A 72,089-nucleotide genomic window follows, 5' to 3' on the forward strand; every position below is an offset into this window, starting at 1 on the left:
CAGTCCCACTCCTGGGCATACATCTATCTGGAGAAAACCGTAATTCAAAAAGATACGTGCACCCCAATGTTCACTGCAGTACTATGCACAGTAGCCAAGACGTGGAAGCAACTAAGTGTCCATCGACAGATGAACAGATAAAGAAGATGTGGCGCGTGTATACAATGGACTATTGCTCAGCCATAAAAGAGAATGAAATGATGCCATCTGCAGCAACATGGATGGACCTAGAGACTAGCATACTAAGCGAAGTTAAGTCAGACAGAGACAGACAAATATCATATGCTATCACTCACAGATTTCAAAAACAAACTTACAGTTACCAAGGGGGAAACATGGTGGGGAGGGATCAATTAGGAGTTTGGGATTAACATACACACACTACTACATATAAAATAGATGACCAACAACGACCCGCTGTCTAGCACAGGGAATTCTACTCAGTACTCTGTAATAACCTATATGGGAAAAGAATCTGAAAAAGAATAGATATATATATAACTGATTCACTTTGCTGTACACCTGAAAGTAAACTACATTGTACATCAACTACACTTCAATAAAATAAAAAATAATAAAAGTAAAAGGAGCTGGGTGACCTGAGTGTGAATTCTGCTAGGATTCTGCAGGCTGAAAAATCACTTAATCAACTGGAGTGCAGGAGATGGATGTGAACATCCAGTCTAGCTGACCTGCGTGTGACGAGGGGCAACCTGAAGCGGGTCTTGTCTTCCCCGGCACATCAGTAACATCCCACAGCCACACAGCCACAGACGAGCAGAGACGCACACAGGAAGCGAGGCCTAGGGGACCCCACCCTTCCCCGCTTGCCCCGGTGAGGACAGAAGGTGTAAGGGTGGAATGGTGAGGGCTACAGAAACCCCGTCTGTTTCTGGCCTCAACTATGGCTCCTAATTAGCTTTGGAAATAGTTTACAGAGATGGACAGCACTGCCTGTTACGGGCGTCCGGGCTCGGGGGACGATTAATTAGCACAAATAACGTCTTTGCTTCGGTCCATGCACCGTGAGGACACCGGGACAACTTTCCTTTATAAGAGAAAGTGATAGGAATAAGAAAAAAGGTGAATTCAAATACATCCCTTCAAATAATACTATTGTCTGTCCTGTGGCCCTGGCTGTGTGCAAGGAAGCGGGGATGCAGAAATAAGGAGGGAATGTCCTGGGTCCTTGACAGGCAGCTCAGTATAGGGGAGCCATCAGCCCGTGATTATTTCGATTTCTGGGCGTTTTTTTTCGATTTTTTTTAGGAATGTACAAATCCATGGCATAAAACATTAATGAGGTAACTTTAAGAGCAGATGATTTTTAACCTGACTGTTTTTCAGGAGTATCTCTGTGATTCTAGCTAATTAAGTGACTCTCAGTACGAGGAATTCTAATAAATTAATAACATCCTGTCATTTCCTGCTAGTCATTCTGGCATTGACAGCAGATTATCACAGGTTTTCACCTGATTTAATGAGCTTTTGTGAGAAAATAAAACTCAGAATGAAGAGAGAACAATGATCATAAATGCTTTCCCCACAAAAAACAAAAACTATGAAGCGGGCTTCCCAGGTGGCGCAGCGGTTGAGAGTCCGCCTGCCGATGCAGGGGACGCGGCTTCGTGCCCGGGTCCGGGAAGATCCCACGTGCCGCGGAGCGGCTGGGCCCGTGAGCCATGGCCGCTGAGCCTGCGCGTCCGGAGCCTGTGCTCCGCAACGGGAGAGGCCGCAGCAGTGAGAGGCCCGCGTACCGCAAAAAACAAAAACAAACAAACAAAAACTATGAAGCATCGCCAATTTCTGTGCAAACTGTACCTGCACAGAAGTGCTTGATTCATTATTTCCAAGTGAAAAAAACCCCCCATACTCTCGACTTTTTTAAAGGCAGAAGTTTTTTCCAGAATTTGTCTGTTTATATTGTCACCAACTGAAAGCTTTCCCGTGCCCATTGCTCATGTCAGCCTGGAGTTACCAACACCAAAGGGCATTTCTCATCCTTGTCCCCAAATTGCAGGACACACAGGCATTTCAGCATTTGGCACAGAAAAGGGGGGATTTCACTCACTCCATCAAGCACTTTAGGGCACCTCTGGAGGGGGTTCTGCATGCCTCCAACTCAACCATGATTGTGATGACTCATAATCACCCCAGGACATATAACACAGCATCGCAAGTTACTTTCCAAATAGCAAAAGCCAAAAATGAAACATATATCAGAACACAGCGTCTTTCAAAGAGTTAAATGCTGTTAAAAAATTTAAATATCATTAGCAAAAAATTTTCAATCCTAGTGATTCTAACATCGTATTAACATATATCACAAACTACTGTGATCAGAGAGACATGATATGCCCTTTTTTTATCCTGCACATCCATCCAGTACAAAAGGCTTGGAATTCTTAATCAAGCCCTTCCAGAAATGGACAAAATTGAACATAACCTAGAGGTTATTCCACCCCCTGCCCTGCACTTTAAACAAAGATTAAAAGATGCTGTAAAAATGTTTTTGACATTTCCCATCTTTAAATATAAACACATTGATGCATTTTAATACTATAAAACAGATAAAAGAGAGAGTAATATTTTTAAAGGGTGGAATACTTTATGCTAAAGTAAACAAAACAAAAGAGCTGTCCAGGAAGTCAGAAGTTATTACCCATGAGAAGCAGCACGTTTTTTTCATTACAGAAATGAGCAGGTTCAAGTGCACTAGACACATGATGGCCAAGGCTGGGTCCTGGGGTGGCCACACCCATCTTCCCACAGCATTCGGCCCTACGGCGGGGAGAGCTGACCGCCCAAAGCCCCGGAAGGACGTTCCCCACAGATCTCAGATGAGAAGCAGAAAGAACATCCTTCTTCCAGCCCTGCTTCCTGAGCTACCACCGAGCACATGTGCACACATGCACGTGCACACACGCACGCGCACACACGCACGCGCACACACGCACGCACGCATCTTCTCTGACTCATCAGCACGTGTACGGACAAATGACCGGTGCGCCCCCACCTGGTGCCCCCACGCTCACCTGGACAGCGGGGTGGGTAACACTGCCTGCCCCATGGCTCTGTGGCTGGAGACGGAGCTCAAAGCTGCAGCGTCGTCTGGCACAGGATGGAGAACAAAGGCTCTTCCACCCGGTGAGCCATCATCACCCAGCATCCACGCAGCACACGAGGCACGTCACTGCTGGTGGCTGCAAAGCTCATGAAACAGCTCACCCCTCGCTCAGAAACGAAGGCCACATCCAGAGAGAAAAGGGTGTCGCGGGGGCAGGAATCAGGCTTCACGGAGGCGGTTTCTCAGCGTCTCGGGCTTCACCCAAGGTGAGAGCGCTACTCATTCAGGTAAAACGTCTGTGTCACCATCCTGACCAAATGCAGTTCTCTCCTACACAGCCAGTACACGACACCTCCCCACCTGCCCGCCACCGGACACAGCATTCTGGGGAAGAAATGTACATGTGGAACTCTACCTGGCCTTCCGAGATGTAAATCCGTCCCATTATACTCATTTCTCCATTTCTATAGAGACCAAGATCTGTGTTGACAACACCTGTCTAAGACTTAACGTTTATTTTACGAGCTGTATGTTAGCAAATAACCTGCCTGAGAAGTCTCCAAATCATTACATAGGACAGAGGGCACACACACACACACACACACACACACACTCACGTGTACACACACTTGCTGATGGTACACACACCACCAGCGTGTGGAGGTTTGCAGTTGACAAAAAGCATCCTCTCTCATTCTTCAGACAGTCCACAAACTCCTCCCACCAATAACTCAAGGTCAGGAAGTCCCATCACGGGCTTTCACTCTTACGCTGTTCGTGCTAAATACTGTACTGAGTTCTGAGCGTAAGAAGCTGAACTCCACAGACGACTGACTGGCTGCCTGGGTTTGGGTGGCTGGTCCCCATGCCCATCCCCCAGGAGAGCTCGCTTGGAAAGTTCAAGGTTGTAATTAGGTGCTGACTAAAATGCAGGCCTGAATCATTTATTTCAGAGACGTTTGCCCACAACTATTCCAAATGGACTCGTTTTGGGAAGCTGAGGACTTCTCAAGCATGATATCGCTGAAAAAACTGTAGTCGAAACTTTACTTGATTAAACTTAGTTTCAGAGAGTTATAAAGTGGGCTTACCCAACTGCAGCTAAAATGGATTGACCACACACATCATTTGACAAAGTTTGTAATGCACACCTGAATGTATACAAAAATGCAGGGGTGTGAGCTAAGTGGGGACACTGGGGTGAGAAGGGAGGGGCGCTGGGTAGACGCCCGCCCCTCATGTGAGCCAGGAGCACACTGGAATGGGAATGGTTGCGTCTGGGTGGCATGGGGCTTTGCACAGCAGCACTGGGGTCCCCCACAGATGACGGGGGGCAGGAGTCGGCCAGGGAGGCTGCAGGGGGGTCTCTGTCAGCCTGGCTGGTGCGCCACACACAGTGCTTCACCCGACCCTGGACTGGGGTCACGGGGAGACCCTGCCCCTGAGAAACGGTGACTACAAACCCTGCAGGGACATGCTGGGAGGCCTGAACTATACCCCCAGCAGCCTCTTCCACCGACGGAAGCCCTCAAGTTCCTTGAACTACCAAGTGCTGAGACGCCGGGGGGCCTGGGACGTGACCTTCACAGCGTCTGTCCACTGCTCTGTGTCTGAGAGACGTGGACTCTGCCAGCACCAGTGACAGGCCATGTTCCCTTTCCCACCAGTTTCTGTTTATATATCTACAGAATGTATTTCTCTTCTAGAGAGTAGAAATTTAGATGTGAAAACTTAGATTTAAATTTAGATTTAAAAATTATGAAACACCTTCGAGGCCTTTATTTTCAAAACGTATTTTCTTAGCAAAGAAAAGTTACCTTTATCTAAAAGAAACTAAAGCTACTCCCTGTTCAAGAGTCGTAGGCTACAATACACAATTTAGGAGTGTGGGCACAAGCTCTGAGGTGCTGGTCCTGAAAAGGACAAAATGCAGGATTTCTAAGTTTTTAATTATACAGAATTTATTATCTCATATTGTATATATAGCGTACATTTATATATATGTGATATGAGAAAATGGAATTTGTATATCTCTAGCACAATTTGTGATAGGTCTTTGGCGTCCATAAAATAAGATTTTGTTAACCAAGGTCCACCCTAGGGTAAAGAGAGGAAATGAGTCTGTTAGGATAAGGCTGGAGAAAAAGGAATCAAGGGTTCTACTGAGTTCTAGCCTGTGCTGTGTTGGATGTTTGTGTGTCTGTGTGTGTCACAGTGTGTGCATATGAGACAGACAGACAGACACAGAGGGAGAGAGAGGACGTTCTTTGTTGTAGAGAATAAACCCTCCTGCCATGTTTCTATCACAGGATTTTGATTGATGGTTAAGACTACCCCTTGTTTGCCTAAATGTCTAGACTATGACTATATAAACTTAATAGTAAAACTTTTCTGAATGCATGCAGAAGGTCTTTGGGGGGATTCAGAAAGCATTTTGCAATCATGCAGCATTTCAAAGATTTCACCACAGGGGCTTCCCTGGTGGCGCAGTGGTTGAGAATCTGCCTGCCAATGCGGGGGACACAGGTTCGAGCCCTGGTCTGGGAGGATCCCACATGCCGCGGAGCAATTGGGCCCGTGAGCCACAACTACTGAGCCTGCGCGTCTGGAGCCTGTGCTCCGCAACAAGAGGGGCCGCGATAGTGAGAGGCCCGCGCACCGCGATGAAGAGGGGCCCCACTTGTCACAACTAGAGAAAGCCCTCGCACAGAAACAAAGACCCAACACGGCCATGAATAAATAAATAAATAAATAAAAACAAAACAAAACAAAAAAAGATTTCACCACAAACAACCACTGTATTAGCAAAGAGCGAAGGCTCAGGCGACCAGTGATCTAGGGTCAGCAGAACGGCAGGAAGAGGGTTTCCCGCAGATTTGTAAATCTCACTCATCCTAAGAGCTCCCACTTCTCTCAAGGACACAGTCTGATCTCTGCACCACATCCACGATGCCATCTCATTTCATCCATGGAGAAGGACAGCCTAGGTATGTCCTGAACGTTCCACCATGTACGGCAGATGCCCTATCGCAGAACCAGGAAGTCTGCTGGTGCCTAGAGCTGCCTTTTAGCCAGAAAATTGTTGTCTTCCAGATAAAGTGCTAGTAAAAACGGGGAGGAATTTAGGTTCAAATCTAGTTGGAACAGAAATAAACAAACGGAGTTAAAGACATGACATGTGGGAACATCTAAAGGGCAAGGCAGTTTAACTTTTGGATTAAAAAGATTTCACTTTTCAAATTTTCCAAATTTGTTAAAAAAAAAATAAGCCTTCTGGGAAAAATCAGAACAAAGGAGAGTCTCCAGGTTACGCATAGTATAGGGAGCCCAGAGACAGCTCTGGTGTGGAGTTTCCCTCAGACCTCATGGAAGTTTGCAGGTAGAAGGGGGGTCTTTGCAGGTAGAAAGGCGGTCCTTCACTGCTCACTCTGGATTTCCACAAAGGAGCAGTTTAGTGACCAGGAAGCTGGTGGCAATCTGGGGTGGTGAGAGCAGGAAAGGAGTCGTCCTGAATCTGCATTTGCTTGGCAAGGGCGCTGCTCTCACTTAGGACGGGTGTTTATTTGGGGTGGTTTGGGGTCTAAATAGATGGAGATTTGGGGGAGGGGCACTACGGCATTCAGCCACCCACCGACCCCACGCCACCTCTGTTTGATAGGAGTCTCTGCCTTAATCATTTGACTGAAGAAAAGACATCTACCCATCCGGTTAAGAATTGGGCAAAGGTGGCTTTTATGCTAAATGTCAGAGACTCTGGGAACAGAAAGCAGTAAAACCAACCGATAAGGAGACAGGGTCTCTCGTGAACTTACAGGCCTACGAAATGGAAACCTTGGCGACGGATAAATAAGGAAGCCTCCACGGCCTGTGGCCCCACCGTGCTTGGGGTGGCCGGGTGGGGGAGGGGAGGGCTTCCTGTTTAGCCCCTGACTGCCAGACCCAGGGCCTGAGAGGCCTCTGCACCAGACACACGAGCAAAGGCTCCTCCAGCCGGTCTTGGGAGTGTCCTGCTGGAGCCCAAGTGCACACGGGAGGTGGCTAATCACAATCATGAAAATCTTAGACAACCAGAGACCATGATCCTTGGGGAGACCAGTTACTGCTCTAACCTGTCCAAGCTCATCTAGTCCACTTCACTGCAAATCTCTGGTGCTCTGGTCCCTTGTCTGCTATAGGCCAGGCTGACCCTTTTCAAAAGTTTTCCGGAAAAGAGATTTTTATTGAAATCCGCGTGCTGTGATGCACGTGGCCTACTGCCGCCCAGCTCCACCCGAGCAGGCGGGGTCGTCCCCAGCAAGGGCACAGTGTGGCCTGGCACAGAATTACATACAGGGACAAGAATGTGACCCTCTCTGCTCCACTGCTCCCTGAATATAACAATTATGTAAATTCTTTGTGTGCAGGCTCAGGAATGCGCTGTGTGCCTTTTCAGGGCGCCTGGAGAAGCAGCCTTCCCCGAGACACAAACGCGGTCATTAAATCATTTCAAGCGCTTTGAATGCAACGTGGTGTCACTGTGTCCCCTTTGTAGTCCGCAGCTCCTGTCTTGAGGAGAGTTCTAGACCCGTATCCTTCTCAAGATCTCCGCCTAGAGCGTCTTGTTTAAGAACAAAGGGGAGGTTGAACCTCTCATTAGGAACAAAGTTATAATTCCGCTTCCCTGTATTTCCTCCAGTGCGTTTGGCACGAGCGACGTCTCAGGAGCAGACTGTCGTCCCGGCATTCGATAAAACCATCATTTGGGCAAAACAAAACAAAACAAAACAAAAATGTGGCCTTAGGAAATCGTGAGTCATCCGTGTGGTCCTTCCAGCTGTGCTTTGCGCTGGGGGTAATACATCACGTGTAAATAATAATCACCAAAATTAAATGTGTGGATGTAGGCGAAGTCTTTGCCATGGTTCCTCACTAATAACAGTAATTTGGGTAAGTGAACTGTATGGGTATCAAATGTTCCTCGTTTGCAGCTTTCAATTAGCAGGTCCAGGACTCTTTCTTCACAGGACACCAGGCTTCCCCTGATAGCGCCTCCCTGACCACATGGAAAGTTTCACCGCCTTTAGTTTCCCGATGCCTTTTTCCTTCTCTTTGATTTCCTGGTCTGGTTTCCCTTTGATGGTCCACGCCACGCCAGGCCGTGCGCTGCCAACGGGCCCTGGGCGAGGTCAAGCAGGTTGGAGTCCGTGGCCGGGCAGGTCGGCTGCAGCTGCCCGGAAGGGTGATGCTGGGCCTTCCTGGTTCCCGTGCAGGGGCCCAGCCGGCCGAGAAGGCCCGCCACTCCCCTCTCCCAGCCCTCACAGAGGGACCTGAAGCCTTGGCGAGCGCAGGTCAGGGAACAGGGCAGCAGGAGAAGGACGCAACCAGGGAAGCACCGAGCCGGAGGACGCCAGGGAAAAGGGGACGCGATGGAGAATCCAGCAGGTTTGACCCCTTCAGAAACGCCATCCATGGACAGGGTTTGCCATGGGCGTCAGTATCACGAGTGGACGGGCCAGAATCACGTGAGAGAAAGGACCGTGGGGGGGGGGGGGCAGCGGCTCAGGAGAGGGGGAAGCCCCTCCTCAGGGACTGGGATTCTTCGAGAGCCTCCTGGGGCGCGGGGCTGCAGCAGGGCCCCCTGCCTGCGGCGACCAGCTCATTCCTGGACCATCCCTCTTCTCCTTAAATAGCTGGTGGAGGCTGAGGCCAGGATTAGATTGCTGGCATATTTTGTGCTATTTGCTTCAAGTTCATGAGGTCCTGATGTCACCATAGCAGCTGCGGGCTTGGCCTTAAGGAACAAAGGGGCTGGAGGCCAGGCGGCCGGGCAGCGGTGGAGGGCGGGCCCCCGACAGGCCAGGCCTTCAGGCACCCAGGCTCTGGGGCCCCAAAAGCCAAAGCCGTGGGGTCTAGGCCCGCTGGGTCTTTAAAGGCACATGCGTACTGTCCTGGCAGTGATGACCCCCGGGAGTGGACTGAAGCTGGGTGGTCCGGGCAGCCCCGGCCCTGCCAGCCCTCGGTTCCCCACACGTTCCCCTCCCTGAGGTTCGCAGAACCCGAGCTCTGAGGGCAGATGGCCTAGCACCGCCCGGTCAGACGTATGCTCTCCAGCACGTTACACGAGCTCTGACGTGGAGCATTCCTGAGTCCCCGGAGCCCTGGGGGTGGGCTATCCCTGCTCCATCCTCAGTACTGTGACCATTGCCACCATCACTGCTGGAGGCAGGGATGCTTGCAGGAGCAGGGGGTCCGGGGGGAAGCGTCTAGAACTCAACCGAGGAGACGGACCTGGGGGCCCAGAGTGACCCCTCAGCATGGGATGGGCCACAGGGCTGGGACAGGCCATGGACACACAGAATCCCCCCGGGCTCTCGGGAGAGGGGCAGCCCAAGGCGCCTCCCTGCTCCACCCCGGGAGCCCCTACTCCCGGGGTCCCGCCTTTCTGCCCCTCCATGAGCCACTTCAGGATGAGGCAGGCCTCCCACCTCCCACCTGCTGGCCCTGGCTGAGGGGCCCAGGCACGCCCAGGCTTTTAGACAGGTTTTTTAAACTAGGAACAACACGAAAAGGCAGGAGTATTTTAAATAGAAAATTCGAGGAATATGCAACGTAACCGAGAGAGCGCAGGCCAAAGTCCTGCTCAGGCTGCACGCCTGATGCCCTGCACGCCAGCCTAGAATTGTGCTGGCGGCAGAGGGGGCCCTGAACGGTTGTCCGAGTTGTGCATTTCCAAGAGTGACAGGTCCTGTTGTGCAGAACCCTGCGCTGTCCCGGGACATCAAGCTCTCGCTGGGGTCCAGGCCAACCTCAGCAGCAGGCTCCCCAGGCCCACTGACCGCTGCGAGCTCAGGACTGTGCTCCAGGCCTGGTCGGAGCGCCAGCCAGGGCTGCCGGCCTGAGACCGAGCTCCGGTTATTCTGGGGGAAAATGAGAGGAATGTTAACCCCTGATGTTCCCCTCACTCCCGGGAGAATGTGAGGACCCTGCGCCCTCCATTCTAAGGTATGTTTTCCTTTGTGCATTTCCCCCCCTTTCAAAGGCGTTCATTTCAGGAATGATGGCTTAATTTTCAGAGCAGAGAATATAAAATCCGAGACAACGTGGCCCTTCCAAGGCCGCACCCCTTGTGAGTCTCATCACCCATGGGGCCATCTCACTCCAACTTACGTGACAAAGGCTTATGTTACCTCTGCTGAGTGGAAGCGGCTCGCTGGTCTTCCTGGCACGGTGCCTCCTGGCCATGACACCACGAGCGGTTCTTAGTGACAATTAGCAATTTTGAGGGACTGAGAAATCAGTTACAGAGCTTGGGAAACAGTCTGACGCGCTCTGCGTTTGCTCGAGTCTGCTCTGGACTTGCTTGAGGGACTTCACTGACCTCGCCTTAAAATCTCTCCTTTTCCTGAAAAGTGAAATTTGGATCAAACTAATGATCCAATTGTGCTCAGAACCCGTACACTTAATTAAGCACACTTCCTGTCTCAAAATTCCTACCACGTGAAGAACAGTTCCTTCATCTACCTTCCCCTTAAGAAGCCTCTGCAAAGGAGACAGCAACCTGGATGAATCAACCCCTCCAGTAACAGGGTGGAAATTATCCTTGGAGAAAACAAGCTCCTGCAGGTTAAAAATAGCCCATTCTAGAGACTGGGTCACGTGGACACGTGTGTATTTCTGGACTGTCTCCATTCCAAGGCTTCTGTGGGTTCCTGAAACGGAGCCAAGGTCCTAATCTGTCTAAATTACCTTCTGCTGGTGTGAGGGTCATCGGGTCAAACAGAGATGCTGAAAAACAACAATAATAGCTGTTTTCCCAGAAAACTAGGAGCACTTCCACAGATCCCACCAGAGAGGCCACAGGGCCTTTCTGAGAAGGGAGCAGGCGGGGGAAGACAAGTAAGGTGTGAAGTCAGCCTCGGTCCGTCCCAGGCCGCTCTCTACTGCCCACAGGTCCTTCGTTTAATCCTTCTATTCTCCCTAAAATTATCTGAAGCACTTATCTTGCTGGGGGGAGTTGGTAATGAAGATAATAGCTCACTGATGGATGAGTGACCTGACCACCGACGCCGTGCCAGCTCCCGGACCCGGGGCCCTGCAGCCCAAGTCCACCAAGGCCACCGACAAAAGACAAATCAAAGCATCGTGGTGGCCAACACACACACCTAAGAGCAAACTCCGACCGCTGATTAGGAGAGGGGCCCAGCTTACGCGTGCTGGGGGGCAGGCCCGTCTGAGTTGCGAACGGGAGGTGACGTAGGTCCTGCCGGTCCCGGCCGAGCGGAGCGGGCGTGGAGAGGAAGGAGCGGGAACCAGCAGGCGAGGGCACAGCCTCAAGGGCGAGCGGCCGGCAGGCCACACCGAGGCTTTCTATCTAAGCGTGGCGGGAAGCACCGTGCGTTTTAGAGGTCGCCGCGGCCCCCGTGCAGACGCAGGGCTGGAAGAGGATTCTGCTCGTTGCTCAGCGACTGTCTCGCGGCTTCTCGCCCGCCCCGCAGACGCTGCCTGGCGAGGCTGGTCTGAGAGGCTGCGAGGGCCGGCCTCCCCTGCAGCTGCCTGCACACAGGCCCTGCCTCCGCTGGGAACCGGGAGGCTACACGCAGGGCAGCGGGACCCGCTGGGTTTCATTCTCGGCCGAGTGTCAGCAGAGCCCACAATCAACCCAGCAGCTGGAGTCAATTCTCATTTTCTGTGCATCCCTAGAACCAGCCCTGTGAGCCCTTCGGAGTTGCCTGCACCGGCCGGCAGCGCCCCCTCCTCAGAGAGGGGCCCAGAGCTGGGCCTCCAGCAGCAGAAGCCCACCATCCGGAGTCCAGGGGCCAAACCGTGCTTGGACGGCCAGAGGCTCGGTGCCCTCCGGACTGTAGCCCTAAGGGTCTACGTGGGCAGCTGGACTCAGGGGAGGAAAGAGAGAGGAGTGGAGACAGGAAATGGTTAAAGAAAGAAGAACCAAAAAGTGGGAAGGAGGGAATACTTCCTGGCTTGTGCTGTGACGTTAACCTAAATCAAAAAAGAGATGACCCTTCCTCCCAAAAAAGACACCAGTACACTTAATGAACATCAAAAGCCCTAACAAAACATTAAGAAGTTAAAGTAAGCCAAGAAATATAAAAACGATAGCGTATCATGACTTGATAGCAATATATCAAGTGAATTTAGGCCTGGAATATAGGGTTGGTTCACCGTTCCACAGATTATAAAAGAAAAGCTGTACGATTATCCCAATTGATGCAGAAAACACGCATTTGACAAAATTCAACACCCATGCATGACTTAAAAACAGCAACTCTCAGTAAACTAGGAAGAGAAAAGATTTCCTTCCATCTGATAAAAAGCGCTACAAAATACCCACAGTTAACATCATACTTAACAGGAACACTCTGGACTGTGTTCCTGTAAGACTGGGAACAAGGCAAGAACGTCCTCCGTCATCTCTTCTCTTCGTTATCATACTGAGGTCTTAGTGCATAAACTAAGAAAGGAAATAAAATATGTAAAGATTAGGTAACAACAAAACTGTCTTTATCCACAAACCACATGACTGTCTATGTAGAAAATCCTAAAAAGTCTATAAGACAAAAAACTACTAGAATCAAGAAGTGTAATGTCACAGCATACAAGGTCAATATAGAAACTGTCAATGGTACTTCTGTATATTTGCGATGAATGATTTGAAAATACAGTTGAAACAATAGTAATTAAAATCACACTAAGAACATAAAATATCAGGGATACAGTTAATAAAATATGTGTCAGACCTACACACTGAAAACTGTAGAACACCATCTCAGAGAAATATAATAAGGCTGTGAATTGAAGACTCACTCAAAATTGCTAAGATACCAGTTCTCTTCAAATTCATCTACAGATTGATACAATCAACATCAAAACCCCAACCATCTTTTTTTTTTTCCCAGAAGGTGACGAGTTCTTTTTTTAAATGTATGTGACATGCCAAAAAACAATTAGAGTAACCAGAACATACTTGGGAAAAAAACTGAGACTGAAGAATTACATTCTCTGATTTCAAGACTTACTGTAGAGCAACAGTAACCAGTCAATATGGCATTGAGATAAACAAATACATCTACGGAACAGAAGACAGAGGCCAGAAATAGACTCACACTTATGCGGTACGTGAACTTTTAACAAAGGTGCCGAAGCAGTTTCATCGAGAAAGGAGAGTCATTCCAACGACTGGAGCTGGAGCAACAGGGTCTCTCTGTGAGAAACACATGGTACCACCCGTGCCTCGCGTCTTACTCAAGAATTAATTTGAGATGGAGCGTGTACTTAACTGCAGAAGCAAAGATGGAAAAACTTACAGAAGAAGATATAGGAAAATACGTTTTCAACCTCCAGTCGGCAGAGCTGTCCTAGAACACAGAAAGCACAAGACAAACCGTTCAGGAAAAAACTGAGGCTTCATCTGCTACCCAAACATCAGGACACAGATGGCCAAGCAGAGCATAGACTCAGGGGAAACTTTCACAGATACAATCCCCCAGAGGACCTTTGCCTAAAATACATGGGACAATAGCAGCTCAATGAAAAGACAAATACCCCAATTGAAAATGGACTGCAAACCTGATCAGACACTTCACAAAGGAAGATATGTGAATGACCAATGTTCCCATGAAAAAGTACTCCACATAATTAGCTATCAGAAAAATGCACACGGAAACCACAGAATATCCCCCAGAATGGCTCAAATCAAAAAGACTTCCAACACAATGTCCTCATCACCTGGACCCCAGCTCTCTCATCCACTGCTGTGGGGCACACAGAGTATAGGGAACCATCACTTTGGAGGACCACTGGGAACCTTCCTATGAAGTTAAACACAGGCCTACCCAGGACCGACAATCCTATTTCCAGGTACTCGCCCATGAAAACATACGTTTGAAAAACTAAAACAAAACAAACAAACAAAAGCCTGTATAGTGACATTTATAACATCTTTATTTATTATAGCCAAAAATTAGAAACCACCCAAGTAGCCGTCAACAGGAGAACAGATAAGCAAATTGTGTCATATTCATATAATACGATATTACTCAGCAATTAGAAAAGAATAAACTATAGACACCTGTGGAAACATGGATGCATCTCAAAAACATGATGTTGAAAGAAGAAACCAAGATGTCAAGGGTGCATGGTTCAGTTTCTAAGAGGCTCTGGAACAGGCCAAAGTGTGCGTGTTGATAGAACTCAGACACGTAGGTGCAGTGGGAAGAGATGGGGGCTGACTTAGGAAAGGCGTGTGGGCGCTTTTGCTGTGATGTGGAAATCCTCTGTGACCTGACTGGGGTGAATGCATGCGTCAATCCCACCACACTGCACAGCTAAGATATGTGACTTTCACTACATGTGAATTACACAGCCATCAAATAAGCCATTACAATTATGTCTAAGGAAGGAGAATTGGGTATTGTAAATTCTAAGTTTTAAAAAAAAAGATGAGTTCCCTTTTCCCCAAGTCAACTTCCAATCAAAATATCCATCTATAAACCATAGTCATGAAAACAACCAAAGAGCTCAACAATGAGGGATTTTTTAAATCGAGTATAGCATCCAACAAATACTATATACAGCTAGTACAGAGGATATTACAGGAAATATTTGATCACATAAGAAATTCACAATCTTAAGTGAAGATCTCAGCTTCTTAAACAGGAAGTGCATCTCTGATTCCCAATTTGGAAAATGTTTCCCTGCGTGTGTTTACATACAGAAAAAAAGGCTAGAAGAATTTATACCACAACAGTATCTATTTTTAGGTAGTGGAAGTACACGTGATTTTAACTCTATTTCTTGATGCAGTTGGCATTTTCAAAACTGTCAGCAAAGAATGTGTGTTACTATCATACTGAGGGGGGAGAATTACCTTCAGAAGTAAAATTAAACACCATAGTACTGATGAGAAGCTTGGGCTCTGATAGCTCCTGGGCTTTTTTGTGAAGTTCGCCTACCCTAGAGAGGGTACTCATTCTGTCCCAGTTTCTTCACACTTGAATAAAAATGTCTGTTACCCTCACCTACTTCACATTATTGTCAAAGAGATGACAAAAATGCATATTATCTGTAAAGCCTAAAGCATTACAGAACTGTGAATTCGGGTCGATGGATTTCTGTCCACCCAACTGTAAGACACGCGGCTTTAGCTACCTGAACTAAAGTTATCTCGTGTGCCTTGTGCAGCCTAGTTTTTTCATCTTTTCCTCCCCTATAGTCCCTTATAAACACCTTTCCCCTCAGCTCCAAGGTGCTCCGTCATTTTCCAAATCTCCAACCTTCCTCATCTCCCTTGGTGCCTAGCGGGCAGACGGACTTCATTCCCCATGCTTAAGTCTTGGGACACGTAGCTCTGGGGTTCGTGGTGAGGCTTAAAGTCTACCAAAAAAAAAAAAAATTTTTTAAGCCATTATAACCCCTCAAATCCTCCCTAACAACTCAGTCCAGTTCTCCAGGGAATGACCATCGCATAGAACAGCATCTCATCGGTAAGTATGCATTGCTCAATGCAGATCTGCAAGGACAAATGAAAGTTTCATAACTTCGCTGCCTTTTCTTCCTTGGATTTCAAGCCAGCACGTGGTAAAATCTGGAACAGGAAAGCAAAGTGACTTTAATTTCAAGGTCACAGTATTTATAAAACTTTCTCTTTTCCTCTCCTTCTGGGAAATCTGCAATCTCAGAAATGTCAAAGTGACTCACGTCAGTGGCCAAGCATATGACAGAGATTAGCCTGAATTTAAAGGCCATTCCGGAGGATCGGGGCTTGACTGCAGGAACCTTGATAGGAAAATATATATAAAAACAGAAACCTTAGGTGTGCCTGACAATCACAGATAAACTTTCACGGTGACCACAGACATCCTGACACGGTCTCACTCAAGAGAGGCCAGCAGATGCCCTTCTTAGAGGAAGGACTGGTCCTTCCCTGGAGCTGCTGGGGTCGGCTTGGTCACAGAACAGCAGTGAAGACCTCACAGCAGCACTGGTCTCCAGAAACAACGCCTGCAGAAGACACATTTCAGCAATACATCAAAGAGCAAATGTGAGTTCCGGAAACTTTGCTTCCTAGACACCTAACTACACCTCCCAGGGTGACGGTGGAGGCCGTGCAGATGCGCACAGAAGTAGCTACCTCGTGGGGCATGAAAACTCCTACAGTAGCTCTTCAGTGCAACGTCTGTTTCCACCTGCTCCCCAGAATCTTCCAGCAGCATCCCTGAGTGTGCGTGTGTGTGTGTGTGGGCAGGTGCAAGTGTAAGATGATGCAGAATCTGTACATTTCTGTCTTTGCTCTGGTGCACCGTCCTTGTGCACGTGGAGCAGGTAAGCACCTGTCATTGCCTACCGGGCAGATGACTGGAGTTTGAGTTTGGCACGGCCCCGATGATGTGGGTATTTGTGATTGGAACTGGCGTGACTGGATCTCTCTGGGCTTTTCTTACGCCTCCTGGAAAATGCAGGTGTCTCACTTACCTGCAGAGAGGTAGCACTGCCAGATGGATGAAGACCCACCTCAGGGCTCATCTTGATGAGATTTTTCTGACTATACATCTAATTTTTAATTGAAAAGAGTAACAAAGTGTTATTCGTGAATGTGATAAAGGAGTTACGAAAGTGATGGAGTGAAAAAGAATATGTAGATGGACCCAAGGGCCTTAGTGGTTCTCCTTCCTCCCCGTAGCCCCGGATGACTGGGAGGTCAAGGTTATTGGTGAGTTTCCCAACTGAACCAGACACTGAGCTATCCCAGACACTCGGCGATGTCCCCTCCCCTTAGGAGGTGCTCAGTTATGCACAGAATGTTCAACTTGGCTTCTCTGCGGAGCAATTGCAGGGCCTTCAGAAGGGCCTGAGAAATGCACAGCATCCCCGGAGGCCAGTCACCCCCGGGTCCAGGGCCAGACGCCAGCATGGATGCACTGGAGCTGGTCCACGTGCAGAACGCGGGCTCCTCTCTGACGGCGCACAGCTGCGTCCCTCCAGCCGCCCAGGCAGCTCCCCTGGGTGTTCTTGAGGCCTCAGCAAACAGCTCGGCTGGGGTTGAAGCCAGCTTGGAGACTCGTTCGCACTCTGAGAAAACGCTCCCTGCCTTCTCACCTCGACCATCTGCACACAACCCGGATGTGTGTGCGCTGACCTTGGGGACCAGCGTTGTCTCCCTTGGGCTCTGGGGAGACCTGCAGCTCTCAGGCCCAGGGGATGTCAGCTCTGCCTCGTGGAGCTTCCCCCGCACTCAGGAAAGCGGGGCACGAACGAGCTGACCCCAGCACCTCGAATCTTACTTTCCATCTTGCAACACTTCCCTGTGTATGAGAGCACGGCCACCACGGAGAGAGAGGATGCTTTCTCAGGACCCGTCACCGCAGGACCCTGGTCACCCAGCACAGACCTCGAAACACTGTGGCGGCCCCGGACGTGCTCCGGGACTCAGGGTCCTCCCTCACTCCTCACCAGGCATGGCCGAGGGGGATCCCCGTGCAGAAGCAGGTTCTGCTCATCCGGGAAGTAAAAGCATGTTCCTGGGCCCAGAGTGGGGCGCGTGCGGCAGGACGGCGGGTGGGAGCAGCTGGGTGCTGTGCTCATCACAGGGGAGGAAAACGGTGAAGTAGACGGAACTGCGGTCAGAGTAGGAGCTTGAACACTGACTGGTGCTGGCAGGAGCGCACACCTGCCTTCGTAACACACAGCTGCTCTGGGCAACGTACCCACAACTGCCTCCTTACAGCCCCTCCACCTCCAGCCCCAGGAGTCTGCATCCGCCACTCAAAGAGAAGGACTCAACACTCAGCAAGGTTAGTGCTGTAGACTGAATGGGTCCCCCGCCCCATAATTCAGACGTTGAAACCTAACCTCCTCCGTGTAATGGTGCTAGGAGGTGGGTCTTTGGGAGGCGATGAGGTCATGTAGGTGGGGCTCTCGCGATGGGATGAGTGTCCTTATGGAGGTGGCAGAGACCCCCTCACCGTGTAAGGACACAGGAACCAGGAATCGAGCCCTCGCCAGACACTGAATCTCAGGGCACCTGATCTTCTCCGCCTCCGGAAGTGTGGGAAATAAGACGCCAGTCTATGGCCTTTTGTGACTGCGGCCCGAGCAGACTAAGACAGCCAGGTAACTCAGCCTCACCACAGGTTTTATAAGTGGAAGGACAGGGGTTTGATCCCAGACAATGAAATTCCAGAGGCCCTGTTTTTATTAGGAAACGTGGCCAGGAGGCAAAGACCAACACTGCAGGGTGGCACAAGGGTACTGGGCCTTTCTTTGCCACCATCTTTGAACAAGCCGTTTGAACTCCATTGGTGTTCAAACCATGTCTCACTTAATAGGAATTCACTGATGTAAATACATTTTCTTTTCATTCTCAGGACACGGCTTATTATTTTTGTTCTTCCTAAATGCAGATTATGAGGAGAGCTGGCTTTTAAGGCTAAGCCAGAGGCCTTGGAAAAGCAAAAGGAGGGAATTAATTTTGTTTTTAATACACTTGAACTCTGGAAATATCCTTTTCCTCTACTTATGTGAATGGTTCAAGTAGACTTAAAATAATGTATTATACTTTCAGGTTAGATAATAGCATTCTGTTTGAGAAAAAGGAGAGGCCCATTAGCCTTAAAATGGAAAGAATAATTTCAAATACTCCAGAGACAGAAAGAAAATCAGCATTTTCTAGAATCGTCACCTGTTGTGAGGTGTGTGCAGGTATTTTTTTAAAACCAGGACGAAAGTACATGCTGACAGCCTGGGTTGTGTGATCAGTGCCAGCGTCACCGGCCCCTCCACGCTGCCCCTCCCCTGCCTGACGGACACGAGAGCAGCAAAACTTAATTCATGAAGGTCTTCACTGGTTCCTTATAGACGCCGGGGTTGTTTGATATTGAAAATTCAGGGGGAGATCCTGTGAGGAAATAAATTTGCAGAATTTCATAATGTACAGAGTATGTAGATCATGAATTCATTTAAATTGTACTCAGGATCCCAAAATACATTTGGGGTCAGACTTTCTGTCACACACACGTGGCACCTGAAGCAGAGAAAGGTCCCACCCAGAGCAGCCCCTGCCATCCGGGCCACGCCGTCACAGGCGCCAGAAGCCCCGTGCTCAGCTGGGCTGGTGGTCTCTGCAACACACTTGGACGAGGGCTGCACACATCTGTTTTATTCAAGACACAAGTTCCAGGGCAGCGTCTCCTAGACAAGCAAACTGTGCGTAATCGTCCAGGGCTGTAGCCTGAGAAGCCAATGAAAAAGCAATTCTTTCTGCCATTGGGCCATAACCAGAGTGACCAGAGCTTTCCGGAGTCACAGCTGTAAGTCCTCTGGACAGCGCCGAGCATGCAGCCCATCAGGCTCACGTCAGTAACAAGCCTGCTGCCTATTCTCACATCTGAATTCTTCCAGCTTCTCGCCAAGACTCTGGCACTCAGTGTAAGAATGGTGAGCGGCGTAGCTGCTTCTGGGAGAATCCCAAGTGCTTGCTTCTGAAGGGACACAAAGCTGCAGAGGAAAAAGTGTCGGCTTCCGTGTCTGCGACACAGGAGGACCTCCTCAGTCCTGGGGACTGGCCCGCAGGAGCGCACGGCGCTCGGAGCCCCTTCCTGGGCAAGCCTCCAGCAGCCCGGCGACGCCCACCTGACGCCCCGGCTTCAGAGCCTTGTTCCACAGCTACTGCTGAAACCAAACCCCAGCCATTTTCGAACGTGTGGTTTGGGGCGAGTTTCAGTTCACTCATGAACAGAAATGGAGAAGAACTTCTTATGCCAAAGACAAAGTGCCCCAGACCGTTCAGGGGCGACTTTACTAGGCCGCTACCACGGAAAGGACGTGCATTCGTGAGAAACGTGGGGGGTCTCGTCGAGGGGAATAAACGAGAGCGTGATCGCGAGTCCCAGAAGCCACACGTGGAGCGGGGAGCTGGGTCTCACCGGACCGCGCACGAGGGCAGGTGGTCTTTGTGGGTGGCCACTGCTGGGACCACCACAGGGGAGGCTTTCGTCACCCGGGCTGTCTCCCCCAGAGCACAGCGCTCAGGTGAGCTCCGCCCTGTCACCTGCCTCCCAGGTCTTTCCAGGGGCCCCAAGGCAGCCAGCCAGTCAGCTGGGACAGCCCCCGCGGGGTCCCGCACGAGCCCCTGTTCACGGCGGCAGGATCCACCACAGGCCAAACCAGCATCTTCCCTTTTCAGGAAGTCCCCCTGGAGACGACCAGCCAGCAGAGGACAGAGAAGCTGAAAAGCACACAGACCAAAAGCACGCGACAGCAGGACCACGGGGCGTCAAGAAGAAGCTCTCGGGAACCTGGGAGGTGGGGTGGGAACTGGGGGGGGAGGAGAAGCGGGAGAGGCAAAGACAGTGACCCCTCCCCCAGTCACCACAAGGCAGGGGACCCACCACCGCTGGCTGCTAAGGGTACACACGCGGGAGGAGCCCGGTGTCTGACCCTTGTATTAACGCTCCAGACTTGATGGCCGCCCCTGCCTCAGAAAATCTGGTTTGAGGATCTAACATAGTTTATGTAATTCTATTATTAGTAATAACATTAAGTGTTTGGTTTGGTTTGGTTTGGTTTTTTACAAATTTTAGAATACACACACATAAACAAAAAGAAAAATTAAAAATCACCTCTTTGGCTTTACCAGCCAGAGAGAGCAATGTTCAGTAGGTGGGTTTTTTTCTATATTTACCCAGGCAGAGTTAATCAATCATGTATTTTGGTTCCACCTTTGTTAGAGGTTTAAAAAAGTAGATGAGGCCACAATAAAATAAGAAAAATGCAGTCAACTTTTCCTAATGCAAACTGTAGGATATCTAAGACTCATTTATTTAAAAATTAGGGACCTAAGCTTTGCAAGTATTTTGGTGTTGAAATTTTATTTCTTTTATGAAACATTCAGTGGTTATAGGTCAAAGAGGGACTAGTTGATGTGATTTTAGCTTGGGTTTTTTAAAATGCTTCTAATGTTCTTAGTTTTTAGCAAAATTAAAAATTGACAAACATGTCAGGATTCTGTTGGTTTTGGAAATCTTACTGCTGCATGAAATTCTAAAGTGTGAGAAGTACTAACCTCGTCTATGGGGAGATTGAGGACCCCCTGGGAGCTCTCCATACCAGAGTGACAGTTACAGAGAAAGCTCTAAATTCCCAATCCTTAACGGAGGTTCACCCACATTCACATCGGCTTTCTTCCAAGAAGCAGCTTATGCCACAGCTGCAAGGATCTGGGCAAGCAGAAACACTGCACAACACGTAAAATACTATTGTTTATTTATGAGGTGTTGGTGACGTCACCACCCATGTGTCACCATGACATTTCTTTGTTTAAAGGGTCTCTTTACCACTTCAGGAAAGAAGGTATAGGTATATTTCCCACGATGTGGAATAAATCACAGCCGCAGTTCCACCCACGGAAAAAAAGCCAGCTCAAGATATCCCAGGCCTTCTTATCATCTCCCAAGTTTGCAACTGAAAAGAGAAGGGAAATTACTGAGCCCGCATTCCAAGAGTCAATGACATCCAGCCATTTAACAGACAGAGAGGGAGACCAGGGGCAGTGGGGACAGGAGGCAGTGACCAGCCTACTTCACACCCTCAGGACAGACAGGGTCCCGCACGGAGCGGGCAAGGTGAGCCTCGCATCCGTGGGCCCCATCAATCTTTGTGAAAACCTTTCTGAGCCTGAAAAGCCCATGACTTTTCAATTAGCCGTTAATATCACTGCTGCCATCCACCATGAGCTCTCCTCCTGGAGACTCTGTAACAGATGAGGAAGGAGAGTCAGCAGCTGCAGACACCGAAGGGTTAACAGCCAACTACCCACCTGGACAGGACAGTATGGGGGCTTCGGGCTGGGGGTTGGAAAGCCCGCGCCCCCTTGCATGCATTCAACGAATGACAACCACCAACCAAGCCACTCAACGGGGTGCCCCGTTCCTGCAGGCCAGAACTTTCTGAATAAAGTTGCAGACGCAACTGCAAAAACTATTTCACGACGGGTAACGACTCGTGGCAGTGGTGTGTACGCATCTCTGCAGTGCATACAGATGTCCAGTTATAATGCTGCACACCTGAAACTTACAGAATAAAACACCAGAATGGAAAAGAACAGGGAAACAAGTGTGTACCTACATATAGCTGAATCACTTTGCTGTACAGCAGAAACTAACACAACACTGTAAATCAACTCTACGTCAGTACAATAAATTGTAATGAACTAAAAAACAAAACAAAATTATTTTAGAACAATTCTCCTTTTTCCATACAAACAAACACAGACTTGAATTCAAATCCTCGCTTAACTTCTTCGTTAAGCCTCCGTTTTCACAGGCACAAGATCTCTGTAATCCAGCTGGACGGCACGGCCGAAACAAAGGGATCGGCTCCCACGCAGCACAGGAGTCCGCGGACGTGCGGAGTGGGCGGCACAGAGGCAAAGGCAAGCACCGGCGGCTCCACTGGGAAACCAGAGCCAGGGTGGCACCGGCCTGCGCTCTGCACACTGGACTTCACCGGACTGTTCCCTTCCTCTTCGCCACATCCCACGTCTGGATCTAATTATTTCCCCCAACGCACAGAACAGGTAGGTGAGGCTTAGCCCCGTGGCAGCCTCGGGACACACCCCAGGCGTGACCGGCTCTGGAACCCACGCAGGCGACTGCTGTCCCCTCCGGGCCCCTCCAGCGCTGGCAGGAGCTTGGGCTCCTTCCCCAATGCTGGGTTGTATTCTTCCAGCTCCTACTTTTTCAGTTGGATCTCATTTAATTGTTGTCATTTCATGCGCTCACCTCGGGGCCCTGGGGTGCCCTGTGCACCTTTAAACACATCAGGCACAGAGCACACAAAAATAAATTCAATTTCAATCTTTCCACATGGTGAAAGGCAGCCACTTATAATAGAACCCTGATGTGTCTGCCTAAAACCCTTTGAGGAGCACCTCTTGGGGGAGAAAAAACTAGCAGTGCAGTAGTTTCACAGTCTCAGAAGTTAGGTCAGAAGGAAGGGAAAAAAAGAAAGAAAGAGAGAAAGGGGAAAGAAGAGAGAGAGAAGTGGATTGTGTTCTTTTTCTTCCTAGTTCATTATCCTGCTGTGTGAACTTCAAATAATTTTGAGGCCATTTCACCATAAATTTTGAGCTGAATTCTACACACCTTGGCTAAAGAACATTTGCTTCAGGACACCCGGAAAGCCACAGACCGCTGGTGATGGGACTCTCAACGCAGTTTGCTTTTGTTTGTCTTTCTTTCCCCATTTTCTAAAAGTCTAAATTCAATTAAATTCAAGGGAACCATGGTCAGAGAACAGAAAATTGAAGGAGGTTTGCAGAGAAACCAACTCAGCTTCTATTTTCCTTCAGGGGAGCGAGAATGCACACACAAGGTGGCCCTGCTCCCAGCATCACCCCCGGGGGCCCGTACTGCCTGTTCTCCAGGGAAACTGAACAAGGCGGCTGCTCTGACCCCAATGGCTGACCCATAGCGATCTCCTGAGAGGGCGCCGTCCACAGATCTGGCCCGCAGTGGGAACTCCAGGATAAAACACACCAGAGCCGATGCCTGCCCAGAGGATGAGGGGCAGGAAGGTGGGGAGCAAAAGAGACCAGGGCCGCCTGCCCTGCGGTCAGCCAGCCCGAGGGGGAGGCACCCACCACCGCGTATGCACCAGTCCTGGGGACAGCCGGGCCTTCCAGCCCCGAGGGCAGGGGTGCTGGGCGGTCCTGGGGCTGCATCTTCCAATCCTCCACGAGAAGCTGGGTTTTCACAGGATACTTCCCAGCATTCAAACATCGACATGTGCTCACATTCAAGCTTCTGCACCGGCCACCACTGTGTGGGCAAAGGAAATGTCCGTGGACCTGGAGCCCCAGGGGCCGTCCTCTGCAGCCCGCCTCCACCGCCAGGCCGTCAGCCGCCTCGTGTGCTCTGAAATGCAGCCACGTTCTTCACTCCCAGCACTGGCCTGATTCCGGCAGCTTTGCGCCTGTCCTCCCAGGCTGAGACCCTCCTCGGACCCCCGTTCAAAACAGGAGGCTTTCGCTCAAGGAGAAGTAGGGGACAGCGGGCCCCTCACGTCCACCCGATTGCCTGGTGCCTGTGCTGTGTTGGTGCTTAAACATCTTGACTCTCAGCCCTGGGAAAAAGTCACTTAGGACGCCACATCTTAAGGTCTCTGCATTGTTCCCTCTCGCTGTGTAACAGAGGATCCTGAAACTTCGGGATTTAGAAAAGCAAACATTTACCACCTCCCGCTCCTGTGGATGGGCTCAGCGGGGTCCTCGTGACGCAGGCATGGGCTGGGTGGTGTCACCTCATGTGGGCTGGCTTCCAAGTTGGCAGAGACAGGGTTCCCTGCCCCGTGGGCCTCTCCGTAGGGCAGCCCACAGTGCAGGAGCCCGCCTCCCGGGGAAGCCAGGGGTGGGGAGGGGGCCAAGAGGCACGCGCTCTGTAACCTCATCGCAGAGTGACAGCCCATCACTTCCGGATCCTACTTGTGAGAAGCACTTCTTCGGGTCCAGCGACATTCAGGAGTTTCACCAGGAAGAGGGGTGGCAGTGGTGACACAGTTACGAATAATAGTTGTGGAAACAGTAGCCCCACAGACGTGACAGGAGCGCCCAGGCACAGCTCCAGTGCACACCCGCTGTCCCAGCGTCATTACCCATAAGGCCCTCTTTCACTCCCGCAAATGCCCCAAGCCAGATGACAAAATACATGATGCCCGCCCTCCTGATAAGACACCACCACTGAAATGTTTTCACGAGACGGGATCCGAACTTCCCTCTAATCAAGATTCCTGCACTTGTTCTCTCAGGCAGTCGGCGGTCCCGTCTGTCCTGCCCCATGAGGCGTCCGCGGAGCACCCACCATCTGCCTTTCTTAGTCCATATCCTTTTACCGTATTTTTTTTACCACTTAAGTGTCTTCTCACTTTGAAAAACGATCAAATGATTATTCATGCCAATATAATTTTATGGGATTGTATGGAGTGCAGATTTTAGATTTATAGTTGTTTATAAACGTGTGGATATATTTTGCATATTATGAGGCAATGGCCTTATTTATCACGTATCATGCTTATTTATCAAAACAATACATGGACGATACCATGAAAAACTTTCTGAAAACTTTCAACTTTTTGAAATTTTTGCAGGTGAAATGAATATGCCATGAGGGCAACTTTTTGCATTTGCTGTCTGCATGGTTTCTCAAACGCGCTCGTGGAGAATCAGTAAGTAAAGGCGATGTGAGCTTAATAGGAAAATGCTTCTGTTATCTGAACTGTGTTACTATTAGTTGAGTCTCTTTTTGAGGACGTGCCTATCCATTTTTTTTTTCATAAACATTTCCTAAGGACAAAAGTATTTCTGAACATATGGGCCATGTCTCTGTTTTGGATGTAAAAACTTCTGGCATTTCGCTGACTTCATTTCATTCTGAGTCATTCTCTCATTTGCTATAAACATCAGGGTATTTTGATCAATTAGGAATAACTGAGATAGTTTGAGAATAACACGGCTATCACTGTCTTTCCCAAATGGGTGGCTGATGGGCCAGTGGGCTGTCTTCCTAATTATTTTTAAATCTGTATTTTCTATTTATTTATTGTTTCTGAAGCAGATGGTCTGAGTAGAGTTTTTGTTAAACTCCAGATGAAATGCTGGCTCGTCCGGTGCTCACAGTAAATTAAACAAAGACTGACCCGGCCAGGCGCTCAGAGGGCTCGTTCCGTGCTGCCTTCGTAACTTGGTCGCTACTCTCAACCCTTAGAGGGAATATAATCGAGAACTTGTAATCCTTATATGGATAATCCCTACAAGGGTTCCGTGAGTTCAAGTGATGAAAGATCTTTCAAAACTGTGCTCCCGGTGGCCGGCTCTGCTGTGCCCTGGAACTGTGCAGCTCCCTGGTCTACAGGTATACACACACGACACGCGCACACACGCGCACACACACACACACACACACACACACACAGGCATTCATTCCTTCCTTTGGAAAAAAAAGTATCGAATACTGATCAAGGTACTGCAATACTGCCTAAAACACTGGCCAAGACAAGCAAAGTGTTTGCTCCCACGAAACTTAAATTCTAACGAGAGACGAAGACAAACAGGTCAACAAGTAAACAACCATTTCAGGTCTCAGAAGGAGCTGTGAAGATATAAATCATGCAGTTTGAAGGAACAGAAGGTACGAAGGGGGTGAAGCCTATTTTAAGGTCAGGAAGGGTTTTCTCAGAGGGTGACTTTTAAGCAGAAAGGTGTAAGCTGTGAGGGAAGGAGCAGTGCCAACACCCGGGGAGCACAGCGTCCCGGCCGAGCACCGCGAAACGCCAAAGCCTGGGCGGCGGGTTCAGTCCATGATGGGGACGGAAGAGCATTGCTTGAGCTGGTAGGTGGTTTCAGCTCACTGGGGAAACAAGAAATGGTTGGAAGGGGGCTCTTAGCTGCAAGGTCTCCAGGCTGGTCCTCCAAAATGGTGGGTGGCCAGCTGGAACCTTAGGCCCCCACCAGTCACCCCGCCATCTCCCCGGGCTTCCATTTCCGCAGCCCGATTCTGACTGTTTCCTACACCAAAGCCAAGTGGCCTCCCATCCGTCCAGCCGGGTCCCCATCCTGCTGTGCTGGGAGGGGGGCTGGGAGTGAGGTGGGGAAGGGGCATCTGCTCCCAAGGTAGAGAAGCCCTCATTTCCTACAGACCCAAACTACCAGGAGGAGCCCCGCTTTCCCCAATTCTTTGAACCTTCCACCAACTGAATTCTGTAAATTAACCTATGGAATTCCATACACGAAACGAGGTTTTTCAACCTTGGCATTTAGACCCGAGAACTTGTGGTGTGAGGGCTGCCCTCACCACTGCAGGGTGTCCACCGGGACTCCTGGCCTCTACGCCCTGGATGACATTAAGGTCCCCCAACATGTGACAAGTCAGTATCCGGCCTGTATCCAGACCCCAAGCCGTTCTCCCAGGGTGGCCCCCAAGGCTTCCTGTGAAACCACAGGACCCCCTGGTTTTCTTTTCCTTTACGTATTACTGACGTTAGCTTTGAAAAACTCACATACTCACTCTGAATTTCAGTCTCTTTATTTTCAAAATAAGTATGAAACTACCCCCCTCATGGGTATCTTGTGAGGATTAACTAAGAAAGTACATGTAAAGTACATGACACAGAGTAATTTTTCAATGCAGTCAAGTTCCTTTTTTTCCCCAAAGCTGCACAGCTACCTACCGGCAGCTCTGAACTAAAAGCCTCATCTCCTAGTTCTACCGCTTCTCTGTGTCCTCTGGGACTAAAGTTTCCTACAATATTCTCAGATGCCATAACTGGTAGGTCCTCCCCTCTCTTGAAATGTTTTGAAAGGAATGACCTGAATGAAGGGAGGGGGCCCAGGGCGCGGAGGCATGAGGAGGACAGAGAGAAATCCAAGTGGTTCCTTTACTGCTCTATCCCCTCCCGACACAGGCTGTGGGAAGCAGGCCACACAAGGCGATCTGGGGGCTGATTTTACACAGGGAACAAATCACTTCTGAAGAAAACTGTTGATTTGCTCCACTAATTTCACCAGCAAAGAAGGGGTTTTTGCTGGTTTTTTGTTCTTTTAATGATAATCTTCCTGACTTTGTCGACATCCAAATCTAGACAGTTTAGAGTTTCACAAAGACAAACGAAGAGAGATGCTGAGTGAGGCGGAAGCTGGTCCTTCCCTTCCGGAAGCCCACCTTCCACTTGACGCTCTGCCTGGGCTCTGACAGCAGCAAAGCGCGTCAGGCTCAGCTGTGGAGCCCAGGACGACAGAGCAGCGCCCTTACAAGTCAGTCGATCCTGACGCAGTTGAAGTGTTTGGAGAAGTCTCCTGGGAACGAACGTGTAGTCCAGCTTCTCTACAATGTTAAATGTCACGCCTCACTTTTCCGAGAAAGCGGGCCCTGCACGAGGCTCCTCGGGCCTTTCCCAGGCCTCCAGACGGCAGCTGGGAGTACCACCCTTTCTTCATGTGGCCTCACTTCACTCTCTTTGAATCAGGGGACCTCCCACAACTCCTGGAATAGCCGTCAGAGGTCATAGAGACCAACCGAGGGCTTCAGGAGCGCTCGGAGTTCCGTGTCAGACCTTGCTCTCCGGGCGCGTACCTGGGACGCCAGCTCCCCGTCGGGCTCCCTCTCTCCAAGGGCAGGGCCGCGTGCTGCCCTGTGCAGGGGAGGAACCTCTGCCCACAAGCTGCACGGAGACACGCGCTCCGGTTTTATTTTCCCCTCGAGCCAAACGGATGCTTCGCGAATGTGCGGCCACCCCTGTGCAAGCCCTTCCCTGCGCCGTCACGAGGAGACTCCTTGGCGAGGGCAGGACTGAAGTGTAGGCGCTCTAAGCAGGCCCCAGCCCGCCACGGCTCTGCCTTGTCCCACCGAGGACGCAGCGTTATCCAGCGCATTCCTGACCTGCGGACTCCCCACACCCACGCACACAGGGGAGTGGAACACGGATGGGAAAGCTCAATCCAATCTCATCTCGGAGTTTTGTTGCTATTTTGCTAGTATGACACACACACAAAGTATGTATTTTACAAACACTTCTGAGCACTTCCCGTGTCCTGGGTGCTGCCCCAGACACCACGGACTCAGCAGCCCTGGCAGCGATCCCCGCCCCGGCAGAGCACGCGGCTGACAACCATACCCATTCCCGCTCTCTCCTCCTCCCCTCCCGACATGCCGAAAGGGTGAGGCCTCATCATCCCCATTTTACCCAGAAGGAAACCAAAGTGTAGAGGGATTAACATCTCCCCAAAGGTCACCAACTAGAAGGCGTCAAAACGTGAACTGAGTCTTGATCCGTCAGGAGGCAAAGCCCTTCCCAGGCCACCGCTTCCTGAGGCTCCTCCACTTCGACTCACCCCCACGTGCTCGGAATCCCACGCTGGACTTTTGGAAAACATGAAACCAGAGAAAAACTCAATGGGAAATGGATCCGCGTTCTTATCTGCCACATCTGGACACGATATTCGGACACGATACTTTCTGGGCTTTTAACTTTCCATAATATTTCTATCCTAATGTCTCCAACAGGAATCTAAGAAAACATCTACACACACACACACACACTCACACACACACACACACTCATGCACGCACACCCGTGCACACAGAGGCACGTGGACACATGCACACACACCTGCGTGCGTGCACACGCATGCACACTCACACGTGCACACACACCTGCCCGAGGGCAGTAAAGCATCGTGCCCAGTGAGAGGCGACCGCAGGCTCACTCTGCTCCGTGTATTTTCCAGGTCCACACTCTGTAAGAGGAAGAAGTCGCTGCTTCCTGCATAAGATGACGAGTACGGCTTGATTTACTAGTAAAAGCCTGTTCAGCTCCCGGGTTGGACAGCTAGTGATCGGTGCAGGCTGAAGTCTCTGATTCCAGAGTTTCAGGAGCAGACAGTGAGAGTCTGGGGCAGCAGAGGTTTTAGCCAATGGCATCCTAATCTCTGTGGCCTCTGAGGACAAGAATTGGGGCCACAAGGGACAGAGGACACATACATACATGAGCTGGTCTGTTCGCCAGTTTAATCAAGATCAGGGGTTTTCGGCCTTTCCTTTTGTTTCGTTTGCACCAGGAGCCCTATCTCCAACTCAGATCACACAGAGACGTCCCCAACCACAAAGAGATCAAGGCAGAGCTGCTCTAGGCCGAGAGGGGCCTCGGTTGTGGGGACCCCTGGGAGACCCCCAGCCGCCTTTCGTGGTGTGGATGGATGCAAAGGCCTGCATGGTGACGGCCGTTGAGCTAAAGCCTCCTGGGAAGAAGCAGCAAACATGGAGGAAAAGTTAGAGAGAAATGAGGGAGGGAGGGGAACACATGAGCTGACCTAGACTGTCTGTTTTTTGTACCTTGAAAACGTTGATCTTGTAATTTAAAATTTGCTTTTAACGGATAATGACTTCAGCACAAATTATAGGAAGGCCAAAACCAAGAAGGATTACAGGGATACAATATGTTAAACGTAATTTTCAAAGGTCCTTTTTTGTGAGGAATTACAGTACATTTCTCCGAATACCGAGTGACTTTGAACTAACTTGTGCTGTGTGGCCGTCTGCTCTGTAACGGGACAGAGCTATTATCACGCCGTCAGCGAGGGGACCCCTTTTCTATACGTGTCTGCTCCCTATTCACGGAAAATCCTGCCTCCAGAATACTCCACCAAGTTGCTGAAACCAGTGAAGAGGCTCATTATGCGCTTTGAAAAGTCGCGCTGTTACGCCGCTCTGGAGTCTTTGACTATACAAATGAAACATAATCTAGACCTTCCTTTTCTTTTTTTTTGAACTCTTTTTTCCTACTCTTTCCACAAGAGCTCAGAATGAAATCTTCGTTCCTGAAAGGTTATAAAGAGAAATGTTCACTCCTCTGACTCTTCAAAACAGACCACACAACACAGATTTTCGGGGCAACCCAACACGTCAAATATTTTTTATAGTTACCAGATCATCTATTCCTCTTTGGGGTTCAGAAAGGACGTTTCTGTGCCCTTGGAGATGTGGCAGAAGAGAAAGCTGGGACTGTGTCAAGTCCAGTTACAGAAAGCACGGGCCCCGCCCGTCTCTGCTCATCTGGCCCCCATCCCTCTCTCTGCGCACCGGCCTGTGCACCCAGCAGAAGGGCGACCGGTGGGCCCCGTCCCTCGCGCCCTGCACCAGCTCCTAATTAGTCCTGCTGCCTCTGCTCTGCCCTCTCCCCAACCAAGACACTCCTCTCCACGCAAAGGCAGCCCCTTCTCTCCTTAGCTGGGCCCTCCCGTCTCCCCTCCTTGTTGCTTGAAGACGCCCACCGCACACCCTAGCATCAAGTACCCCTTCCTTGTCCTAAACTGCCCTCTCTAATCCACTCTCGCCCTTCAGGACTCTGCCCAGGGGTCCGCCCCCCTATCCAGCTCCTCCCCCATGATGGTGTTCCCCTCCCCCAGGGCTCTGCCAGGAGGCTGTTTTGTTATTTTCCACTGTACTCGGTCGGGGCCTATCTCTACCAAATGACTTAATCTCGTCTTATTATAATTGTCTGGGATTGTGTTTTATTTTTCTCATTAATAAATTTTACTTTTTCCAACAGTTTCAGGTTTACAGAATAATGGAGCAGAAAGCACGAAAGGTCCTCACGTACCCCATCACCCCTCCCGCCACTGCGCTTCCCCGTTCTTAGCATCTTGCGTTAAATTTTCTCCATGTCGCTCATTTCCTCTTTATCGCCGAATAAAATGCCGTTGTCGACAAGCATCACAGTTGATCTGCTCACCTGCTGAAGGACATCTTGGTTGCTTCCAGTTTGGGGCAATTAGGGATAAGACTGCTATAAACACGTGTGTGCAGGTTTTAGCGTGGACATGTTTTCAGCTCGTCTGGGTAGACACGAAGAAGTGTCGTTCTGGATTGTACGGTAAGGATGCGTTTAGCTCTGTAAGAAGCTGTCACGCCGTCCTCGGAGGTGGCTGCACCAGTGTGCGTTCCCACCAGCAGTGAGGGAGCGCTCCTGCTGCTCCACACCCTCAGCAGCGTTTGGTGTCGTCAGTGTTCCGGGTTGTGGCCCTTCTCGTAGGGGTGGAGTGGTATCTTGTTTTTCTTTGTGTTTCCCTAAAGACATGTGATGTTAAACATCTTTTCAGATGCTTATTTGTTATTTGTATACCTTCTTTGGTGTCCGTTCAGATGTTTGCCCATTTTTTAATTGGGTCGTTTTCTTACGGTTGAGTTTGAAGAGTTCTTTGTGTATTTTGGACACCAGTCCTCTATCAGGTATGAATTTTGCAAATATCTTCTCCCACTCTGCGGTTCGTCTTTTCATTCTCTTGATTTTGTTATGTTTTAATCTGCCTCAAGCACCGGGATGAAAGCTCTCAGGCTCTGTCTCACTGGTCTTGGTAAGTCCCCCCACCTCGGATTCTGGCCCATCAGCGCCACTTCCGACACCAGGACGCACCTGGGGACAGGTGCTTGTTGCCCACCACTGCTGGGGAGGACGCCCTCCCCCCCCAGCAGGGCTGGTAATGTCTCAGGAGAAGAGCAAAGCTGGATTTCACGGGCATGGCGGAGTTCGGTGTAAAGTGGTTCTTCCAGTGCAGGAGGCTTCGCTAGGCGTGGATGGAGATCACGACATGGGAGCTGAAGGTGGATGGGGCAACACAAAGGTTTGGGGGGGAGGGTGAACTGTCAGTTGACGCTCTTTACGGAAGAGCTGATGGGCCCTTCTGGAAGCCCCTGCAAAGAGCAATAAAGTCATCTGCAGGAACACGAGTTTGCAGGAGCGGAGACATTTCCGCAGTGAGGGTGGTTAACGCAGCTGTGCCCTGCATGTGGACGGCTGGCTCTAGCTGGTGTCCGCTATCCCCGCTCAGGGGTGCAGGCAGACGGACAGACAGCCGACCATGTCTCACGGCACTGGTAGCCTCCTCGTCTTCCCAAGTCCTGCTTTCTCAGACAGGAAATGCTGTCCAGCAAGAACATTCTGGAAAGACTCATGGGACATTGGCTCGTCTGCCCCTGGCCCTTTTCAACCCCAGACGACCACGCTTGCTTTCTCCTCTTTCAAACAGCAACTCTAAAGGCATCTGTAAAGTATCACCCGTGACTGCATGAAGAGCACAGAATTCAGCGTCTCACATCTTGCCGCACACTCGGTACACTCCCAGGGTTGCTCTCCCTGTGTAAATCCCTGAGGACGGCCCCGTGATAAACCCACCCGGAAGGCTCCCCATGTTTACTGCGACCACAGGATTCTCCTCTAATGCGGCTCTTCCGATGGAGGGGGAGACCCTCCCCGGTGGTCCCCTCTGTGTTTTTATTCAGAGGCTGAAGCCTCCGACGGCTACAGAAGCCTGAGTGATGGCTGAGGCGTCCCACCGTCCTCAGATACAGTGTTTTGTTTTTGTAACAGTGGTTCTTCTCATACTGGCATCGCTTGGCTATTCCTCCATAACCGCTGTGTGGGGTCTCCCCTCTAGGAGAGTTGGCCTGGCTTCTGACGCTGACCTCTATGCCCCAGCCCCACTGCCCCCCATCCCCCACCTGGATCCCTCAGCTCCCAGCAAGCACTGTTGTCCTTTCCGTCATGCAGACATTCAGGGCCTGTCCCTGCCCCAGGATCTTTGCATGTGCTGCTTTGCTCTCATCACATACCTCTCCCTCTGAGAGCCTTCTCTGACCCCCTACTGACAGCAGCCACATTCAGCTCCTCCTTCGCCGCTCTCCAGCTCTGCTACGCTCATCAATATCTAAAACCACACTGCGTTATTTATCTACGTGTGTGTCTGCTGTCTGTCCCCTCCCAGCAGAAACTGAAAGTCCGCTCAAGGGCAGGAACGCCATCTTGCTCTCGCCCGTATCCCTGGTCTCGGAACAGAGCCTGGCAGAGGCAGGAAACTCGCTCTCCGTTTATTAATGATTGAACACAGAAGTCTGGGCTAATGGAGACGCTGCATTCTTCACACTTCTTACTGTAGCCCTTTAATGTTCAATCAGGAACGTGCTGCAGCATAAAGCTTTCTGCACTGTTTTGTGTGGTGCGTCTTTCCATTATGGACACTGGGAGGTAAAGCGAGGGGGCGCTGCTGCCTGAAGGCGCTCTCGCTGACGGAGCGCTTCCCGCACGTGCCACAGCAGCAGCGCCCCCTTCCGGTGCTGGACCAGGCTCAGCTCCACCCCTTCCCCCACCGCAGCCCCGCCTTGAGTCTCCCCAGGAATCTCTACGACACTTTTGGTTTCTCTCTCTTGGATCCTTTATCACATTTAATGTAATTGTTTGTCTTCCCAAATGTCTGCAGACTTCCTGAGGGCAGAGGCTCCCTGCCTTTTTTATTCTTCCTTTTTTATTTTTATTTTTTATCTTTATTGACATATAGTTGATTTTCTATCTTCAGCACTTGCCCCAGTGCTTTCGACATGATGGGAGCTCAACAAATGTCCGTAAACTTAATAAAGTCTTTCCCCACTGTTTCTTTTCTGATGACTTTAAAGACAAGACCTTTAAGCGAAGGTTTCCCCAGACATACGTACGTTTATACATGCTCTTTTTACTATAGAGCCTAAGATGTTCAATGCAGGGTGCGTGGGGTTAAAGATAGTCTCCGAGAAAATACACGCGGGAGCATTTTGGAGCTGGACCCTTTTGCCTGTAGCCTCTGTGGTCATTCTTCCATCAGCAAGTGGGATACAAAATAATCACCGACTAAGCAATTTCCGTTCTGTGAAAAGCTAAGCCAGAGTGTGTTATATCCTAGCCCTCCCCATCACCTGCATCTCCACTCCAACCCCAATCAGCAGGAGAAGCACAACGTCTAAACCCATCAGCCCCTTGAATGCATGCGTTGGTCAGGATGACCACTGTGATAGCAGCCTCCACTTATTCCACCCGAAACGTCACGAGCTGTGGTGTGTCGCCTCCCAGCCCCATGCACACTGCCCAAGAGAAGGCCAGGCATAGCGAGGAGGGGATGGTCATCAAGAAGGTCCCTTTTCTTCGACATTTCTTAGAGATTGGTACCTCTGACACTTAGCGTTTTGCACTGGAGATCCAGGACTGAAATTTAAAATGACTGATGATGTATGACTAAGAGCATCATCTCCCCACTTACACGGTGGTGACGTGAGGCCTGAGGAACGAACAAAGTGGGGTTAGCACAGAGCTTGAGCCTGTTCAGCAGACACCACAAAGCGGCCTTTTTCTAGCAGAAAACACCTGAACTAAGGACCAGAAAGGATGACGTGGGAAGCCAACCGATGGTCTAAGGAAATCTGTCACATGCTCACTGCAAGTTGTTCACGCATTCGTCTTTAAACATAGAGTCCATAAATGCACCAGGGGCCACTGCACCTCAATCATCTTATTTCTCAAGTCCCCATGAGCTGCATAGGATTCTTACATTTTGCAAATGATGAAATTGAGGCTCACTCAACACAAGAAAAAACAAAATTTATAACTATGTGAGGTAACAGATATTAAGTAAATGTAGGTTGGTGATCATCTTGCAACACAGACGTACATCGAATCATTATGCTGTACACCTTAAACTCATACAATGTTATATGTCAAATATATTTCAATAAAACTGGGAAAAAAATTGAGGTCAAAGCAGTTAGGTAACATTTGCAAAAGGACACAGCTAGTAAGTAACAGAGAATTTATGCAGCCTACATCCATGAAAATACAAAAAAGGAGGTAAACGTCTCCAAAGGGCAAAGGGAACGAGTAGGGAAGCTTTAAATACTGTTAAGGTGAAGTACGTCAGAGAACAGGGGCTAGGAAAACAGGAGCTGAACGGTGAGCATTCAGGGAAGTGATCTGCAAAGAAGAAGAAGAAATCGAACTGTCTCTGAAGGGTGATGTATGCCTCCAACTCTGAGAGATGCTCTTCTTGGGTAAAAATGGACAGTTGTAAGGAAAACGTTACAGGGAACACAAGTGGATACGTCGAAAACAGAGGGACCCCTGCCCCACCCCGAAGAGAGCGAGGGAAGGAGGAAAAAGAAGGGAGAGAAGCAGCAGACCCTGTAAGTACAACGATCGGGGTCTCTTCTATGACGCTGAGCATCTAGAATGTAGGTGCTGAGAGGAACTCTAACCCCATCTCACCTGCGAGCAGACCCGTGTCCACGCTCTACTCGGCCCGCGACAACCGCGAGATCGTTTCAACAGCCTTTCTCAGGGAAGTCGTTGCCTAAATTTCAAATGTCCAGAGTTAAAATGAACCATCAAGCCGTCTCCCCATGATCTACTAAAAAAAATATTTCTAAATGAATGTTGTGTACAATCTCCACTATTTCATGACTAAATAACAAGACCTGTTAAAATATTTTTATAGCTAAAATCCTTCCAACATCAGGAGACCTCTGAGACCCAGCAGAACAAATGTTTAAATCCAGAATGTCCTCTTACAGGCCAGAGCTAAAAGCTTCCTTGTTTCACAAACAGACATTCTAAACCCTGTTTTTTCCACTTTCGGATAAAAACTCTGGCAAGAAAATGGGTATTTTCTGTGCTTTCCAAAACAATCACTTCCAAATTCTCTCTTCTGCTTTGTTCAATAGGTAATCAGACTTTACAATAAACACAGATCTCCTGGGTCTTGCAAAGCTAACTAAGTGTACTCACAGGATTATATAAAACCTCCAGTCTTCATGACAAAACACACAGATTTTTCACAGGAGCCCAGCCTGCAGTGCTCCAGGACGAACGGCATCACGCACTTTCCCTGAACCCACTGTTTTGAAATGATGAGGCCTGTTTTTCTGGACAGACCAAGCAGCTTGGACTTGAAGAAATTAAAATCATTTTCTTCAGTTATGTCTTCTTGACCCTTCTTTAATAAAAGTGGTTATCTCTTGTTACACCTTTCTCTCTTCACTATTTAGAGAAATTCATAAATGTGAGATGGTAACCCCCGAGGAAAGGGACCCACTTTCATGCCACTTGGGTCACTTTTAGGAGATACATTTTATGGCCAACTTTGGACCCAAAGGTGGACACAAGACAAAAGCCCATCAACCGCCCATGAGCTGGATGGACGCTCATTCTTTAAATTGACTATGACACCTCTAGTTCTCTGGGGCTTCTAGCTTACAGTGTATTATTATATTAATTTTGTTGACTTTAACAATATCTTAGAAGGTAAGTTGCATCTACACAAGTTTTCTAGTTTCACAGTTGAAGGAACTAAGACTCAGACGTCAACTATGGTGTCCCTCACAGAGACTCAGGTTCAACCCAGACTCTCCTCCACACCTCAGATGACCCCTGTCCACCACCTCCCCATCTGCACAAGGCGTCCCCGTGGCCAGGGCCAAAGCTCTGGTTCTCCTACTCCGTTCCCGCCCTCCCCTCACTTCACCTGCAGAATGCACCCCATCCGACTAGGCCCTAAGGAACTACCCAGAGTAGAATTAGAGTGAAATGGTTAAAAACTCCAAAGAAAGACCGAACCCCACATATCAGTATTTCATTTAAACTTCATTTCAACCCTCAGCTCTTCAGTGCTAAATTATGAGTATTAAATTGCAGTGGCTTTGTTCTTCTGAACCATAGGTGACCGATGGAACGTAGAACCTTGTAACCCAGACAACTGTAAACTCACAAGACACCTCAACCAGCGTCTGAATGGTGTTCGAAGGTACCTGAGAGACGCTCAGGAGACAGTCTGCCGTTTATAAACGGGTCTTCACCATCTACCCCGTGTCTCCCAGATAGAAAGAAGAAATGTATACCTGGCTTTGGCTATTGTTTTTTGTTTGTTTGAACCAACGTTGAGTTTTATATTGATTTTCTGGGGTTTTTTAGCCAAATGAAATAAAGATGAATCTTTCCCACTTTAAAAAATATTAGAAAAGCCAGGTGGTGGGTCCCACGGTGCAAATGTTGCCGCTCTCTGCTTTAGAGCATCACAGGCACGTTTAAATTAACACGGTATTTTTCAACGATCTGTTTTTATTCAGCAGCCTTAAGGAGCCAATAAGAAGGAAAGAAGAATGAGATCTTCCCGTGTCCCCTGGGTATGGAAGAAGCTGCCGCAGCCTCGCAGGGCAGAGCAGTGAGGACCCCGGGCCCCACTCGTCCCGGGGAGCCTGGTTTGCATTCTCACCATCGTCACCATGTTTCATCACAAGCCACCCCCCCCCCCCCCCCCCCTCAGAAGTAATCAGCCAACCACTCTCCTTCAAGATGACAGGACACGCTCGGGCACTCTCTGCGGCAACAATCTGCCCGGCTGGAAGGGAGTCCCACGCAAACGCTCAGACACCGAGGGGCTCTTTCAAGCCAGTGCCAGTGACACAATTCACGAGGCAGCGCCATTTTGAAACACTCACTCTGCCTTCCTCTACACCTTGACGGCAGTGCCTTTACAGCCCAAATCTGTGACTCAAAGCTGCATTTGGACATTGTGACACCATTTAATGGGCACCATCTGGACCTGATTTTGCAGGGATACTCTGGAGTTTCTGGGGCAAATTTTGCAAAGTGCAGTTCAACACTCCAAGTCATCAAACCAGAGGAGTTCCAGAAAAGGGGGGATAATGCCAGAAACATTTTGCTCTCGAGGGCAATGTGAGCAGAAAGAAAATGATGCCACGCTGACGTCTTAAGGAGAGTCCACTGATCTTAAGTATCTGAACAAGGGAAGTGTGGGTGCCAGTGGGTTTTTCTAGGTTCTTATCTAAAAGCGAAAGCTTAATTGTCTCAATCAACTCCCCAAATCCCTGCCAGGCTCCAGCCCTGGTATCATTCTTGATTTGCTCATACAAAAAGCAAAATTTGCCAACATTAAACGTGCTCTGAGGACTTCTTTCGAAGGAGACAGAGCTAATGAATGACTTTACAGTTTGTGACCATAGATGGCAGGAAGCCAGTATCCCACCAGGCACGACATCGACAGCAAGTCAAGTCATACGAACAATGGCGGTTCAACCAGACTCGTTTATCTTTGCTAACGTATCGTGACCTCATGTACGTGTTCCTTGGTGACTGAAAATTAACATTTGCACCTTTAACTCCACAGATAATCAGATTTTCCCCAACAGTGGCAAACAAGTGAGGACAGCAGCTTTGTTGCCTGGGAGCTTCCTGGTATCATTTCTCTGCCTTCCTTTCAACAGGGAGGATCAAGTTACTCCTTTAGAAAAGAAGCAAAACAAATCATGAGTGATATTAATCATTGTCAGTTTATTTTTCCTCCTCTTTTTTATTTAGTTAGGTGCTGACATGTATAAGCTCTAAGTAAATTGAACGTCCACTTGTATTTTATTGCTCGTTACAAACCCTCAAACAACAGCAAGAGGCTCTGTTTATGTTAGAAACAGCAAAATCAACGTGGATTCTGGAGTTGCCCATGACGGATGGAAGCCCCACAGAGATGCTCCCTGCTCAGCGGAACCCTCAGGAATGCTGCTGCCGTTCGGAGCACTGGGGACCTGAAAGACGGTCCCCAGCCAGCTTCCACTGGTCCCACCGCCCTATTGCCCGGTTTGGCTCACTTGCAATGTGTACCCAGATCATTGACTTTCTTTTTTTTTTTTTTAACATCTTTATTGGAGTATAATTGCTTTACAATGGTGTGTTCGTTTCTGCTTTATAACAAAGTGAATCAGTTATACATATACATACATGCCCATATCTCTTCCCTCTTGCATCTCCCTCCCTCCCACCCTCCCTATCCCACCCCTCTAGGTGGTCACAGAGCACCGAGCTGATCTCCCTGTGCTATGCAGCTGCTTCCCACTAGCTATCTACCTTACGTTTGGTAGTGTATATATGTCCATGTCTCTCTCTCACTTTGTCACAGCTTACCCTTCCTCCTCCCTGTGTCCTCAAGTCCATTCTCTAGTAGGTCTGTGTCTTTATTCCCGTCTTACCCCTAGGTTCTTCAGAACCTTTTTTTTTTTTTAGATTCCATATATATGTGTTAGCATACAGTATTTGTCTTTCTCTTTCTGACTTACTTCACCCTGTATGACAGAGTCTAGGAAGTAAACCCTGAAGCAGAGAAGTCCTGGGCCATGTGTGAATACATTCTGGTGTTTGAAGTCTGTCCTCTACCAGGGCAGCCCTGCCATGGACCTTGGACCTGCGCTCAGGGCTGGGAGCCAGAGAAGGAGCCACCCGCCCTCCCAGGCAGCTGGTGACACCTGGGAAGTCACTTCTCCCTGTGGTCCTGGCCTCCTCATCCACAAATAGTTAAGCGTGCCTAAAATGCACACTTTCAGGGTTTTGTGTCCAACGCGTGCTATTTTCTGAGTCGCCCGTGACTGTGCGATGCCCTTGTCTTCTCAAGGCGGGAGTTATTCTAGGAACTGCCATCCACTTGTCATCCTTTTAGGATTCAAGACTCCTCACGTGTTTGGGTCTCATGGAATAATAAGGAAGGCCGCCCGCTCCCGCTCCTGCGGGCCGCACGAATCCCGCCACCCCTCGGCAGGGACACCAGGGTGCTCGCTCCCCAGCGGTTCTCCAGCACGTACGGCAGGTGGACGTTCCCGGAATAAACTGTCCTGTGATGGGAAGACCCTCGTAACAGAGGGGTGGGGGACATGCTGGAAGTGGAGACGGCTGGTGTTTGGGTGGACAGACGGGGGGCCCTGAGCGCGTGCCCTGCGAGCTGGTCCCTGGAGGATGCTCCTGACACGGCAGAGGGAGGAGTGACCAAGGTGAACCTTGCACCCGGGCTTGGGGGGAGGGGGCAGAGAGGACAGACAGGGCAGCAGGGGATGGAGGAAAGTCAGGGGGAGAGGTCTGTGGAATCAAGTGCGTATCTTAAACACCTGTCTTGACACAGGGATGATATTTTCACAGTAATCCATTCGCTGAATGAAACTAGAGAAATTATAAGTTATTATTTCTGCCTAGAGCTGAACTTTTCACTTTAAAGATAACCTATTTTTTAAAATCCGGTTTCAAAAACCAAAAACCCGTATATTCTTCCTGTGAAAATGTATCGTGTGGTCCCGGGAAGTGTTGGGGTTTGTTAAGGACGTATCACTTCAAAGGGCCTGACTTTTCGGCCCCCGGCCTCCCTTCCCTACCGTTCGCCGGCTGACTCTGTGCTGCCAGTGTGGTCATATCCGCCGGGCAGTGGGGGGTTCCTGACCACCGTCCATCGCTGCCCGCGAAGCTGTGTGTCGTGGGACCCAGCGCACGCCCTGGCTGGCGGGCAGCTCCTTCAGTGGGCCATCTGGGTGTGTTGGTCTGAGGCCTTGGCTGTCCCGTCAAGGGTCCCCTCACGTGTACAGGATCGAGCTGCTGCCGGCCAGGGGTTCGGCGGCACGACGCGGGTGGTGAGGCCTCCACGCCTGTGCTCTCCCGCTGCCGTGGGGCAGGGCCTGGGGGAGGTCCCGCAGCAGCTGCCGTCACAGGGGCTCCAGGTGTGTGCTCAGGTCACGTACGGGGCAGGACTTTGAGGAAGGAAATCACAACGCACGGCAGTCCCTCTCTCCTGCTCCTGTTCTCCACGCATCTCGGGAGCCCGTGCGGCAGCCACCAACCCCCCCGCAGGGCCCACTCCCACCAAGGGCAGGACCTCAAGCCCAAACGGGCAGGGAGGGCAGTGCACGGGGCCCAGGTGAAGGGGTCCATCCCAGGGCGGAGGGAGCTCTCTCCTGCCAACACCCAAAAAATGGCAATTCTCAGACGATCACAGCCATCACGGGGCTCCCCGTCTCACTGTGGATGCCTCCACAGACCCTGGGGGGCGGCTCGGGCCTGGGGGTCCTCCCAGGGCCCTGCCGTCATGGGCACAGTCTCGGCGGTTTACGTGGGCGCTCATATTTTAGAATTCTAGAGGTCAGAATGCTCCAAACCCAGCTGCCTAGAAGCAGGAGAGGAGCCTGAAGGTCAGTGCACGGGCCGGGCCCCTGCTTGACCCACAGAACAGCAGCAGCGTTCACTCCTGTGCTCGGCCAGAAATAAATAAATACCCAGCAAAACCAGGCAGTGTCTGCAAGGCCCACGGCGCATAAGTGCAGACAGCCTCTCCCCGCAGGGGCGAAGCGAGCCTTCCTCACGCCGCCCTCTCCGCCCCCGCCAAGCAGAATCTCCAAAACTCAAGCCGGGAAATCTCTTTCCTCAAAATCCCTGTGCCGGTTCTGACGTACAGCAGAGGGTTGGGCTGGAACCATCCCTGCCCTGGGTCACCTCAGCCGACCCAGCAGGGCTCCTCCAAGCCCCCCGCGGCTGCGGCCGAGCCAGGAACTGCAGCAGATTCCAGCAGGGCCGCCCGGAGGTGGACCGGTTCTTTCACTACTAGGACCAGTTCTGCTCCAAAGCTGTAAACCGGGCAAACCCACCCTCCGGTGCAGGCTGAGCCCCGGGGAGACCTTGGCTCTGGAAGAGACCTGCTAAGCCCGCAGGACTCTGGGTCCACTTTCCACTCCTAAGTGAAGCTGTGCTTCACGCTCTGCGGGCGGACCCCGGGGGAGCCGCGGTGGTCTCGTGCTGACCCAGCCACCCTTTCTCACAGCCTGCCGGATACATTTTCAAAGCAACCCGTCAATGATAAGCTCAGACGGGGAGCTCTGGAGCAAAACGCAGTGCATCACCCTCAGGAACCCTGAGACCCTTGGACCAGTGCCACCAGCTGCCACCAGACTCGGCCACGAAAGTAACGGAGCCACTGCCTCTGGTCTTCCAGAAAAACCACGATACAGCAGCGTGAATTTTTCCCAAGCACGTCACAGGACACAAACGTCTTACATGCAGCCTCCCTGCGCTCCTGGAAGCGTGCTCTGCACACTGTCTGGAGAGATTAGGTACCTGCCTGGGGTCATGTGGTTCGCGAGGAACAGAGCCAGACCAAGGAGCAATGGGATGGCCCAGTGACAAGACACCTAGGCTCTGCATCCTTGGAAGAGATCAACTGAAAAGGGATCAGTCACTTAGGTCAGTTTACTACTAACTTACTTAGAACATTTTTTAAGTGAGTAGGTCCGTGCATTTCCCATCACCTCAGGAAACACGCATCTTGGTGGTTTTCCCCAGGCTCTTCCACAGCCCCTGCAACACCTGGTCCCTTCTGCCCATCATTTGCTGGGGGTCCGCGCCAGCCGACTTGATTTCATTAACAACTAAATACTTACTTTTACTAATTACTCAAAATACCACATGTGAAGGGCCTATCGAACCTCTCGAGCCCAGGCATCAGCCTCGGAGACTCAGAGGGCTTCCTGAAATGGAGGCCCCGCCCTCAAAGGCAGGTAAGGGCACCTCGTCTGGGGAGGCTGCGCCCCGTCCTCTCTCAGCAGAAGCGCATCCACGTCCCTAATGACTCATGTTCCTTCCGTAAAGGTTATTCCAGTGACGCATATAAAGAGGCCAGCTCACATCACATTGCAGCTCATTATTTTTTTATTGAAGAACAATTGACACACAGCCTCATACTAGTTTCAGGGGTGCATCATAGTGATGTCGGATTTATATACATTTCAAAATGGTCACAGCAATAAGTCTAGCTACCATCTGTATTGAACTCGTACATAAGAGCTCATATCTCATTGAGGATTTCTGCATCTATGTTCATCAGTGATACTGGCCCGTAATTTTCTTTTTTGTGGTATCTTTGTCTGGTTTTGGTATCAGGGTAATGCTGGCCTTGTAAAATGAGTTTGGAAGGATTCCTTCCTCTTCAATTTTTGGAATAATTTAAGAAGGATAGGTATTAACTTTTCTTTAAATGTTTGCTAGAATTCACAAGTAAAGCCATCTGGTCCTAAAGTTGTTTGGGGGAGCTTTTAATTACTTATTCATTTTTATTACCAGTAATTGGTAAATTCAGATTTCCCATTTCTTTATTATTCAGTCTTGGAAGACTGTATGTTTCCAGGAATGTATCAATTTCTCCTAGGTTGTCTAATTCGTTGGCATTTCATCGTTCAGACCAGTATCTTATGATCCTTTTATTCCTTGGTATCAGTTGAGATTGTTACTTCTCCTCTTTCATTTCTTATTTTAGGGCTTCCCTGGTGGTGCAGTGGTTGAGAGTCCGCCTGCCCATGCAGGGGACATGGGTTCGTGCCCCGGTCCGGGAAGATCCCACATGCCGCAGAGCGGCTGGGCCCGTGAGCCATGGCCGCTGAGCCTGCGCGTCCGGAGCCTGTGCTCTGCAATGGGAGAGGCCACAACAGTGAGAGGCCTGCGTGCCGCAAAAGAAAAAAAAAAATTGCAGATTTCATTTCTTATTTTATTTGGGCCCTTTCTTTTTTTCATGGTGAGTTTGCCTAAAGATTTGTCAAGTTTGTTTCTCTCTCCAAAGAACTAGCTCTTTGTTTCATTGATCTTTTCTATTTTTTTGGTCTCTTTTTGATTTATTTCTGCTGTGATCCTTATTATTTCCTTTCTTCTACCTACTTTGGGTTTTGTTTTTCTTCCTTTTCTAGTTCCTTAAGGTATGAAGTTAGATTGTTTATCTGAAATTTTTCTTGTTTCTTGAGGTAGGCCTTTATGGCTATAAACTTCCCTTTTAGAACTGCTTTTGCTGTGTCCCATTGATTTTGGAAAGCTGTATTTCCATTTCATTTGTCTCAAGGTATTTTTTATTTCCTCTTTGATTTCTTTATTGACCCATTGGTTGTTTAATAGCGTGTTGTTTAGTCTCCACGTGTTTGTGTTTTTTCCTGTTTTCTTCTTGTAACTGATGTAAGTGGGATATTAAAGTCCCAACTATTATTGTATTACTGTCAATTTCTCCCTTTATGTCTGTTAATATTTGCTTTATATATTTAGGTGTTCCTATGTTGGGTGCATAAATATTTACAAATATTATATCCTCTTGTTGGATCGATTCCTTTATCATTATGCCATGCCCTTCTTTGTCTTTTGTTACCATCTTTGTTCTAAAGTCTATTTTGTCTGATATAAGTATTGCTACTCCAGCCTTCTTTTTTTTTATTGGAGTATAGTTGCCTTCCCATGTTGTGTTAGTTTCTGCTGTATAATGAAGTGAGTTCCATTTGCATGGAAAACCTTTTTCCACCCCTTTGCTTACAGACTGTGTGTGTCTTTTAGATCTGAAGTGAGTTTCTTATAGGCAGCATATAGATGAATCTTATTTTTTTATCTATTCAGTTATCCTGTGCCTTTTGATTGGAGACTTTAGTCCATTTACATTTAAATTATTGATAGGTATGTACTTATTGCCATTTTGTTTATTTTTTTCCGGTTGTTTTTGTAGTTCTTTTCTGTTCCTTTCTTCTTCTCTAGTTCTCTTCCCTTGTGTTTTGATGTTTTCTTTAGTGTTATGTGTGGATTTCTTTCTCTTTATTTTTTGTGTATCAAGTACAGACTTACAGTTTGTGGTTGCCTGCGGCTCTTACGTAACAATCTGTATATAAAGCCGTCTGTTTTCAAGCTGACGATCACTTAAGTTCAAATGCATTCTAACAGCACTACGTTTTTACTCCACCCTCCACACACTTTACATCTTTTTATTTTGTATGTTCATTCATTATTTATTTTATTTATAGTTGCTTTTACTACTTTTGTCTTTTAACCTTCATACCAGCTTTAGATGTGCTTGATACATCAACTTTACCAGATAGTTGCCTTTACCAGTGAGGTTTTTTTCTTTCAGATATTTTCTTATTTCTAGTTATGGCCTTTTCTCTTCCTCTTAAAGAAGTCCCTTTAACATTTCTTCTAAGGCCAGTTTAGTGGTGATGAACTTCTTTCATTTCTGCTTGTCTGGGAAACTATCTCTCCTTCAATTCTGATAATAACCTTGCTAGACAGAGCATTCTTGGTTGCAAAGTCCTTTGGGTTTTTTTTTCTAGCACTTTGAATATATCTTGTCACTCCCTTCTGGCCTGCAAAGTTCCTACTGAACACTACACTGATAGCCTTGGGGGGGGGGGGGTTCCCTAACAGGTCACTAGTTGTTTTTCTCTGGCTGCTTTTTAAATCTTCTCTTTCACTTCTGACACTTTCATTATAATGTGTCTGTTTGGGACTCTCTGTGCTTCCTGGATCTGGATGTTGGTTTCCTTCCCCAGGTTAGGAAAGTTTTCAGCCATTATTTCTTCCAATAAGTTCTCTACCCCCTTCTCTTTCTTCTCCTTCCAGGACCCTATAATGGGAGCGTTAGTATGCTTGATGCTATCCCGGAGGTCCCTTAAACTATCTTCATTTGTTTTTACTCCTTTTTCTTTTTGCTGTTCAGCTTGGGTGATTTTCCACTACTCTGTCTGCCAGATCACTGATATGTTCTTCCATATCATCTAATGTGTTGTTGATTCCTTCTAACATATTTTTCATTTCAATTATTATAGTCCTCAATTCTGACTGTTTCTTTCTTACACTGTCTAACTCTTCACTGAAGCTCTCACTGTGTTCATCCGTTCTTCTCCCAAATTTGTTGAGCATCTTTATGACCATTACCTTGAATTCCTTATCAGGTAAATGACCTACCTCCATATCCTTAAGGGCTTTTTCTGAGGTCTTATCCTTTTGTTCTTGCATCTGGAACATGTTTCTCTGTTTCCTCATTTTGCTTGACTCTCTGTGTTTGCTTCTGTGTATTAGGGGAAGCAGCTACTCTCTCAGTCTTGGAGGAGCGGCCTTGTGTAGGCAATCCTTCTCACTCAGCCCTGCGCTAGCTCTCAGTTGTCTCTCAAACTTTTGCTGTTGTCTATACTGCCCGATTTAGTCTTAATAAGCCCTGTTGTTGAGGGTGTGTTGAGACCTGTCGGTGTTCCAAGGGTAGGAATCTCACTTAGCTCCTACTCTCAGGGTGACTGGATGCCAGGCCCTCAGGCAGGAGCTTTTAAAGGATATAGATACAGGTATAGATACAGATATAGATACAGATATAGATATAGATATATAGTTCTGTGGGGCAACAATCATAATTCCTGTTGGCCTCCAGACCACGAGATCCAGAGGTGTCCCCTGGGAAAGAGTTGGAAAACTCAAGGCTCCTGACGAGTGTACAGGTTTCCTTCTGGGGAGCTCACTGAGCTGCAGGGAAGCCAAGGGGGTGCACAGGGATAGTGACCCCTCTTACTTTCCTTGGGGTCACCTCCTTAGCATCTGGATGTGAGGGAAACATGAGACCTGTCCTTCAGGGTGAAGCTCCAGGCTAAGTAAATAGGCCTTTTTCACAGGAAGACTCGGGTTGTGTTTCAGTCGGCTTTCTGGGCCCCAGGGGTGGTGGCCTGACAAGAGCTGTCGTCGTGGTTGTTACAGTCCCAGGGAGCTCAGGGACACCAGCCCTGCGGCCACCAGGGACAGGTGATCAAGGGGTGTCCCTGTGTGGACTGTCCACACCCACTGACTTTACGCAGCTGGAGAGTGTAGGGGCGGGGCTGGCTGAGCAGTGAGAGCCCCTTGTCTGCACACAGACGTGGCTTCAGGTCAGGGCCCAGGGATGCCAGGACTGCTCGTGCCCCACCCCCAGCCCCAGAGGGGGGTGTTGGCTGGCGCTCTCCCCTTCAGCAACGTGGCAGGACAACACCCGCTCCCTCACCCCTGCATCCAGCTCGCCTGCCTATGCTGGCAGCTTACACAGGGCACAGTAATGGTGTCTGCCAGTGCCTGGGTCTCCAGGGGACATTTTCACTGTCTCCACCCCTCCGCCGATGCTCTCAGGTTCACAAATGATGTTCCTTCACGTACAGTCTGGGAGCTTTTCCAACTACTGCTATTTCACTGGTCTTAGGCGAGTGAGACCACACGTGAGCGCTTAAGAGGACTCTCGGTACCCTGGGAACTTTGGGACACGTGGACATCAGCCACATTGGTTTTCTGAGCCGGACACGTTGGGGGCTTAGCTCTGGTGCAGATCCCAGAGGCCAGGTGTCTGATGGGGGCCCTGCCCCTCAATCCTGCAGGAGAAGCCTGGTCCAGCGAGACACCCCACCACCACCGCTGTGCGCCACCAGGTCCCTCTGCCTCCCCTGCCCATCTCCCCATGGGCTTTCATCCTCTGTCCTGGAGCAGGCGCTCAGCTGGTTCTCAGGTTCCTTTCAGACGGAACTGATCCACAGGCAGCTGTGGGAGGGGAGGTGGGTTCAGGCTCTTCCTACAGCACCATCATGAACCGCCCCACAGGTCATTACTTTAGTACAACCACTTTCTTCTGATTCTGTCTCCATCCGGTACTAGACCCATCTACTCATAGCCGTGGGTAGCACTTGTTAGAAACCGCACAGTCCTGGGCCTGTAAATGGCTCCATTAACAATAATTCACCAACTCACTCAGCATTTATTTAAATTTAGCAGATAAAGAACCAGGCTGGACAGAAAGTCATTAATAGCACTAATTATAATAATAACATTAATTCAGCACACTCACTATTCCAGGAACTGTGCTGAGCCCTGTGATGTTCTGTGAATTCAGTCTGACTTCAGGGAATCCTCTTATTAACCTATGAGCCAAATGCTGGTACCCGCCCCCCTGTTAGAAGGCAGGGGTGTGACGGGCTAAGGAAACCAGCCACGATCACATGGGGTCTAAGAGCAGCTCCAAATCCAGAGTCCACAGAAGCCATGCTCTAAACAATCACTCTGTCTGCCCAGGAAGGAAAGCTCCAGATTGTCGAACTGTCCCTTAGAAACCACTTCCTTAGATACTCCCTGGAACACCGCTTCCCAATCCACAAATCCACAGATCCTGGGCTGACAGTTGCACCAGCACACTCGATTTCAGGTTGCACACCACTTCCAGTCTGCGTGCGGGAGAAGCATCCCCTGCAATGTTTCAGCACATCTTGGTTCCAACAAATAGGATAATTATAGGCGGGCGTAAGGAAGAAGCCATGTGGGCAAACGGTAACTAAAGCCTTTTAAATAACCCTCACAAAATTTCATGCCCAACTGCTGGTCCAGACTGCAAATCAAAGCTTTGAAGAAATACCAGGAAAAACTCATCTTCTCCTTTTTCCCAAGAAAATACAATTTTCATCAGACATTAAAGTCCTTTTGGGTAAAGAATCCATTCCAGTTGGCTAAGCCATTTATGAGGCCTATTCAACCCAAAATATAAATGCAATAAAAGTATGATACAGAATTAAGGACGAGATACTTAGGGATGACTTCTCAGGAAAACTTTCAAAAAACGTGAAATTATAGGTGACTCATCCTTCCAACTCTTATGACTAAAAAGAGGCATGTGACCCGCAGTGGGCCAACAGGACACATTCCTGCAGTGCTCACGAGCTTCTCTGAATTTGAAGAAATTCTTCCTCCTTCAGTCAACGTAAGTTTGAAAGCTTGAGAGCTTTGTGGTTGTCCGAAGCTACACAGCAAACCTAAAACACAGAATCAAATTGTGTTCCAGAGGTTTGTTGGTCTTTTTACGAAAGTCAAACCAAACCACAAAATCTCTTCAGATTCTTGAGGCCACAGGGTCTCATTAGAAACCAAAGCAAGAATGTTCTTACAAAACCGTACCCCAAAATTGTTATGGTGAATGATAAATCCCAACCAGTCTCTATCCAGTGCCAGAACAGCAAGGAGAAAATTATACGATTTCTTCGGTCTTCTGACTGAAAAAGACCTCCACCTGTTCTGGTGCCTCTACCCCGAGTGACCTGCCCCTCCCGACGGAGCCCAGGGCATCCTCGAGACCCGGCCCCGCGTCACCCTGAAGTTAGGAATAGGGACTCAGCCGGGACTCGGCCGCCTCACCAGACACACCTATCGCTTCCGCGTCCCTCCAGGCCGGTCGACATTTTAGCGACGTGCAACATCTCACATTGCAGTGTCTTCCAGCACCTTGATCACAAACGCTGCCCCAGTCGTGAGGGCTGGGATCCTGGCAGTAGGGCCCCTTCCCCTGCCTCTGCCTCAGCTCTAGGGCCTCACCCACTGCAGCCGGGGGCATCAACTCTGGAGCACCTGCACCCTACCCTGCCCTCCGCTGAGCAGGCCTAGCTTCTAAAAGACTTTCCCGGACAGTTGTTACTCAACTGCGGTAAAGGCAGAGGGTTGACTGCAGGAGACAGAAGGTTCCGGAACAGAAGCCACTGGGCATCTTGTCGCAGTCGTGCTGGGGGAGTGCCTAGCCCTGACCCTTCCCTGCGCCACAGATGCTGAGAGGTGAAGGACAACATCCCACACACACCTTTCCAGCCACAGGTCCTGTGACACCAAAAGTCCCTGGGACTTTAAGCGGCAGCTGCCTTCGGGGTTCGCGGAGGCTGTGCTCAGGCCGCCCCTCAGGACAGTCGCCCTCCCCGCCTCCCCGCCGACGGTTCCTCCCCAGGGGCGCTTCCTCACGCCGCTCAGGACAGCCGCCCTCCCCGCCTCCCCCGCCGACGGTCCCTCCCCTGGGGCGCTTCCTCACGTTGCCCTGCTGCAAGGCTGTGCTCAGGCCACCCCTCAGGACAGCCGCCCTCCCCGCCTCCCCCGCCGACGGTTCCTCCCCATGGGCGTTTCCTCACGTTGCCCTGCTGCAGGGGGAGGAAACAGTCACCCCTGTAACTGGCGCCCAGCCTGCGAGATCCTGAGAGCAGGACCCCGTCCCCTCCCCGCTCCAGGCCCGTGGGCACCTGCTTCCCAGCGGGGTCTCATTGCATGTCTGCTGGACCAGAGGACGGAGGAACAAAGAAGGGCTCCACTGGGGACGGACAGGCGGGCTGGGGACCGCGGATGAAGCTGGGCCAACGCCTGGCCCAGTGGACCCTGCAGCGGCTCCAGCCAACCCGAGTTGTGACCATAAGCAAAGCTCTAACAGCCTCTGAAGTCAGAAATAAATCTCATTACACCCTTGGGAGCAGGAGATGCGGAAGAGATCAGAGAGGTGGTTTTCATGAGATTTTAGGCTCAGAGCACCTGAAGCGTGTCTCATAAAATACGCATCAAAACTCAAGTTCTCCGCTGGCTGCAGATTTAAGGCTGGGCTGACCCGAGAGCCACCACACTCCTAGTGACGGAAGGGTCATCATAATAAACAAGGGACCCGTGACACTCAGAGGGCCTCCCACCCCCAGCTGTCCTCCCAGCATGGTGTGGATGGTTTCCATATGGACGTTTGCAAAACTATTTTACATTTTGGATAAAAGCCACACACACTGTCGTCGCGTCCCCCTTGTCCAGAATAAAACAAGGATGACAGATGCCCTCAATGCCCAGCATAAAAATACGAATGCTGTTTGCGCATCAGCCCTGGAAGGACTCCCCAGAAGAGATGAGCTTTCAGGGGAATTCAGAGGAAAAGCCATATGCATTAGACAGACCCCAAAGTCAGACGCCTAGAGAAACAGGAAAGGGGAAACTAAAATACAGGCACACGTGCTTAAAGAGCTGTTTGAAGGCTTAATGAGGAGCGTTAAGTCGGAGCCACACTGTAGGATTATGGAATTATTTCTGGCTTGAACCTTGCAAGATATTAAATGAACTCACGCTAATTTCTCTTTTTAAAAAATAAAATGGTAAGATCGAGAAAAGAATATTTAGTTTAGAATTGGCTGTCCATGGCTGTGCCCATCACTCATTTTACTCTAAATCTCTCTCCTCTGAAAACAACTGACAGCCTGACAGATAAAAATATGCCAATATTCCATAAATAAAGAGCCGTCAGAACAGACGCTAAGAGTAACTGATACACGCTGAGGTGCTTCTCTCCTCACACAAACAAGCTATTATTCTAACAGAACTGTGTGGTGGATGCTTTCACCTGTCCAAATAGCAAAAGCAAGTCTCTGCAAAGTGGGAATCAGAATGAAACGTGAACAGAAGCTCACAAGATTAACTGTACGGAAATGGAGCAATTTGGTGGCGGACAAGCACACCTTCCCCTGTGCAGCCGTCAAAGTGACAGTCCTTTTGTTTGTAAACGCGCGTTGCCTTGTGTTAAATACTTTAACAGCACCCAAGGACGGAGCCAGACTTTCATGTTTCTAAACCATCTCTGGAATGTGTGTGTGGTGTGTCTATTGTTCATTGCGTGTGTGTGCGTGCATGTGTGTCTGTGTGTATCTGTGTGTATGCATGTGTGTCTTGTGTGTCTGTGTGTGTGCCTGTGTAGATATGTGTGCTTGTGTGTTTGTGTCTGTGTTCATTGTGTGTGTCTCTGTGCACGCATGTGTGTCTGTGTGTACATGTGTCTGTGTATGTGCGTACCTGTGTGTGTCTGTGTGTCTGTGTTCATTGTGTGTGTCTCTGTGCACACATGTGTCAGTGTGTACATGTGTCTGTGTATGTGGGTACCTGTGTGTGTCTGTGTTCATTGTGTGTGTCTGTGTGTACATGTGTCTGTGTGTGTACCTGTGTGTGTCTGTGTGTCTGTGTTCATTGTGTGTGTCTGTGTGTGCATGTGTCTGTGTGTGCATGAGTCTGTGTGTTTATGCATGTGTGTCTGTGCATGTGTGTGTCTGTGTGTACCTGTGTGTGTGCATGCGTCTGTGTGTTTATGCATGTGTACCCGTGTGGGTGGGTGTGTCCGTGCACGTGTGTCTGTGCGTGTCTGTATGTGTGCGCACCCGCACACTTAGCTGTACTTGAACATCGAGAGCCACAGCTACATGGACCAACTCCACGTCTCAAAGGTGAGGCGAGGTCTCACGTCCACATCCGTCTGTGTGTCTCGGCAGGTGTGGGGTACCCTCTGCAAACAGGTTGCTGCCCCCGTAAAGCCACAGGGAAGGCGGATGCAGCTGGCGACCGGCCAGGTCTCGGAGTTGTGTGATATCACGGAAAGGACACAGGCCTCACGTCTTCTGAAAACACGGCTCCTGTTCAGGGCCCGCACTTTTCTCTCCCTCTGCAGCTGTCTAACCATGAAAAGCCTGGAAGAGACATCAAAATGCGGCTATTTTCTACACGGGGCACATTCCATAAAACCTGAGCTTCTCCCGCGGAGTTGACACTTCTTCTCTGCTAATCCCCTGCCTCTCATCTTTCTCCCTCTCTCATCTCCCTAATCCATCTGATTCAACCGCCGTCTCCACTCACCTTCTGTGGCTCCAGGCCTGTGGCTCCACCCCCAGACCTCCACCTGCGCCCAGACCTAAAAACAGCACCACTCGCCTTGCTCTGGGACCCAGCGTGGCAAGGCCGCGTGCCCCAGGGCTCAGGCTCTGGGCTGTGCTGACCCCAACTCCGTGTATGAAAATGTGCCCACGTACACTGTGTACAAACCAGACGCTGGGCGGTTAAAGCGTGGATTAGCTGTCAGCGACAGGGTGGTCAGGAAGCTCACTTGAGGCTCTGCAGCTCTGCTCAAAAACATTCCTAACTTGCGTGATGTTTCCACGAAGGGACATCAGAAGCAGGATTTACCAGTCGCTTCTGCGACTTCGTTACCGTTTTAAACAGCAGTTAATGGAACAGAACCAGGAGGAACAAACAGCTGTCTCACGTGACTGCAGTATGACACCCAAAATGCAGAACGACCACAGGAGAGAGACCGCTGCTGCCGGTCTGCTCATAGACGGAGCCCCAGTCCTGCCCGGAGCCTCGACACGTACATCTGTGTGTGCTGGGTGGGGACGAGGGTCACCACAGTCCCCACGGCCTCGCCAGCCCCGCGGGACACTTGCGGACACCGCGTGTCCTACCTGTTTCACGGACAGATTGGGAAGATTCGTCAGAAGCATTTCTAAAGGGCTTTGGAGATGCTAGAAAAACGTAGGCGTGAACTTCCAACAAGTCTCCAGAGGCAACCTGGTCACGGCAGCCCTGGCACAAAGTGAGGGGAGAGGGTTTCCGTGTCTTTGGGGAGGGGGCGCTGGATTAGGAAACAAAGGATTGAACGGATGCTAAATACTGAAAATATCTCAGCTCCACCTGCCTCTTTCCATCCTAAATTCCGAATAACCCACCAAAAGGGCCAATGAATCGCACCAGCATCACCCTCGACGCCCTTTGCTTCCTTCCTTCCCCAACATTTCCATCTGTGGGTCGGATGTAAGTGGGTCCACAACCTTCTTGCCTAATTATATCTTCCAAGGTAGCACAAGCTTCCCGACACCTGTACGTGCACACATAAATACATACACACGAAGACACACCCTTGTGCACACACATCCCGCTCATCACACACACACCACACACAACACGCACACACCGCCCCCTCTTTCCTTCTTTCCCCCTTCCTGTCTGATCACCTCCCCCAGCCCTGAAAGACCAGCCCTCCCTGTTCACCAGCATGGAAGCCTTCTGGGGAGAAAGAAGTCTGTCCTCTCCTGCACACGTGGTGTAGGACGCTTTTTCTCCCTGAAGCTCATGAAGAAAGAGACAACGTGTAGATTGATCATGACACTGAAGTCCTGCCTCAGCCATGACCCTGGCTGCCCTGGGACCTCACGTGAGCTCCTGACCTGGCCTCGGGGTCCTCGTCAGCTGACAGATGTGGCACCCACCTTCCAGGGCACGTGGGAGGGTTGAGCCCAGTAACAAACACCAAAGAACTTTGAAAAGCACGTAAACAGTTTAAACACGTTGTGCGTGGCTCGTTGATTGAATTGGAGTCAGCTCCAGACGCATTCCCACCTCTCTGAGGCAGATGTCATTGAGGGTGAGTACCACACTTCCTCCTAAATCATTCCTTGTCTCATCTCGCCCCGTGAAGAACTCTGCGTCTGGAGGAGACCCCCAGTTCCCACTCCTGTGAGGCCCAGCCGCCCTGCAGCTCGGGGAGGGACGGAGCTCCTGTGCTCTCCTGGGGCAGATCCCACTTTTGCAGGCCTAAAATTCTACATTTTTATGAGCTCTTTTTAAGGAAAAGAATACAAAATTACAAGTTGAAAATGAAGTACAGGACCTTAGAAGGGGCCTGGGCAAGTGAGGTGCCCCGTGGTAAATCTGCCTCTAAGCTGCTCCCCGACAAATGGCAAGTCCACTGCAGACACGGCGGGGTCTTGTCATCTCAGAGGGGTCAGAGGGTCGGAGGGCAGCATGTGCCCAGAACTGCTGTGTCCCTCCTCTCCCACCTCTGGCAACGCAAGTGAAATCATGTCCATCAGCAGCTATTTCGAGGCACTGCTTTCGGGCCAGGGCTGGTGCAAAGACACACGAGGCAGGTCCCGGAGGTGAGGACCCGCAAGGGCAGTGGAGGAAGAGGATGTGCGAACTAGTGACCGCGACACGGGAGGCAAGTTCTACGCTCACAGGATGGGCTGCGAACGCCTGTGGGCACAGAGGAAACAGCAAATCCTCTGCCTGCTCGGGAGGTGCACTGAGCAGACCTTCAGAGGACTGCCCGGTATGTGGGCGGGAGCATGGGGCACATGCGTGTGCCACACCAGTGCAGCTGGTCCAGAGGCCCTGGAGCCTGGAGCATGGCAGCAGCGGGCGGCGAGGGGGCTGCCGCCATCACGAGGTGGCCAGCAAGGCTGGTCGACATTACCAGGCAGATCTGGGTAGCCAGCAGTCACAGAACACAGCATATCCACCAGGTCCCACTTAGTAAAACATCATCTCACTGGGCTTAAAGTGGCGACGGTAGCTACGACGTCCGTGTTTATCAAGCAATTAATCCATCAATGTATTTGCTGCACGTGCCAGCCCTGCTTTAGCCTGAACCCAGGAGCGAATGACGAGATCCCTTCCCGTGGACGCTTCGGGTTGGCCGGGGGTGGGGAGAAGACCAGGACGCCCGGACAACACGAGAACCTTTCCGCGTTAATTCGTTCAACTTGGACTGTAAGTGCAAAGAAATTCAGAAATGGAAGGATTCCAGCGGGTTAGAGCCACGGAGGAGAGGGGCTCGAGTGTGTCCTGGGCGGAGGACCTGAGGCTGTGGGCTCTGAGCACACGGGTGGGCCAGAGCCAGGCCCGGAGCCGGAGGTGGGTCTGGGCCGAATCACACTGGGACCCCCTGGGCTGCAACATCATGGGTCTGGGGTCCTCGCTCGAGCCATTCAACCTCCCTCATTTCCTCATCACTCGTCTGCTCAACTGCAAGATGAAATAGATTCACCTCTTGTTATTTCAAAATCATGCGACTAGATGTTCAGAAAGCAAAGAGTATCAGTTATGGGTTGTGCACATATTAAAAAGCGCTAACGAAGAAAACTTGGACAAGGAGCTATTTTTAAAAAGGTGGTGGGTTTACTCTGGAGAAATGAAAACTAGGTTCACACAAAAACCCGTGCATGAACATCGATAGGAGCTCTATTGAAAAAATCACCTGAAGATGGAAACAACTGAAGTGCCCTTCAATGAGCTAATGGAGTTTTTTAAACTGTGGTACATCCAGACAAAGGAATACTACTCATCTATAAAAAAGAAAGAACTACGGATGTATAGGACACACGGTATGAAACTCAACGGTTATGCTAAGTGAAAAAGCCAGTCTCGGAAGTCTGTAAGTTGTATCGTTTCATTTGGACATCTGTATAATGTCCTCAAAACTACAGGGTCGTGAGGAAGATCATGGTCGTGAGAAGTTCACTGCGGGAGTAAAGTATGAATACAGAGCAGTAACACAGAGAGGAGAAGCCATGGGACTGACCTGCATTCTGGTTTTCACGGCAGCTCTACGTGTGTTAAACTTACTAGAACTACGTGCCAAAAGAAGTGTCATTTACCATATGTTAGTTTAAAAAATAAAACTCTAAAAATTAAATAAATTAAAAGGTGGTGGGGAGAAAGGGGTACCGCTATGTGGATGACATTTTCTCTGTGGAGGTCGGGCGTGGGGAGCGGCAGTGGAGGGAGCTGATGGGCCTCCAGAGCCCCCCGCCTCCTGGGAGCCAGATTAGCAGACAGACCCCGGGCTGGGGCGGAGGAACAACCCCCCGGTTTCGAGGCGAGTGAGCCCTGCCCCAGCGGAGTTTCCAGTCCTGAGGAAGTCAGTCCAGGGACTGTTCACTGGCTCGGGTTCAAGGCAGCCGGCCTCCAGCCATCTGGGTCCCACCAAGCACCTGAAACTGGCCCTTAATGGAATAAACTGTGCAGAGTAAACAAACCAGGAGAGACGCATCTGCGGCCACGGGGAGCCCCTGACATCTGAGCGGACGGCAGAGGCTGGTTCTGTGTGTGTTCTGGTCTGGACTGCATTTTCTTTCAAAGAATTCAACTTCTTTCCAGAGCAGGTGAAGAGGAGGAATGTGAGGCCGAACGATCAAATTTCATCCAAAAAGTACAGAAGTAATGGAATCAGCCATTACATTAATCCTCATCTTCAGACAAGTTTTTCTCAAAGTCAGCAGGTGCCAGAAGTGGGCCAAAGGTGACAACTGACAACCGGCTCCTTCCTCCTGCAAAGGCCACAGCAAGACCCACTGTCCTCACCCGACGTTGCGAGGAAACTGCTCTTTGGTTGGACAGATAACAGATCCCAGTCATTATTTCTTCCTTAAACCCTCTGTCCGTGGTCTGGGATCAAAGCCGCCCTCACTTGCAGGAGGGGCTCCCAGCCGCCCCGAGGGGTCAGCGGGCCCCGGGCTGGGCTGGGGCCGCATTTCCAGGCAGTGAGACAGGAAGATCTCCAGGGGGACAGCTGCACTCTCTCCCGGGCTTGTCACTCACCAGTCGTGTGGCCTGAACAAAATGTCACGCTTTCTGAGCCCCGATTTCTTTCTCTGTAACTTAGAGATGCGCCCACCCCTCCTCCCTCAAAGGGTCGTTGGAAGGGCCATGCCGCCAGCAAGGCTGCCAGCAGTGCGTCCGTCACCCCAGGGGCAAAGCCGCACCTGCACGGTGGGACGCTGAGGTCCGGGAGACGGCCCGCTGGACCGAGAGGTCTGGACCCCCGAGCGAGCCCCGCACAGCCCGCTGCTCTGGGCCTCATGGCCTTCGTTCCCAAAACAAAGGATCCAGGGACTTCCGTGTTCTCAACACCCTTAATACAGAGGCGCCTCAACATTCCCTCCGGGTCTAGAATTCTGACTCTAATGCATAGCAAAGTACTTCGTAAAGTGTTAATTTTTACATAAACGTGAGGTTCTATTAGTAAACTGCTCAACAGGCCTGGTGCCCCAAAACGGAACCAGGGGCACCCCACCTTCTCTGGCTCCACTCCGAGGGGCCCAGAGCCCTGGCGTTAGAATATCGGAGAAGAAAACACACCCCTCCAGCAAAGATGCTGGTTTCCTTGGGTTGGATGAGAAGAGCTTCCCAGGAAAGCTCCCCGCCCCGCAGTGACTCCTCACCTACGTAGCCCAGACTTCAAACCTTCCATCCCCAAAGTTACGTGCAGAAAACCAGCTTCTGCAAACAGCCCTCCTCTGACTTAAATCCATTCACATACAAATAATATCTTTATTCCAAGGAACAATGACCTTTTCCTCAGGCCTTGAAACGCGTTTGATCAATTGCAACGATCACTGTATAACATCAGTGAGAGCTCCTTTATTCTTCACTGTTCAATAGATATCTGAAGAGCTCTCCCAAGTAAATCTACAGAATTTTTAAAATATCAAGTTTCCCTTCTTAAAGCTCTATACAGCACGGAGACAAATACTGCTCAGATAAAAATCGGAGTGAGGACATTTGAGACCGTCCTAACCCTCGGAGCTTCTCAAATACGTCCATCAAGGTCCCCTGAGAACAAAGAACCTTGAGTGAACAGTCCCGGAAGTCTGGGGACAGAACTGTACGTGGGCTGATGTCAAGCAAAAAACCGTCCCTGAAGTGAGTGTTTTAATTTCAGCGTTCATGCAAAACGATTGTGTTTTATTTTTTTTAACTTACTTTTTATTTTATATTGGGGTACAGTTGATTTACAGTGTTGTGTTATTTCAGGTGTGCAGCAGAGTGAGTCAGGTACACATACACATAGAGCCAATCTTTTTCAGATTCTTTTCCCACATAAGTTATTACAGAATACTGAGTGGAGTTCCCTGTGCTGTACAGTAGGTCCCTGTTGATTATCTATTTTATACACATTGATAGTAGTGTGTATATGTTAATCTCAAACTCCAAAACGTTTGTGTTTTAATGCATGATATTCCCTATGTGTGTTTTGATACAATGTGAATGTTTTAAATTATCCACCGGTTGAATTCCTTGACTCTGTGCTGCCACATCCTTGATACCTTTAATTCCAAGAACTGAAGTTCTTGGAAGCAGCTCCAGGAAGCTGGGCCGCGCCTGCCTGTAACTGGTGGTCACTGTACACGGTCACAGGAGCTCTTGGAACTCAGCAGAAGTAGGGGCTGCTGGGGTGTCTACACCCTCAAGTCCAAACAGGGAACAGTTCTGATGACATTTTGAGTGAGGAACTCCTTTTAACCTCCTCCTTGGACTACTGGTGGCTCTACAAGTGCCAGGTAGGAATGGGTGGAAAAGAGACTCCCCACCTCACGTCTTGTCCTGTCCATCTTGTCCCCCAGCTCGGAGTTGGAGCTGTCAAAGCCAACGTTCTCTCTGGCACATCCTACGAGTGTGCCACACACCTCCCAACTTCCTGTGGATTCTCAAGTACAAGCAGTGTGAAGGTGAAGTCTGGGCACGGGTACCATTTTTATTTACGTGTGAAATATCTCGGCGGTAATGAGGTGACCCTGCTACAAGCTCAATGCGGTGACTACAGCCTGTTTAAACTTGATCCAAAATCGTACTTTCAGATGCTGCAGCATCTTCTTATCATTTTATAAACATATTAATTCACAAATGGCTGATTTCTCCAACTCTGACATTCACCTCACAATGGAGAAGAAATATTGCCCTCCCTGTGAAAACACACACAAATTTACATCTACCTTCTCTGAGCAGGAATTCATCATCCAAAACTTTACAAAACTTGCTGTAAAGGTGTTCTTGGGTTTTTGTTTGGTGTGTAGCGGAATGTGCTCATTAGTCTGCGAAACTAATATTAACTTCCAACAAGGCAAATCCCCAGATCCCTGTCCCAGCACAGGAAAGGCTGATTTCTCACGAGGCAAAGCCAGCCTCCTGCCCCTGGAAGCTCCTCTCTCTGCAACATGCAGCCTCCAGACAGAAGTGGGCCTGGAGGCAGGGGGGCACCTCTCCTCTTCACTGCCTCCGCCTAACGTGGCCGCAGCCCCTGCCCATATGAGCGCTGGGCGAGCCCATCCTGGCCCCCGCCCTCTGCAAAGGAGGCCCTATTGGCGGGTCTGTATGGTCTTGGCCAAAGGGGTGAAAGCAAAGCTCTTCTGTGGTGTGGCCCCTGAGTGTGTGGAGTCCCCAGGATGAGGGGCCCCATCCGGGTTGAGCCTGGAGTGTGCAGTTGCAGGCACTGTCCCAGGGTCCAGTTCTAACCAACTGCTCCCATTAGAGCAAACTAGTCTTTCAAACAAGGGGCACTAAGACCTAAAATACAGGAGAAAGGACATTGGACTGAGGGGTTGGAAGAAAAGAAATATGGGAACAGGGACCGCTGGGCACCCCAGACCAATGAGAGTACTTTGCTTCCTTTGATAAAGAAGCATGGTCCTCGGCACACACAAAAGATAAAAATTCTCCCCTCTCTTGGAGAACAAAATACATATTCAGTTAAGGAGCTCCTGCGCTAGAGGAAAAGGCAAGCGGGGCCCTTGGCTCCACGAGGGGGCTTGCCCGGGGGAGCTGTTTGGGAAGTGAGATTTCTCTGCCACTGAAGTGCAGGCTTTTAGAGTCCCACGCCCACCGAAGTCAAGATGCGCCCAAGTTTCGGGACCCACATCCGCCCTCAGCGGCAGAGGTGACGGTGCAGAATGGCTCCCACACGGGCACACGATGGGCCCTGACGTCGCCCAGCTGCTGCAGAAACCCCGGCCGTGGCAGCAAGGGCACTGGGAGCCGGACGCCTGGTGTGGGCGCCTTGGAAAGCCTGGGTGAGGTCGTGCCCTGTCCACTCAAGGGGTCGGTCAGCTTCTGGAGCCGCAGGGAGAGGACATTTTTAAACAGGATGGAATTTATTCCTACAACACAGCCGTCCCCCAAAGCCCTCTGAGCTGTCCTGGCCCCGTAATGGCCCAGAGAGGCCACGGGGACAGTGCCCGGGATATTCTCGTCACCATCCTGTCACTTCTCGGCCTTCATCTGGGCCTCAGCATCAAGCTGTAATTGTTCACTCTTCCCCATAAATGCAGGACCACAAGCTGCAAAAATATAAGTGGAGCAACAAGCAGAAGTCCAGACCCCGGGACCGGAATCTGTTGCAAAGTGGACTGAACAACTTACCTATCGCGGGCGAGGGAGTAGGGTGCTCAGAAAACCCAAACCGAGTCCAGAAGCCAGAAAGGATGAGGATGTTCGTAGAGCTACTAGGTCTGAACTGCAAAACGCAAGGCCACCCAGGAGAGGTGGCTGTGTATTTTTATCCCTGGGTAGCAGAGGTGATGCCACAGTCATCAGACACCCGGGAAGGTGTTCGCAGATGCCTATAGGAATGACCATCACTTTGCAGGCAGAGCCCTGAGGATGACTAAGGACGAAGCCAATCCAGGGACAGCAAAGTACATCATTCCATTTCCTTTGCTATTTTTTCTAATAATGACAATTGTAATGAACATTTATGGAACACTGGATTATACGCTGAGCGTTGGGCCAAGCACTTTATACGATTATCTCCTTTCATTTCTAGAACGAATAGGCGTGAGAGGGAAATTTTTGAGTGACTACGAATCAGACCTACTAAACTGTCAGTTCCTTAAAGGCAGGCACTACGTTCATTCGTCCCAGCTCAGTGCTGGGAGACGAGTAGGCGTTCAATAAATGTTTGTTCAATCATTTTTGTGAAACCAGAGGCAGGATTTGATAGTTAGAAGCTGGTTAGCAATATCAACCTGCTTGTCAGCCTTTAACCAGTGTTCATTAAGCCCGTTTACTGTATGTTTAAAGAAGTGCATTGTATTCATCCTCCTGTACATGATACTAAAGATGCCACAAGAGAACAGGACATTTCATGGCAAGTCGAGAAAAGCATCATTTTCTCTCAGCAGCATTTCAATGTTTCCAAGTTGAGTACCTGCATATAAATAGGGGACACCATCTCAATACCGAGAATAAACAGCTCCGTCCTCCTGCACTGTCAGGGGTTTTCAGTACTTCGAAAGACAAAGATTTCTCAAGTCTATTATTTATATCTGCAGACTCCTCTGAAATCATGTACTCAGCCTGATCAACAAGTACAGCAATGAGCAGTAAGTATGGAAAGACGGGGCCACATCGGTAGAAAGGTTGACTCTACAGTGTGTCAGTAAAAAGTATATTCCCTTTGAATGTTGGTAAGAAATGTACAAAGAGCGGTCCTCAGCTTAAACAAGCTGCGATCCAAAACTGCACTTGTAAACAGTCCCTGGGAGCGGAGGACATATTTTCCCATGAACGCAAAGCGGCAGCTGACGGTTAGTGTTGGTGGTGAGGAGCCGGGAAGGCATTTGGCCAGAATCCCAGTCCTTGACCCAGCGGCCCCCTGAGCGGTCTCGGTCGGCCTACTGGGGCAGAGCCAGGAGGCGGCAGGACAAGCCCGTCTGCTACTACAGGTCACCCCGGCCTGGTGACTTACACTGGACCACACGCGGGCCACAGGGACTGAACCGTAACGAACGAGGCCAGAGCCTGGGCCGGAGGCTGCTGACTTCTGTCCAACCCTGGGCTTTGGGGGGTCGGTGAGGACGCTTTGCTCGTAACAAAGCACCACATGCTGGGGGCTCAAACAGCAGAAACACTGTCTCCCAGTCCTGGAAGCTGGAACCCCCAGATGGAGGAAGTGGGCGGGGCGCGTCCTCCAGGCCTGGCCCCGTGGCCTGGGGATGTGGGCCCCTCCCCCTGTGTCCTCACACAGTCGTCCCCTGTGTGTGTCTGCATCCTAATCGTCTCTCCTTATAAGGACACCAGCTATCAGATTAGGGTTCACCTAACAACCTTTTTACCTGGATCACCTCTGAAAGGGCCTCTCTCCAGATACAGTCACATCCCGAACTGCTGGGGGTTAGTTCTCCAACACGTGGGTTTCTGCTCCAAGGTGTCCCTCCTTTTCAGAAGACAGCAGCAAAGGAAAGACACATACCTGTCCCCAAGACCTAGAGCAGAACCAGCCCAGGCTGCCCAGACCAAGGACTTCTTAGGTGGGGAGGGAGCCCCCCAAGTGGCTGAAAGCCCCAGGCCCTCACACAAGCCACGAGGGAGAAGAAATCCCTCTACAAACCCTGTTCCCCTCGCCCAGCAAGAGGAGGACGTCAGCCATCCGGGAGCCTCTACCCACTCGCCAGCACCCCAGCCACGAGGCCCCTTTGTCTGGACACAGGGCGTCAGGCAGGGAGCAGGGAGCGGGCTGGGGGTGGTGCCTGCAGCTGCCTCAGTAGGCTGCAGGGAACGACTGAGCTGTCTGCGGGGAGACACAGCGAAAGCTTACAGAGCCCACAAAGTGGGAGAATTCTTCTATTAAAGGTTCTGGGTCTCAAGAACAGAGACTCACTGGGAACCAGAAGGGGACACTGGGGGAGCGGGAAGAGTGTCCCCTCCTTCCATGAACTGCTGGGGGCAGAGGAGGTCCTGGGCAAACTCTGGAGAACAGGTGAACTTTGACCTCTCGGTCCTCTGTATGATTTTCTGAGTCCCTCTACCCTAGGGTCATGAGTTTCTGTTCAGATCTCTTCCAAAATTAGTGCTATGCTCTCTGCCTCGCCAAAATTCCCCGTGCCATCACACCACTGCGTTAACAAGGAAAGGCATCGGATTGAGCTAACGCGTGCAATGATATGCCGACAAAGTATTCACAAGTATTTCCATTTTAAAGGGGATCTAAGTGCATGTGAATCTACGCCGGAGGAAACGAGGCAAGTATAACCATCAATGGGGACCCAACCGTGAGCTGTTCCAGGGCAGGAGCCGTGAGCCCTCACCTCTGCCCCCTGGACCACGCGGGTCTGCAGGGGTCAGCCTGCACCCCCGACGTGCGCCCCACCGTCCGCCCACACAGGCTCCCCTCCATTTCTGAAGGCAAAGATGATCCGAGAGCTCCAAGCAGGCTCCGTGGGAGGAGCCGGCGGACGGCTGTGAAAGGTCACTTAACAGGAGCCCGTCCGACCTCTTCTCACACACCAAGCGGTGCTCTGGGAGCTGCGCGGACCTGAGCGCACAGCCCTCAAGAGACTCCGCCAGGCGGGAGGCTGCGGCAAGGCATGTGGTTCAGGCCCGAGGCACCCAGCCCCGCCTCTCAGCCCTACCCCTCTGTGCCGCCACGGGGCACAGGTGAGTCAGGAGAAGCTTCGCCACCACCCAGATACACTGGTACAAATACTATGTGTCCGTGCCAGTCTGTTAAGACCAAAGTAGACAACAGTGGTTAATCAATCAGTAATTGTTGAAGAGTTTCCAGTGAAAGACGCCGTGCCCTGCACTGCGGGGCAAACAGACCTGCGTAAGCTGAACGCCTTCCCTTAAAGAGGTTTAACACCTGGGTGAGCCGTGAGCCTGCTCGGGGCTCCCCAGCCTCTAGGCACAAACAAGGTCACCATCGCGGGGCCTCTGCGGCCACTGCTGGGTGTGCGGCCCCTGCGCCACCAGAATGAGGGTCCCCAGGTAATGCCAGCTCTGCAGGTCGGGGTGGAGGGTTCCACCCAGTTGAGTGGGACCCTTGGAGCTCGTGACCTTGGTGGTCATGTGCCTCAGCTCCCACCTCCGGGCCCTCACAGCCTGTGTTCTTCCCTGACATTCCTGCTCTGCACCTGGCGGCCCCCTCCTTCCCCTCAGACTTCCCTTGGGGAGAACATGCCCAGGGGCTGCCTGAAGGCCTTTGAGATCTGGACCCAGTACTCAGCAGGACAGCTCAGAAGTCTGCGACAGGCACGGTCCTCTGAGGCTTTCAACACTGCATATCCTGGAGGTGATGCTCAGGCCTCCAGAGCATCAAATGTTCCTTCCTTCCTTCCTTCCTTCCTTCCTTCCCTCCTTCCATCCATCCTTCCTTCCTTCCTTCCATTCTTCCTTCCTTCCCTCCTTCCTTCCTTCCATCCTTCCTTCCTTCCTTCCATCCTTCCTTCCATCCTTCCTTCCATCCTTCCTTCCTTCCTTCCTTCCTTCCATCCTTCCTTCCTTCCTTCCATCCTTCCTTCCTTTCTTCCTTCCATCCTTCCTTCCTTCCTTCCATCCCTCCTTCCTTCCATCCTTCCATCCTTCCTTCCTTCCTTCCTTCCTTCAGCAAATCACCCTGAGTCCTACTCCGTGCACTGCATGCCCTAAAGCCACGCAGTGTTCCATGAAGAAGTGACAGGGGCCCTTTCCTGACTCTGGGTCACACTTGGTCACCCTGGGGCTTCTTGTGCCTTAAGGCTTCCAGACTCATGCTCCTTTACCTCTGCCTGCAGCTCTGGTGCAGCGTGAGGCGGTGCAGGCTGGGGGCCAGTCTCCAGGGAGATGTCATCAGCTCATCGGACCTCTTCCGGTTCCCCAGTCATCGTTTCACAAACAAAGACCCTGCCAACCACACGGATGCTGGGCTTGCCTCACGCAGTTCATCAGAGGCCCGGACATGTCTGTAACCCCAGCTTCAGCTCCATCTGGGGCCTTCATGGCACGTGGAATGGTAAAGAATGAGATAGAAATAAATACCAGGTCTGCACACCAGTAGAGACACCAGTCAAGACAGTGTCCCAGGCAGGACAGATGGGGACAAGTTTGGGTTCCGTGGTCACTTTCGGTATAGGAGCTGACCGGAGGAGAAAGGTCGCCTGTGACCCTGGAGGCTTTGGACAAGAAAACAGACACCTGTGCAGCTGCGTTTCCAGCAGAGGCTACTCAGGGAAGGAAACATCTACGAGGGTGAGTCTGTCAAAGACAAAACGAAGCGCAAAACTTCCAGATACTTTATCCTGCTAGAGAGTGGAAAACCAAAGTCACAGTTTAAAGGCAAAGGGGGGCTCCAGTTGATGGCAAACGCGTCGGAGCCAAAGAGGGATGCAGTCAGTAGCAAGAACAGGCCTCAGAGCACTCCACCACCTCAGGCCTCGCGAACACCTGCTCTCATGGCAGTAGTGCAGGCAGCACTCTGGGGGTCAAGGGAGCAGAGGCGACATTTGTGACAACGTGGACGGACCTGGAGCGTGATATGCTCGACGAAATAAGTCAGACAGAGGAAGACAAATACTGTATGTTTTCACTTTTATGTGGAACCTAAAACACAAAATAAATATAACAAAATAAACAAAACAGAAACAGACTCACAGATACAGAGAACAAACTCACGGTCACCAGAGAGCAGAGGCTGGAGAGATGGACAAAAGAGGTGAAGGGGATTGAGAGGCACAGACCTCTGGTTACAAAATAAATAAGTCACAGGGATGTAACGTACGGCAAGGGAAATGGAGTCGACAATATTGGGATGACTTTGTGTGGTGCGTAATCTACAGAAATATCAAATCACTATGTTGGGGGGACTTCCCCGGCAGCCCAGTGGTTAAGCCTCTGGGCTCCCAGTGCAGGGGGTGTGGGTTCGATTGCTGGTTAGGGAACTAAGACCCCACATGTGCCCGGCACAGCCCCCAAATTAATTAATTAAACAAATCTTCCTTAAAAATTTTTTTTAAATCACTATGTTGTACCTCTGAAACTAATATAATATCGTTAAGTCAACTATACTTCAATCAATCAATCCATGAAATTGCTTTTTTACAGTAAAATATTCAGTCAAATAGAGACAGAGAGAGAGATGATGGCATCCACAGGACCCAACAGCCACAGGCGGGAAAGAGGCCAGAGGACAGAGGCCCCTCAGGGACACTGAGGGGACATGGGGGCTTTGTGGTCCCCAGACAAAGCCTCTCTCCTCGGAGCACAGGGAAAGTGGAGGTGAGGTGCCCAGAGCTCAGAGGAGGCCTAATGGTGGCACGTTGTGTGTGCTGAGCCTGGGGGGGCCTCAGTCGGCCCAGCCACAAAATGGGCTACTCTTCAGAGTCGTGAAGACACCAGGGCCCTTTAAGGAAAGCTCTTGGGACGGAGTCCGGTCAGTGCCAGCAACTGTTACCAGAAGTGATTATTAACTCTCATGTTCTCACTAGTTAGAAGGTGATGTTTATTTTTTTTCCCCATTTGGTTCAATGGTTCAACAATTCATCACCACTAATGACCTCGTTTAAAAATGATTGTTATGGTCACCAAAAGAGCACAAAAGGCATCCCCCCAGGTGGTCCAAGCTCTGCTCCAAGCTGTAGAGCCTTACCTGTAGGTGTTGTCAGGGCAGAGGGTGCAGCACGAAGGAGCCCTCCCAGCCCCACCAGGAATGACGGCCCCCCACACGGCCCCCCGACAGCAGGGCCCCCACCCCCCGCCCAGCTCACACAACCGGCTCTGCTGCCCCAGCCCCGCTGAGCGGGGCCCGGATGTGAGCAGCCGCTGGGGCAATGTCGTCCCACGAGAGCCCTGGGGAAGCACCCTCTCCGATTCAGCAGGAGGTGCACACAGGGGGCGCACTCTCCGCCAGTCTTCTGTCCTGCAGACGCCGACCCGGTGACCGGGTGCTGGAAATGCTCAGCACACCCCAGAGACGCTCACTGCCTCTCCTTGAGGAAGAGCAAGGCCGGGCGGGAAGGGCTCCAGCTGGATGTGCCCTGACCTGCAGCCCCCATGTCCTCGGACCGCCTACAAGTCAGACACACGGATGCTTGAGGCTCTGGCCTGGCTTTGCCGCTGCCCGGCGGTGTGGCCCTAGAGCTCCTGTCACCTGAGCCTCTGTTTAGCGAGGGTCACAGAGGCCCCACCTGGAAGGGTCTCAGGGACAAAAGGACAAGCGTGTCACCGGGCCTCCAGAACCTCCGCAGCTGGCCCACCAGCCGCAGTTAACTGCAAAGAGCTGCCCAGCGCGTGCCTGGAAACACGTCTGGAGCTTGTTTCCGCTGGCGTTTGCCTTAACAGTCCTGTCGTGGGCTCTGCAAACGGGTACCGTGCACCCGGCGGAGCATAGCACGACCACACCAGCCCTGCAGGGAAGGCCCTGAGCGGGGAGGGGAAGCCCAGTGTGCTCTGAGTGCGATTACCGTATGTACGATTTCTCAGAACCATGTGTCCCAGGGACAGAGCTGAAGACGAGGCTGACCTGCCCCGCCGCCCGGGGGTCTGTGTCCTTACAGCCCAGGACAGAGAGCAGGCTGGGGGCGGGGGGCTTCCTTGGACAGACCAGGTAGAGCCCTTCGCCATCCACTTCCAGACCTCCTCCCCCAGATGAACACAGGAGGTCCTGCAGGTGAGCTGATCACCCACCCACTGCTGTAAACTGAGCGCCTTTGATCCTCACGCCTCAGTACTCACTGAACTCCAACGAGCTGCCTTGGGTTACACAATCTTATTTTCTTCTAAAGCACAACAGAAAGCATCCTTTAAAAGCACCCAAATACTTTGGAATCATCTTTAAACAAATCCATAAGATTTCTCTAGGAAGTAAATAGCACTTAAGACAAGGATGCACTAAAGGAATAGCCCGTTTTGACCAAAACAAACAGCAGCGTATTGGAGTAAAGACCTGGGCCTGGGAGTTTCCACTAAAACTCTAAAAGCCCAGTTTCCTCCTCACATACAGGAAGATGGAGAGAAAGAAATTCTGCTTTTCTCCCCTCCTTCACCCACACAGCCTGAGGTTTCCCCTGCAGGCGTGCAGGTAACCAGCCGACACAAGCAACGACAACTGGTCTGAGTCATCCTGGTCGGACACGGCCAGGCCAAGATCATCACCACGTCCTGTCTGAACCGTCTGCGGGGCTCACTCTGTCACAGCCCCGACGCCCGCTGCGTCCTAGCCCCTACGGGATGGGCCCCGTGGGTAGCCATTGTTCCTCTTCCAGCGTAAGTGAACTCACAAAGACCACTGAGCACTTCCTGTGCACTGGGCTCTGAGTCTCTACACACATCACCTCATTCGGTCCTTACACAAAGCCTGAGTGGATGCAGAGCAAGGGGTTGTGCAGGACCAAGGACCCGCCAAAGTCAAGCAGGTCAGCCCAGAGCTGCTCCCGCGATGGTTCTGCCACAGGAGCCCAAGCTTGGGAGGCGACACCCTCCCCTCCCTTCCGAAGAATCCTCCTCAACCTCAACCCCTTTCCTGAGATCCCCACCGGCTCGGAAAGCGCTCAGGCACGGGCTGCCTCCAAGGGGGGCTGAGGTCGCTCTCACCTGCAGCGATGCGACAGCTGCATGCAGAGCAGGAAAGCATCAGGAGGGCGCCTTGCAGACAAGATTCCCACGGCCACGGGTGCTTGGGGGCCACCCCCGGGTTCTGGCTTCGTTCCTAAGCAAAGACCAAAACCTTGTCAGATACTGTTTTCTTCCCCCGTCTCCCAGGCATGCTCTGCAGCTACCCACTTGGAAATTACTTGTGAGCTCGTCCAAGCCAGCCCCGGTGGGTTACAGTTAAAAGATGCCAAGTAGAGAATTCTGCTTACGTCCTCAAGGGAAGCCAGGGTCGCCCACTGTTTTCCCTGAGTGAATCACCATGTGCAACACCAGGAGCGTTGCTCATCTGGAAAGCTGGCAAAACGGCTATTAATATCACACTGTGGAATATCCAAAATGTCTTACTAGGCAATAATACATCACTACTTAGAAAACAAGCGCCTTTGTGCCATTACTCAGAAGTAAGTAAACAGGCATCTTAACAGAAATAACAGGGCTTTCACGTGGTAGGAGCAGACCTCAGACACTGCCTTTTCTGCTTCCCTTTCATCCTGGACACTAGGGTTAGAGATCGAATTTTTGTTCAGTCTCTGTAAAATAAGCCTTCTCAGAGGAAGTGTTCATTAAGAAGTTAAGTGGTTTCATAGAGTTCACCTGCTTGATCCGAGGTAAAGCATTTATATTTCAGCAAGAGTGAGCAGAAAACCACTGCCTCTACGAGATTTAAGACCATTTCAACTTTGTCAGCCCCAGAAGAGACTCAGTGACGGGGCAGCGAGGGGGACGGCTGCTGAAGGAGTCACGCAGGAGAAGAGGGCCTGACCCCACTGCTGCCCTGGGTCGTCAGGGTGTGTCGGTTTAATAAGTATTCGTAGCTTTGGGACTCAGGGCAAGTCAGTCCCTCCCTCTTCATTCACTCAACAAGTATTCACAGGGTCGCCACTGAGCCACACAAACGTCTGACCACATGACCTTCAAGGTCCCCCCAATCCTGGAGCCCGTGATCCGCCCCCCTCGAGTGGGCACCCGCGATGGTCCACAGCGTGTAAGCATGTGAGCCGTTTCCGTCCACTGCTGTTCAAGTCTTCCGTGGGTGTCAAGTTGTAAGCTTTCCTCACTGTGCAGAGCAGAGAAGGGGATGCTCCTAATAGAAAGCCCAAGGTCAGGGCCTCAGTGTCTCTTACAATCTGCTAGGAAAACAGTATATATTCTCCAGATAAACATCTATTTCCTACGTGGCAGGAGTTCAGAGGGGGGGAGGGGCAATGCAGGAGGGACAGAAAGGTGGGATTCTAAGAAGCAGCAGGACAGAAGCCCACCTGGACAGGTACGGGGAGGAAGGACGCCGCCCCCAAGCCCATGGCCAAAGCAGGAGACGTTAGGATGGGAGGCCTGGGCTCAGTTCCATGCATCGCCTCCACGGGGCTACATTTCTGGGGGTGTCTGTGAGGGTGTCCCGGGAAGGGAGGGGCATTTGAGGCAGCGGACTCGGTAAAGACGACCCCCTCCCCAACACAGGGCCTCGTCTGATCCACTGAGGGCCTGGAGAGAACAGAAGGGCCGAGGTCTCCGTCTCCTCCTGCCTTTGACATCAGGGCTCCTGCCTCTCAGGCTTGGGAATCCGGGACCCACAGCAGCTGCTCCCCCTCCAGCTCTCAGACCCCCAGCCTCAGACGGAACCGCAGCCCCGGCTTTCAGGGTCCTCGGGCGAGCAGACGGCAGCTGGTGGGCCTCTCGGCCTCCAAAACCCCTCTCATATTCAGATCTCCACGTGTCGCTCTCGGGTGAGCCCTGACTGTGCGAAGGCCACTGAGCGCCGTGTAGTCCTGACGCCGGCCACCCGGGATCCACAGCGGCAAAGGCTGGGGCTTGGACACTGCCCCAGGCTGCCCTCCCCTCACTCCCGAGGCGGGGGGTTCCCAGGCCACCCGCTCTTCTGACCAACAGGCTCCCCCTACCCCATCCGGTCTGGCCATCCACTGCAGTGACGTACAGAACTCAGGAAAATGCTGTGCTCATGCTGACGGGTATTATGAAGGATGCAAATCTGGACCAGCTAAGTGAAGAGACACACAGGGCGCAGTCTCAGAGGGTCCCAAACACACCCTCAGGGTGTGTCCTCCTGTGCACCACCAACCAGGAAGCTCACTCAGTGTCCAGAGTTTTTGGAGAGTCTCATGACATAGGATGATTGACTGAACCCAACCTGCCCCACCGCCATCCCTCCCCAGAGGTCAGGAGGTCAGGCTGCATCAAAGCCCCAAGCCCCTAATCACAAGGTTCGTCTTTATGGCCCACCAGACTCCATCCTAAAACTATTTAGGAACCTGCCCGGAGTCACCTCATTAGCATAAACTCAGGTGTGGTCTGAGGGACCCACATGAATAACAAAGGCGCCCTGACCACTGGGAAATTCCTAGGGCATAGGGTTCGGCTTCGTGGCTCTCTCCCTGGACCCTGGGACAAGGACCAGGCAAACTCTTCAGGATACAGTAGTTAATGGGACCTTATTAATAGTTAGGGGACTAAGAATCCTGAGGACACAGTAGAAACATCAAGAAACTGTTTAATCCAAAACCAGGTTTATTTAGATGCACTGAGCCCTTCAGCCAAACCTAAGGGAAGAAAACATTCCTAGGAATGTTATATTGCAACCTATAAAAAATAAGCACAGTGAAAATCATGAGATTTCAAGGATTACCTAAAGAAAACAAGAAGGGAAGCCCTTAGAAAGTAGAGGCTGCTGACAGAAGAAACGTAGGACTTATACGGAGATGGGAACCAGAAATAAAATATACACTAAATAAGTATAAATATTCATTTTCCTGGGGAAAAACTCAAAATATGGAATTGCAATTAGATAATCTATTATACGTCATGGTTTTCACAGCTTCCAAGGGGCAGCTGAAGCCCCTTTCAGGCCAGGGCAGCATGAAGGAGAGGTGCCCAGATGTCCCTTTTCCACAGGAAAACTTAGCACTGTTTTCAGAGCTCCCCTCCAAGCCTTTAATTGACAGATTACCCTAAGATTTGTATAGAAAGTTATCTTAATAAATGGAGAATCCACTTTCCCTTCTAAGTGACGGATTTCTTACCTTTCACTTGTACAGATACAGCTGTGGAAGGGGAGGGGGCAGAGAAGGGGCAGAACCAAGTGCGTTTAGGAAGCAGGACACCAACCACGAGGACGTGATGTGAGAAAGAAGAAAACTGAGTATGATGTCTTTGCTTTCTGACTTAGGCGGCTCTGTAGACGAATCATCACCCATTAACCAGGATGAAAAATATCAAGAGGAGCAACTAAAAAGGTGACGCTTTTATAAGTGGATTTCGAGCCATCACGTGGAGACGCACAGGAAGAGATTAGAAAGACAAACCTGGAGGTCACGGGGCCACAGTTTTCTCATGTTTTTAATTACTTGACAGGAAACTTTTTAAATTTAAAACAGTCCCTGTCAACTAGGAGAAAAATTGCTATCCCAAGTTTAGTTATCTGTATTTATATTTGTGTGTGCGTGTGTGTAAACAGATCAATCGATCAATAGACTAACAGACATATAGATAGATAGACAGACAGACAGACAGA

This window comes from Aethalodelphis obliquidens, unplaced genomic scaffold (assembly GCF_003676395.1).
Source record: "Aethalodelphis obliquidens isolate GAN/ISIS:26980383/991018 unplaced genomic scaffold, ASM367639v1 scaffold16, whole genome shotgun sequence".
In the NCBI taxonomy this organism is placed as follows: Eukaryota; Metazoa; Chordata; class Mammalia; order Artiodactyla; family Delphinidae; genus Aethalodelphis; species Aethalodelphis obliquidens.